General features: G+C 34.8%; 2 pseudogenes; both read right to left on the bottom strand.

Moving 5' to 3' along the window:
• Nucleotides 1-20,195: 20,195 nt before the first annotated feature.
• LOC131418946 (casein kinase II subunit beta-like) lies at nt 20,196-29,152 on the bottom strand (annotated as a pseudogene).
• Nucleotides 29,153-29,287: 135 nt separating this feature from the next.
• On the bottom strand, nt 29,288-69,618 carry LOC131418945 (T-box transcription factor T-like; annotated as a pseudogene).
• Nucleotides 69,619-72,089: the final 2,471 nt, after the last annotated feature.

The raw sequence follows: 72,089 nt of genomic DNA, 5'->3' as shown, positions 1-72,089 counted from the left end.
TGTGGCGGCGTCCCATATAAAGTGGAGGAAGATGGGCACCGATGTTAGCCCAGGGCCGTCTTCCTCAGCAAAAAAAAAAAAGAGGAGGATTGGCGGATGTTAGCTCAGGGCTGATCTCCTCACAAAAAAAAAAAAAAAAAAAAAAAAAAAAAAAAAAAAAAAAAAGAATTAGGGAATGGCATCCAAATCTGAAAAGAAGATGCAAAATTATCTCTCTACACAGATGACATAATCTTATATGTAGAAAACATTAAAGATTCCACAAAAATCTGTTAGAACTAAGAAATTAATTCTCCAAATTTTCAAGGTACAAAATCAGTGGTGTTTCTATAAATTAACAATGAACATCATAAAAAAGAAAATAATTCCATTTACAACAGCATGAAAAGGAGTAAAATATTTAGGAATAAACTTAACTGAGGAAGCAAAAGAATTGTACACTGAAAACTACAGAACCTTCCTGAGAGAAGTTAAAGAAGACACAAATTAATAGAAAGACATTCCAGGTTGATAGATTAGAAGACTTACTGTTGTTAAGATGTCAGTGTTACCCAAAGTGGTCAATCTACAGATTCAATACAATCTCTATCAAAATCCCAATGGCATTCTTTTGCAGAAATAGGAAAAAATTCTAAAATTCATATAAAATCTCAGGGGACCCCAACTATATATCCACATGCAAAAAAATGAAGTTCAAACCTTACTATAAACCATATACAAAAAATAAATCCAAAATGGAATAAACACCTAAACATAAGAGTTAAAACTACAAATCTTTTAGAAGAAAACAAAGAGGAAAAACTTCTAGACATTGGATTTGGCAATGATTTCTGGATCTGACACCAAAACACAGGCAACAGAAGTAAGAACAGATAAATTGGACCACATCAAAATTTAAAACTTGTGTGTATCAAAGGGCACAATCAACAGAGTAAGAAGGCTACTTATGGAATGGGACAAAATATTTGCAAATCATATATCTAATAAGAGGTTACTATCCAGAATATATAATGAACTCCTAAAAACTCAACACCAAAATAAGCAGACAAAAAGAATAATCGAATTAAAAATGAGCAAAGGGCTTGAATAGACATTTCTCCCAAGAAGATGTACAAATGGCCAACGAGCTCATGAAATGATGCTCAATACCATTAATCTTAAGAAAATGCAAACTAAAAATACAGTAATATGTCACCTCACACCTTTTAGGCTCACTTCTATCATAAAAACAGACAACAACAAGTGTTGCTGAGGATATGTAGAAATTGGAACCCTTGTGCGCTGTCAAGAGGAAGGTAAAATGGTGCAGCTGCTATGGAGTATGGTACGGCGGCTCCTCAAAAATTTGAAAACAGCATTACCATGTAATCTGGCAACCCACTCTGGATATATATCCAAAATAATTGAAAGCAAGAACTCAAATAGATATTTGTGTACCCACGTTCATAGCAGCATTCTTCACAAGAGATAAAAGATGGAAACAACCCAGTTGTCCATCAATGGATGAATGGATAAACAAGATGTTGTATACATATACAATGGAATGTTATTCAGCTTTCAAAAGGAAGGAAATTCTGACCGATGCTACAACATTGAAGATCGTGGAGGACATTATGCTAAGTGAAATAAGCCAGTCAATAAAGACAAATACTGTATGATTCCGCTTATATGAAGTACCTAGACTAGTCAAGTTCATATAGGCAATAAGTAGAATGGTGGTTGCCAGGGCTGGGGAGAAGAGAGAATGGGGAGTTGTTGCTTAATTGTTATAGAGTTTCAGTTTTGTAAGATGAAAAGAGGTCTGGAGATTTGTTGCACAGCAATGTGAATATACACAACGCTACTGAAATGGATACTTAAAAATGGTTAAGATGGTAAATTTTATTATGTGTATTTAACATAATTAAAAATAAGGAAAAACTTCTATAAAAATAGAAGAATTAGGAAAGTAATGTTGTGGAAATCCATGTTAAATATATTTTTAAGAAGTCAAGAATGAATACATTTTCAAGAATAGTAGGACTTGGGTTAAACTTTAAATTCTTTTTATCAAAAGATTGTATATTTACCTCTATATTAATAATCTGTGAAAGAATGCATACCTAAAAATACCTCCAAAAACTAATATAGTCAGAGGATTGAAAAGATATCATTATCTTTGCCAAAATAGTTTCAGTGGTTCACTGGAAAGGGGAAGCACGGCTGTAATTATTTGGGAAGTGAGTGGGGGTTAAAAATGGATGTAGTCTATTATGAATACTCTCAGAATGGAAATATGGAATCAGGAAACCATAAGTACAAGAGCAAAGGCAAATGTTACTCGGTGCTTAACTAACTGACTAGGGCTGTTTTATGACTTGATTTTACAGGCTGCAACGAATGTTGCTTAGATAGTGCTTTCTCTGGGAAGTAGTCATTGACCTTTCCATTGTCCTTGGCTTGGCTGGCTCATCCTGATGTGTTCTCTCTATTAACCCATCATAGAACTTATTACAAACCTCTCTAATTTCTTGCTTATGTTTCCCTCAAATGACTTCTGCAGAAGGCAGAGTTTATGTCCATCATGTTTAGCATTTTATCTTCAGTGCCTAGCACAATTCTCAAAACAAAGCACATCAACAATCATATTTTCTAGTTTAAAGAATAATAGCCTTAAATTAAGAAAGCAGAAGAAGATTTATGGAAATATGCACTCAATTGTAAGAGATTTTTATGCTGGAGCAAAAGATGAAGCAGAGAGAGAATTGAGAATGCTAACAAAAAGGTCAACTAAATTATGCACCATATACATAAAGTAATTATGGCAGGAAACACAATTTACTGTGAGCTGCTCAAAGACTCTGAGTTCCAACCAGCTCAAAAACCAGTGAGAGGGGCCGGACCCTTGGCTTAGCAGTGGGGTGCGTGCACTCCGGCCCGGGGCCCAGGTTCGGTCCCGGGCGCGCACCGACTCACCGCTTCTCCGGCCCTGATGAAGCTGTGTCCCACATACAGCAACTAGAAGGATGTGCAACTATAACATACAACTATCTACTGGGGCTTTGGGGAAGAAAAAAAAAGGAGGAGGATTGGCAATAGATGTTAGCTCAGAGCCGGTCTTCCTCAGCAAAAAGAGGAGGATTAGCACGGAGGTTAGCTCAGGGCTGATCTCCCTCACCAAAAAAAAAAAAAACACCAGTGAGACTACAGTACAATTGAAAGACTTGCCACTATAGTTGTAAGTGAAACATTAGCAGCAATTCTGTAGTAGTTTCCTGAGTCGGCCACGGAAAATTCAGCTAAAGTTTACAAAAGTTTAATGAAATAGATATAAAGGAAACCAAAAACTATGTGTCTAGGGCATTATAACTGTCATACACAGAGTCATTAAAATCTCCAATAAGACAACAGGAGTTTTAAAACCCAAGCTCCCAGTTTTCCAGAGATGGATATGCAGGTTTAAATAGTTGAGATGGCATGATTAAAATCCCTGGGAATATTTGTTATGTGTAATATACCATTATTTATTTATTTATTTATTTATTTATTTATTTATTTATTTATTTATTGCTGAGGAAGATTAGTCCTGAGCTGACATCTGTGCCAATATTCCTCTATTTTATATGTGGGCCGCTGCTACAGTGTGGCTGACAGGTGGTGTGGGTCAGCACCCAGGATCTGAACCTGTGAACCCGGGATGCTGAAGCGGAACGTGCCAAACTTAACCACTGGCCCTGGTGCCAGCCCTTATACCACTTATTTTTATGCATATAATTCTCTGTCCAATTTTTCATGGGCCATTTTCTATTAATAGATTTAAGTTTCTCTATTTGCCAAGCGCTAGTAAAAGAACACTTTAAACTCTTTTTTTTTTCCCCTGGGGAAGATTTGCCCTGAGCTAACATCTACACAAATCTTCCTCCGTTTTGTGTGTGGGTCACTGCCACAGCACGGCTGCCAACGAGTGGTGTAGGTCCATGCTTGGGAACCAAACCCAGGCTGCTGAAATGAAGCGTGTTGAGCTTAATCATTAGGCTACGGGGCCGGCCCCCTTTTTATACATTTTTTAACCAATGCAGTATATAGTTTTGTGAGACTTTAGGCCAACTACAAAGGTAGAGGAAACACAGTAATCAACAAAACAAGACAATCTTTCCTTCTGACACCAAACGCAAGTCCAAGAGACTTGCTAGAAAGATTCACAGAACTCACTATAGGGTGGTTATGGTTTAGTACAAAGAATGGATACAGATTAAAATCTACCAAGGCAAGAAGCACAGAGGGTGGAGTCTGGAGAAGTACTAAGTTCAGAGCTTCTTTTGTCCTCTCCCTAAAAGAATGGATACAGATTAAAATCTACCAAGGCAAGAAGCACAGAGGGTGGAGTCTGGAGAAGTACTAAGTTCAGAGCTTCTTTTGTCCTCTCCCTGTGGAGTTAGGAGATGTTACTTTCCTAGTATCAATGTGCAACAATACCCAGTGTGCAACAGTAGCCTAACGCTTCAGTACTGCCGACTTGAGCAGCTCACCGCAGTCTTCAGCTTCAGTATTCACTTGTTACTGGGGTTCTTCTTGCCCCATGGTTGATCTCAGTCTCCATTTCAAACAATACTGTGTGACTTAAAGGCCTCTCTATATCATATCCTTGGTCTTTCTGTCCTGGTCAGTCCCCACCCTAATTTGGTGTGCTCAAGCCCGTACACAAAGACACTTCTGTCAGGCATGACATTCCAAAGGAGATTATCTCCCAGAAGCCCAAGGCCAAAACCAGACCACTTTAAGGGTAACTTATATTCCTTACCATACAAGTACGTTTACCAAAATTCACATTTACGTTACCATTTTAAATATTTGCAATAGTGATTTCTAAGGTTTCAGACAATATTATTTGTAAATTCTCTTGTTTTTTTATTCTTGTGAAATATTAACAAATGCTTACTAGGAATATGGAGAAAGATCCAGCCCCAAAGAAAAAGGTGATATTTGGACACAATTCCACTTATGTGCCGGCTCTAAAATGTGGCTTGCCTATTCACTCTTGGTTTATCACAGAGTTAATTAAATTTTATGTTTTTCTTATATAATCATTTGTGTACTTTCTATGATTAACCTTCTACAATCATTTTTCCCAGAATAATTAGAAAAAACCTTTAGTATATTTGGCTCATTTTAATTGTATGTTCTGTGATTTTAGAAAAATGCCACTTAATTTGTAGAAATTAAATCTAAATATTTTTGTTATCTATAAATCTTAGCTTTATTTAGTAGAGGCCTTGCCATCATGAGATGTTTTTCTATTAGAAATGTTGATAAATGTGTTGTAACCATAGAAATGATTTGTGAGACAGCAGGAGTAGCTAAAATAGATTAAATTAATGTATTAGGTTCGGTGTGCACATAGCATGCTTTACTTTAATTGATTACTCTATGGCCAAACTTAAATCACTAATATCAGTGCTGATAGAAGAAAACAAATATTTAATAAAACATCCTTTGTATCATAGTAGCAGATTAATCTAAGTGAAAAAGCTATCATTTGTAATAAGCTTTTAAGGCTACTTTGATATCTTGAATACACGCAAGGTTAAAGAGCTTATAAATACAAAGAGCAGGATAAGTTGAAATAATTTAACAAAAAGTCTCTGCAATTAACTTTGAATTATGATGCACTTGGATTTTAAAACTAAGTAATACGCTTAAATTGAGAAGAAGTGGCAATAAATTGTTTCTGGCCTCGAAATTGCAAAAGACTCATTTATCAATGGGTTATTGAAAACAAAACTGTATCAACAAAAATAACAGAATGAGTAAATAGAAACATGATTAATTTACGAAATTTACAACTGAGATTTAGAGTCCATTGATTCTTACATGTAGATAATCTTGATACAAATAATTTATGGATAATGTACATTTTATCCTCTAATCATCAATCATCATCAATACAACAGATTTTTTGGAGTAAAACTCAAATCAATAACATTAAGGAATATCATAATATTACTAGAATTAAAAAAAACAATAAGTGTATAACTAAGAGAAACACTTATAAGATAAAATAGAGGGTAAAAATAGGATATTACAGATAAGAAAAGAAAGGCAAATTTTATGCGTTCTTAAATAGTGTCTTCTTTAACTCCTTAACACAATTTTTGTAATTGTTAACTTGTATAAATTCGTTAATCTGGAGATGTGTTACAAAAAGGAATCTTATGTACCCTACAAAATCAAAAGTACATAATACCGCAGTGACTTTTTCTGACTGTTGTACTTCAACTGCGTCTTTGGCTCCATGGATTTTATTCCATCATATGCTAAAATTGAAAATCCATGACTAGAAAAAAATAAATGTCCATTTTTTTTTTCCTCCATGTTCTTCCTGAAGTGATTCAATTAGGAGATGGAAACACTACCACTGAAAACCAGAAGGTGTGAACAGAGCCATCTTCATGGTTATGCACTCAGTGCAGCCCCCCCAAGTGCCCAGACTTGGAAGGTTTACACATTTGGTTTAATGCTCTTGGTTGCTGTCTTGAAATCATGAAAAATTTTCGAACAAGGGGTCCTGCATTTTCATTTTGCACTCTGCCTTGTAAATTCTATAGCCAGTCCTGAGTACACATAACCGTAGATAATGTCAAACGTGTAGGTGACATCAGTGTGAAAAATTGTCGTGTCTCGGTCAAGGAGAGACTGACCGGGTATGGCTGCTGGCCGTGTGGCTTAAATGAACCATTCATTTCAGGAATACTTGGAGAGAACACGACTGTTCTCTGAAACTCAGAATAAGCCCATAACCTCGGGTTTCATTCTTTCCTAATATAGCCTAGATCTGCTGAAGATATGCTCAGCAGAAGGTAAAGAGACCCTTCTTGACTTGACAAAAGCAAACAAATAAATAGCAACAATAATAAAAAAAAAAATGGAAGGACAGTATTGTAATATCAATATTAAATTGGGAAAATGTATGGAGAAATTACATTGAGTACAAAGAGCATTATTTTGTAATGATAAATGCACTATCCACAGAGAATATATCCTAGTTTGAACAGCAAACACTTTCAGAATCAAGAGAACATGATTAATACAAGTCTTACAATGTAAGTGGAAATCTTTAACTCATCTCTCAAAATATCAAACAAGTCCATAGAAAAATCGGAAATGATATAGATTTTGAAGAACATAATTAACAAGTCTGAGTTAATAAGTTTATGCAGCAATTTAAAATTAGACAAAGTAGACATTTAAAGAGTTCCCAGGTGTCTGGGAAACATTCAAAATTTATATTCTCAAAGCAATAAATAAACATTAATCAATTATTAAAAGTAGAAAAAGACCACAGTTTCTGGCTTCAGTGCTATAACTTGAAAAATTAATAAGTTTAATACCACAATAACCAGTAGAAAATTATAATATAGAAATCATTTAAATAGCTCTCATTGCTCTGAAAGGAAATCAAAATTACCATGACTATTTAGAAATTAAGAACTTGCAGAGCTCAACATAACAAAGCATATAAAATATGCTTAAAGATTTACTCAAAGAAAACATGAAAAGCTATAAATTCTTTGTCATTATTAAATTTCAATTCATTTATTGGAAAAAATGGAGAGAAAATTAGATAATGCTAGAAATAGATACTATTCAATGAAAGCTTATTATATGCCAATGCTATTCTACAAATATTACATGAATGGCCTATTTTAGTCTTGAATGATACTATTTTTAGCCTCATTTCACCTGTGGAGAAACTCAGGCAGAGATGTTAAGCAGCTTGCTCAGGGTCACACTGCTGTGTCTATGGAAGAGTTGGTTTATGAATTAGGTCAGTGTTGGTCCATCATCAGGGCTCTTAACCTCTGTGCTCTACCTCTGATACATAACAAAATAGTTCATAGTGACCACATGTCTACCACTCACCAAGCCCTGTTCTGAGTAGCTACATGTTTTAAAGAATGAGGGAAAAATAACACAGGAAATCATGAAATTAAAGCACATCAGAACTGTTATGCTATGTCCACATGGAAGAGAATTCTATTCTTTTAATCATAATTTCACTCTTTTGAGACATAAACTACTGTCCAATAAGCTTTATTTTAAGTTATGAAGATCATTATTGCTGATCTCTCTGACCCTAGCTATGTTATCTTTTGAGGGGGATGGGGGAGCAAGGTGCATTGGAAGGAGATGTAAATGAAAGCCTCATAGAATCAAGGGGAGACAGCAATCCTAGAACTATACCAAGGCACATGTCAATGGATGCCGGAGAGCAGAAATCACGGGTAAGGACACACAACAGCTTTAATCTATTCAAGATGTCACCAACAGTACCTCTGCCAGCACCACCATCACAGCTGCCCTTGCTAGAGCTACCAAAGCAATTACTGCTGCCACCACTGTGATGACCCAATAACCCCAAACTGTCCCAACTCTTAAGCCAAATGTCCACTTTGAAAGGTCACATTGAAAGGGTGAATATGCTATTCGTTAAGCTTGAGTTACATGTCTGACCATTGCCCCCCAGTGAAGCAGCGGCCCTCTCCACTTCTGTAAAAACTATTAAAATGAAAAATATATAATGGGCATGAGAACTCTCCCCTGTCAGTACTGCATACATGGTAATAGAAGAGTGTTTGGCAAGTAAGCTGTCCAGGCAGCACACATATACGCAAACAACAAAAGCTCACATTTAAAAATACATGGCTACTTGTTTGTTTCTCCTGTTTTTCCATAAGATTCACAGGAGCAGAAACTATTCCATAGTTTTCATCATTAGTTACTTAAATGATTTTTTTCTTGAATTCATTAGACATCGGGTAAAAGCATGTTGACAGAGTTGGTGAATATTTAAATGAATGAATGAATAAATGAATGATGACAAGTATATTCTTTTCTAGAAGTTTATAGAACACCTCCACCAAACAAGCAAGGCACATCAATTAGAGACATTGCAGAGTAATAGCATCATATACAGCTTAATATATATCTTCCTTTTATACAATTCATAATTGACCACAACATTTTATAGTTTGCCTTGATTGACATCAAAATTTTAAAGAATCTATTTATACTGAAATACAGCAAAAATGTTAATATATTCCTTATGTGTTGTTGACATCACGTACCATTTCCTGGGAAATGAAGAACGACAAATTGCAAATTACATGACCTGTGAAATACACTATCATTTACCGCAAGCCTTCCTTCAAGGATTTTATATAGTAGGATAAATAGGCTGTCAAAAAGAGAAAGAAGTGACTTATAAAACTGTCATCTAGTTGAGTGGCATGTTTTTGTATGGACACTTTTTTTCAATAAGAATGTTGAGTTATACATATATTTTTAGTGATCATGGGTACTGACTCTAAATTGTTACAGTGAAAAAGGCATGCAGAAAAGAACATCTGTTTTGAAATGTGAAGTTAGTTCACATCTTGTTTCATGTTGTAAATATATACGGGCTTGAATTTGCACAGGGAGTGGATTTGAAAGAAAAATTTTAAAATTATTATTCTATTTCTTAGAATCAAATGAAGAGAGAAAATTTTTTCTTTGTATAATTGAGAGTGGGAGATGCATGAATAGATTCTTTCTAAATTACTTTTTAAATAATTTTTGAATACAATTTACATAACATTCAGAATTCTTCACTCAGGAGAAAAAACAGTGAAACTTTGTGGAAAGATGAAATAACACAAGGGAAATACAGAAGCCACAATTTCAAATTTCTTTTGGGATGTTGTATGGAAAGTGTATACAAACAAATAATGTGCAATACGTTGTACTAGGATAGTTCTAGGAGTATTTTAACTCAAAAAACGTCCTCAATTCATAGAGACCCACGGAATTTTTACGTTTGAGTTCTGCTTAAAGAAATTTACAATGAAAATCTTCAAATTGCCTTGAGGAAGAATTAAATTAATTAATTCATTATGTCAACATTCTGAAGAAGAGATTTCACAAGTGAAACAGGAGAATTCAGTTTGTTTATTTTATGGACTTGAAGGACAGACACATGAATTGAGAAGATTTGAATTACCAGTAAATTGTTTCTTTGAGAACTCACTTGTCCTCCTCTTACTTTTTGGTTACTTTGAGATCTGCTAAACGCACAGACATATTTTCAACCATAAATTCCATCTTTTGATAGGTTTCGTAAAATGGCTTCCAGATTATGATTAATTTGTATATTAAAATGTCAAGTGTGGAGAAGCAATTTTGGTCTCGTACAGGGCAGTGGGATTGGTTGTTTGGTAGACTTAAGGATGGGGGATAGGGAGGAGCAGAGCACTGCCTGGTGGGAGCCATAGGAAGGGATGTCTCATGAACATCTTGAAAGCTGCTGCTTGTCAAGAAAATGCATGCGTGGCCTCATCGCCAGAGCATCAAGCCCGTTGGTGATCCATGACGCCTGGAACTGTTGTTTCAACCATTTTATTCTAACCCTATATTGATTTATTTCTGCTCTATTAGTTCCATTCTTATGAAGTTCTGATTCTTTTTTTTCATGTAGGACCAATCTATCAAGTATGGGATATAGTTTTAAAAATTGCCTTTTATGCTTATGGTGGCAATGATTTGTATAATTAGTTTAGTAAGAGAATTTTTTTCCTTCCTCTTCAGAAGATTAGTCATTAGATCCATAGCTACATTTTTTCCCTCTCCTTTTCTTCTCTAATGAGGAAGATTTTATTTAAACGGTATTTTGAAGTTGCTGTGTATCTCACATTTGACCTAAATATTGCACTTATGTTTGTTAGGTAGAGTCTGTCAATCTGTCTTCTTATTTAAATAACGCGATTTTTCTGTCAGGGTCCAGTCAGGAGATAAACCGTGCTATAATTGGAATGGGGGCAGTTTGTCAAAAGAATTAATACCTAGTAACAGGTGAATGGAGCAAAGACGCGGTAATACCCAATATAGAAAGCGGCCACTACCCCTAGAGCTGCTATTCAGTACCAAAGTTCCTCCCTCACCCTCATCCCCACAACACCCCCTAAGCTGAGGCTCAGACCTACCAGGAGAGGGTGTGGCTGTAGCCCACCAGAGAGTGCAGCTCACTCAGGTTTCACAGGAGGATGCTGGCAAGCAGCAAACTGCCTCCTTGCATGCAGAGGAAATTCATGGGATGCTACATTTGCCCAGGGCGGGGCAGATGTTGAACTTCCAGGGAAACTGGCTGGAGGAGGAGATGCTGCTCAAGTAAAGTCCGGCAGAACTTGCTGGGAAACTGTCTGCAGGATGCACCTAGGCTCACTCCAGCTTCAGCATGCGGAACATGTCCTGAGCGCCTCAGTTGCAAGAAGAAAAGAAGGCAGAAGGGAGTCAAGAAGCCCCTTCCTGCTGCATTGACTCTCTTGTGCCCTTTACTGGCAAACCTTAACATCTCGTCAGCTAGCAAAGGAGGAATGTTTACAAAAAGTAATCATTCAGGATTAGTACAAAAGATCACGAAGACAATGGAGAGAAACTCAGGATCTTAAACACAGAGAGAGGTTGAAAAACCTATGGCAAAAATATTAGTCTCAAAAAGTCATGAAAATTTCGGCAAATTAAAGTCAAAGAAAGTAAATGAGGGTTCGGCCCATGGCTTAGCCGTTAAGTGCACGCGCTCTGCTGCTGGCGGCCCGGGTTCGGATCCCGGGCGCACATCGACACACCGCCTCTCTGGCCATGCTGAGGCCGTGTCCTACATACAGCGACTAGAAGGATGCGCAACTATGACATACAACTGTCTACTGGGGCTTTGGGGAAAAATAAAAGTAAAAGGAGGAGAATTGGCAATAAATATTAGCTCAGAGCCAGTCTTCCTCAGCAAAAAGAAGAGGATTAGCATGAATGTTAGCTCAGGGCTGATCTTCCTCACCAAAAAAAAAAAGAAAGAAAGAAAGTAAATGAAAGGTAAAAACAAAGATAAGAGCCAAAATTAATGAAATAGAAAACAAACTTCATACTGCTGAGAAAATCAGTAAAGACATTTTTAAATGTAACACTGCAGAGGAAAGAGGAAGAAGGATATTGAAAATGAATATCCATACAGAAAATGCAAAACTCTATCCTGGTCTCACACCATATACAAAAGTCTGTTCTGGGGGAGCTGCATATCTAAGTGTAAAAGGTAAAATAATGAAGCCTCTTGAAGATAATCCTGGAGAATAATTTCCTGATCTTACATTGGGAAATATTTTCTTAAATAGGACATTTAAAGCATAAGGGAAAAATAAAAATATTGATAAATTAGACTATATACAAATTAAGAAATTTGTCATTCAAAATATACTACTAAGGGCATTAACAGACAAGCCACAGAATGGAAGAAAATATTTAGATATTGACATACACACACACAAAATTGGGTAAACTTCTGGCAATTTTTAGTTGATTAATATTAAATGAAATATATTTGATGGCCTATTTTTTTCATTCCTCAAATATTATTTTAATAATATTAGAATAATACACTTTGTGATATAAGAAAAAATTATTATTCCCTAGTTTTGAAATTTTGTTTTCAGGTTTTCATTTTGTGGAACTGTGATAAACAGCCCTATGCATAAAGGTGAATTGTTGTTAAAATTTTTGAGTGTAGTGTCTATAAAGTGAACTAAGTCAAAGGGCATGCATTATTAAAGCTCTTGGAAAATGGTTGTCTTGTATATCATTTAAAAATAGTTTCTGGGGCCAGCCCAGTGGCGAAGTGATTAAGTTCTCATGCTCTGCTTTGGTGGCCCGGGGTTTGCAGGTTCAGATCCTGGACATGGACCTACACACCGCTCGTCAAGCCATGCTGTGGCAGCGTCCTGTATGCAAAATAGAGGAAGACTGGCACAGATGTTGGCTCAGGGCCAATCTTCCTCACCAAAAAAAAGTTTCCATTTTAACCAGCAGCATATGTGAGTACACCACAGACTATTATTAGGAAAATATGTCATAGCACTAATTTTTTTTGTTCCAAAACATCATTTAAGTATTATCTTTCAGACTTTGAGGAGAAAACATACTGCAGGTCTGTGTGTGTGTGTGTGTGTGTGTGTATGTGTGTGTTGTATGCTTATGAGAGCAAGAGAGACAAAAAGAAAGAGATACAAAGAGAGATACTAAGTATTGTAAAGAAAGCACAACTATATCTCATTTTTATTTTTTAACTATGTAAAGAATCAAAATATTAATTATTTTCTGAAAAATCTAAGTGATGTTCTAAATGATACATATTGTAATTTCATAAATTTAATATAGTTTATTATTTGTATTGTTTTCAATTAGCTCAGATAATACACACACAATTATATGGCTAACATACAAGGTTCTTTTCAGAAATGCATGGACTAGGTTATTTTATAGCAACTAATTGTAATGCAATAATTCAGGAAGTTTTTCTGAAAGTACAAATTTGAGTATGTTAAAATAGTTTCAAATTTTCTTTTCCTTGGATGAAAGCTTCTTTTATAGTGCAAATGTATTTTAATTACAAATCTACATTTAAAAATCATATTAAAGGGAAACTATTTTTACTGATATATGCCAGGGGGTAAATAATATTAATGCTAAATACATATCTTTTAAGAAAAGAATAAAATGAATTGTGACATGTCTTTGTTTAAGCACAAAGTTCCGGTACTCGGCAATTGCCCTTTGAATGAAAGTTGAATCACATTTTCTTTATTCTAGCATCAAATCTGAGCATTTCAAGAGGTAAACAGTGAATCTTTGATGCTTTACTTCAAAGCATCCAGAGGAAATTAATCAAATTTAACTATCCTTCTTTCTACTGGCAACAAAAATTATTCACTACTTTGGACTCGGGGCATTTCACAAGACCCTAATTAGTATTGGGAAGAAAAAAAAGTATTAAATGGTGGCATTAAAGAGGAGATTGCAAACTACTCAGATTCTTTTTTTATACCAGACTGGAAATGTAAATGAATGAAGCAGGCCCCGGTAGCTTGGAAGCATGGCAAAATGCACGTCCTGCCTAAAGATGGCAGCTGCTACCCTGCAACCATGGATCATCGCCACGTTGGAATTCAGAACCAGGTTTGGCAGATATTCTGATCTTTGTGGAAAAGAGTGAAATTCATATTTTAACGTGAACGCTCTCAATTTTGGGACGTTGATGTTAACAAAAAGTCCTTGTGAGCCAAAAAAAATAAGTTGGGAAGCTCCTCCTTATTAAGCCAACAGGAAAAGCATTACTTGACCTGGGACCTGTGCCATCCCCAGCTATTGTAATCAAAGCCCTTAAAGGCTTTTTAAAAATATTTAAGTGACAACTGTTTCTCATACCAGTTTTGACTTGGGAAGCATCAAGAGAAAAATTTATTTTCTGTCAAAAGGTTGTCAATTGGTTGAAGACTAAGCAAACTTTAATCATATAATTAAATAAGGTTTTTTATATATTTCCCAATAATCAAATAATGGTTTCTCATTTGGTAAGGAGGAAGGATATTTAAAAGATTATTTTAAAAAGTCACTGTAGAACAGGTGTTTTCTGAAACAAACAGTGATTGCTTTCAACACATTTTTTGCCTAAAATATATGGTCTCTTTCCACATCTCTTCAAAACCTCTAAAGGATTTATCTTACTTTTTCAAAACTGTAGCTATAGGCAGGGCTAAATTACATCAGCTCTGTCGCCAGACTCTCGGATTCTGAATCCAGTTCTGGTGTTTACTAGTTATTCCACTTCGTGTGTCTTACCCAGACTCCCTGAGTCCCAGGTTCCTCATCTAGAAAATAATGGTCATTATGGAATCTACCTCACAGGTTTGTTAGGAAAACTTTGTAAGGAAATCTTGAAAGCAGTGAGCATAACAACTGGAAAGTAGAAAGTGTTCCATACCTCTTAGTTATTATTATGTCCTTTGAAGTCATTCTATTTTTTTCTGGTTTACGTGGAAATACTGCTGTAGGTGTCAGAAGACACATTTTCTCCCCAGTTGAAATGTCACACATTTATAGCAATCAACTTCTTGGGGAAAAAATAGTATTTTTATTCACTGCTGCACATATCTAATGCATGTTTGAGATTACACTCTCTCTGATCTTTTTAAAATTACCATAAAATTATAAGTGGCTTTGACAATTATCCAGTTATTAGACACAAACGGATACACGGGAGCTCAGAGAGAGTGACTGATTTTCCTGGGATGAAAAAAAAAAAAAAGAAATGGCAGAGCTGGGACTAAAACAAGTTTTTTTCATTTGTTTTGCCTTCATTATACCTTTCTATCTGAAAGCATTTCAGTTAAAAATATAGATATGAGAAAAAAACTTCAAATGTCTTAATTCATAAACTTTTTCCCTTAAATTGGAAAGGAAAGAATACATCAACAAGAGAAAGCGATTATTTTTATACAGAAACAAATTTGTCAGTTCAACTGTAGAATGGCAAACAGCTGGGTACCTGTCGACCAATTCTACATGATTGAGAGTTTGCATTCACATCCAGGTATTTCTGCATTTCGAGATCTGGTTTTACACATTGATAGTTAATGTAAATGATCAATAGAAAATCATATTTTATGGGCATTATGAAGAAAGGTCAACAAGTTTATTTTGGTTTCCTCTAAATAAATATGTCTTAAATGTCACATTTGCACAGCATTTAAAAATTTTAAGCAAACACTTGTGAAGAGTGCCCCTGTGACACTGATGATGGAATACATTATCTTGTCTCTTTCTAATGAAGAAAATAGTATAGTTGCCAGCTTTATTTGAACTAAGGGAAGATTTCTGACCACTTGAGATGTCCAAAATAGATTTCATTTTGAAGGATGATATTATGCTAAAATAATATGAGATTTATCTTTATTGCCCACTAAAGAAATAAGGAAAATGCAATGCCATGGAAATTGTTATTTTAATGTAGTATTCAAAAGAAGAAAAGTTAAATATAGAACTTTGAATTGCTTTTCTCTTTCTTTCTCAGCTAGCAGTATACGGTAGTATTCTGGAGATTGGGAAATTCAGCTTCACACAATACATCCAACTAATGAGATTGCAGAAACATTGCGCTCTCCATCATTTCCTTATCAGTGACAGTCAGTCCATTAAAAGCTCTAACCCCAAGAAGTGAATTTCAGCTTTAAACTTTTGCATTCTGAAAATGGTCTTCCCAAGACTGTTAATAGATAAGATGGATGCCACATTTGGTGACAGGTCAAGACACTTACCCTCCTAGAACTGTTTTGAAACCAACAACAGACCTATTATCTTCTTTTACAAAGACATTTTATAGTGTTCTTTAATGAATTGTGAAATTCTGAAGAAAGTTTTACTTTTATTTACTTGTGTTTTCGTTTCCTTACACAAAGCAGTATAATACATATGATACACGGGGGCCAGCCCCATGGCGTAACGGTTAAGTGCACGCACTCTGCTGCTGGCGGCCCGGGTTCGGATCCCGGGCGCGCACCGACGCACCACTTGTCAGGCCATGCTGTGGTGGCGTCCCATATAAAGCGGAGGAAGATGGGCACGGATGTTAGCCCAGGGCCAGCCTTCCTCAGCAAAAAGAAAGAGGAGGACTGGCATGGATGTTAGCTCAGGACTGATCTTCCTCACAAAAAAAAAAAAAATACATATGATACATGTTCATGGTCTACATTTTAATTGCATCTTTTCAGAAAAAATTGAATAGTTCTACTAAAAACAATCTTTCTTTCAACAGTGGCACTCTTTGTCCTTCTGAGAACAGAAAGGTGATAATTTATTCCTGGATCCTTAATAGTTTGCAGTTAGACATGCTCGCAATTGAAAGACAGAATTGTAGAAAAATCAAAATAGCCTTTCCAAACTTAGTGTGGGCAAATTTAAGAGGAGAAATTTAACAAACTCAAGCACAAAGATATGACTTCACCTCCTGACAAGAAGGTGATTCCCACCCAGACTGAGGTGCCCAGGAAACAACCATGATTATAGGGCTTGGCATGCAAGGGGAGTTCAAGCCTTATTATTTGAGATAATTTTATAAATCTGCAGATTTATGTTTCCTTTTACAAATGTAGTCAGAACAAGTTAAAAGAAGAACCAAATTCAACTCCAAGATTCAGTCTTAGAGGTTTCAGAAAATAGTAGTGAAAATCATCTGAAGCGATGGGGCTTTTGAGAAGAATGGCATATAGGCCACTACTCTTGCTGCTCCTCAGTGAGGATGGGAGCTAAGGGCACAAATCTAGGTTTCTGAGCTGTTCAATCAATAACGAGTGTCTTTGAGATACAAAATATCCAAGGAACTAATCGATCTATACTTGGGATCATTTGGTGATACAGAAAGTACAGAAATAAATATCCCTAGAAATGGTGATGCAGGAACTGATTTATAGTACACAGAAAACAGGATACGCTGAGCAATGTTGTGAGTAGAGGGACAAACATATGGTGTGCTGAAGAGATGAGCTCTGTTGTCCTGTCAGATACTGAGATTAAAATCTGTTTACAAAAGCAGCAAAAGAGGATTGGCTGCCTTTGGGAAATTCCATGTACCTCAGAGGTTGCTAAATAGAAACAAGATAGAAGATATATTTGAATGAAGTATGCTGTATTTGAAGCAGAATCATCTCTACTCTCATAATACCTCAGAAGCTAGGAGCACTGTAGAGAGATTGTCAGGGTGGGATTATCAAAGACATTTACTTACATTAAAATTAGTGACAATAATATTCAACATATATTGATAATTTTTTCTATGTGTAGTAGTATGCTTTATGTGGTCTGTTTTATTTAATCTCTGCAAATAATCTATGAGGAGACATTGTATGTATGTCACTTCACAGATGAATAAATTGAGTCTAATACAGGTTAGGTATCTTTTCCCATGATTACGAAACTAGAAAGTGTCAGAATGAGGGTTTGAAGCAAGGCAATATGATTCATAACACAGGTGATTAAGAAATAAATTATTCCCAATTTTAGCTGTATGTTATTTGACACTAAGCTACTCAATCCTTTTAATGGTGGAGGTAACAATAAATACATTTTTTTCACACAAAATCTTGAGAAAAAATGGTTTTAAATGAATCTACCAGATATATAATTTTAATTTTACCTTTACAATATACTAGATAGTTTAAAATGTTTTTCATAATTCAAGATGATTTACATGAATTTATATAATGTTTACATTAATTAAAACATAATAAGTGAGATATATATATATGGATAATTAGAGTAAGTTGCTAAGTTAAATTTCCTGTGTCTAACATAGATTGCAAATTTTGGTGAACAATAAAATATGTTGTAACACTCGTTTGAACAACAACAGCTTCCTATTGCAAACATCACGTTTAACACAACCACCCATAGTCCTAACTGTAAAACATTTGATTATCATGGATTTACTTTTTACCTATTTTTAGTAAAGAAATGAGAGAGACATTAAATATCAGAATGATGATAATGGCTAAAGCTTCTTGTCCCGTGTGTCATTAGGATGAGTGGTATATAAATATTCTCCAACTCTATTCTATTCTTTACAACAAAGTGTAATGACTAAACTAATGCTTTAAACTGAAAATCACATTTGTCATTTTTTTTCCTCTAAGGGTGTCAGATTAAAAAAATCTTTATGACTTATGGTCTGTGCTTCAGTTACAGTTAAAATCAAGACTACAAGCAAGAGCGTGGTGCTGACAATTGTCAATTTCCATATGGTTGTGGCTTTCCAAAACACGGTAGTTTTCTGACCCTTCTTCTTACTTCTCTCTCACCTTACCTGTTAGATTAAACTGTTTCAGCAAATTTTTTGCGTGTTGGAAAAGGGCCTTGCTTGAGTTTTAATGTTATTATTTTGTTGCCCCATTTACCCCTTAAATCTTAATTAACTGCTACTCCCACACCTGTACCTTGTCACAAAGCCTTCTTTGTGATTACATAAATGTTTCATGATATATGAACCTGATGTGGCTAACTATGACTTCCAACATAGTATCCACAGGATAAATCCAAGCACCTCAAGTATAGATAGGTGTAGAAAAATCTAGTTAACAAAAACTAACACTTATAGTATGAGAAAAACTAGAGCAACAAGGTGCTTGGCAAACAATATCTCTTAGCATACTGTGAAGAATATGGATATTACAGTGTCTGTATGTGTTGTTACTCACATAGACTTGGTGAATTCATTGGTCATCGAATTGGCCAAGCCAGATTTCAATGGCTAAGGACACTCTCCAAATAGGCTCCTTGCTTGCTTCCTCTAGGATGGGACTGGGATTTTGGTTCTCCACCCAAGAGATTTCTGTCTTGTCAACCCAATTTGATATAACTAGCCAATTCTCAATTCAAGGTATTGTCCAATCTCTCCTCACTGATATTTATAAATTTTGCCTACACTCTTATTTAATTATATTATTCATTACCTTTTAACTTTACTCTCTATTCCAAGACAAAAATATATAGTTTTATAGTACATGATAGCAGCTGATAGGTCAAACACCTCAATTTTAGGTTCTGTTCTCATTTACAATATTAAATCTGTTAAATTAATTTCAGAATATTTTGGAATATATATGGATTGAGATACATATTCTTAGTCATGTTTGGATATGTGTATTGCTATTTATGCTTTCCTTTGAATTTTATTAAACATTGAATTAAATTTTATCAAGTATAAAAGTATTTTTTCTTAAGATTTAATTGTTATTTACTAGTGAGATTGGAGATTAGCATCTTAAAAAAATTCCATTCAATGTGGTTTAATGCATGCAATATCCCCTTCAACCTATATCCCAGAACTGTTTAAATACTGTAAGAATTAGTTGATTTTTAGATAATAAATTTCTGTCTAAAGCCTTATGATTCCCTTAGCTGTTCAATGTGGTAATTTTTGTAGATTGGAAAAAATATAAATTCATTATTATTGTAATGTTCCTATTCTCATTCATTAATCAATTTTGCTAATATATTTTAATAAAAATAACTTTTATTTAATAATTAAATATATTAGCATGGTATTATCAACAATACCTTATCATTTTGCAATTTCTATATCAGGAGACATGAAGCCCTTCCTTTTACATATATTTCTTGAGGAGATCTGATAAGATTTTATATAAATTTTGAATAAATGCTTTTTTTCCTGCCTTTTCTACTTTATGTCATATTCCCCCCACAATAATGACTCCTTTAATTTAAACTAAAAACCATATACGGTTCCTGAAAATGTGGCAGCAAAGAAATGGAGGTGTCAAAGGCTGAGGGACAGGTGGGGTGAGGAGTCAGCCAATCGTCTTGACTGGGCTCTTGAAGCTGCTGGTAGGCCATCAGGGGGATCTTGAAACTGTAGAGCCTGGACACAAACTGGTTGGCGGGATGCTTTGGCTCAGACTCTGGATGCGCCATGAAGAGCATGTGAGGGAAACTGGTGCCAAAGTAGGCATGATCTGTGTGTTGATGCCTCAGGTCTGAACACATCCGTGCCCTTGGGGCAGTAGAGCTTCACCATGGCCTCACTTGGGATGTCTGAAAGGTCGATAGAAAGAATTGGTTGGTTCTCATGGTACACATGGGGACAGTAGCCAAAGTCTCCCTGCTCATACTTTCCCAACATCTGGGCAATGCTATGGTTGGTGAGGATATAGCAGGTGTGGATCAATCCATAGAGCATCTCTGCTGCCTGGTCAATCAGGTCACTCTGGTTGGGGTTGTCTTCCAGCTCTTCATCAGGCTCTAGGTCCAAGACCATGTCTAAAGCTTCTCAATGAGTCCAGTGAGATTGAATTTGTCTTTGATGTGGTCTTCATATACTTCACAGAAGAATTCATTGCCATGAAGCCCACAGAAGCAGTATAAATAACGCTATTTTCCTAATGTTTAAATCATTCTTATTTAACTTATCACTTATTTATTTTTTCATACTGATTTCTTGATGCTTCTTTGTCTCTATAATTTTTTTGTTTTCTTGAGTGATCATGAAAGTCTTTGAAAGTTATTTTTTCTTTTATTTTACTTTGTTTCACAAAGCGTGTAATGATTAAAAGTTTTTCCCACTTATTTTTAATGCATTATTTACAAAAAGCAATACATGTGAATGACATTCTTAATTTCTATGTACTTTTAAGCTTTTCTTGAGTATAGTGTCTGTAGAGAATAGTGCCCACATCAAAAAATTCCACTCAGTGGATTGATGTTATAATCAGAAGACATCTTTCAGTCACACTCAGAGCAAAAACAGAATGCCATCAACCTAGAACATTCTCTTTCCAATCACAACTCCAGTTAACCACTCTCCTGACTTCTAAAACCAAAGATTAGTGCTGTCTCTCTTTTTGTTGTACTTAATATTAATGAAATTATACATTATATACATTGTAGATCATTGATTCTCATGGTGTGGATATTTCTCAATTTTTTATGGCTGTTCCTGTGACTGGACACTTCCATAGTTTCGTTTGGGCTTACAAATAATGCTGTTATGGATACTCTAGTGCATGCCTTTCAGTGAACTTTTGAATACATTGTTGGTGGGTTCAAGTACGTACGTAGGAGTGGAATTGATGATTTTTGGAAATGTGTATGTTCAGCTTTTGTAGATACTGCAAACAGTTTTCTGACTTGGATTTATGCTTAAGTTTTGAGGTACATGATTGTATTTGATACCTATAAGAAATGGAAAAACTCAGCTTTTATTTTGTTATTTAAACAAATATTCAGAAACATGTATGTTTTAACTTTATAATATTTTTATTTATTTTATCAAATTTTGTTATTAATTACTAGCTTTGTGACATTGCAGTAAGAAAATGGGATTTAAATCTTTATTATTTATACATTTTCAAAATGTGTTGTGATTTACTTTAAAATATCCAAAGTATGTTAGAAAAATAAGACACAGAAAGATAGGTAGTAGATACGTAGAAAGATTAGTCTATAGCTTAATAATTTTAACTACCTCTTTTTACCTTTTTCTATTTCTTTCTTGTTAGGTTGAAGTTTTATTTTCTTGTTCACATTATCATTATATTTTCATTAACGTCTCTTTGTACTTCTAATAATTTTTTTCTGCTATTTAATGGTTTCAGACTAATTATATCCCTATTTTAGGCTGTAATATTTGTCAATATCAATTGAAATTTCTTTTATTCTTTTCCACTTTTTAAATATTCTTCTTTGTATAAAACTATTCATACTCCACATTTTTTGGTCAAATATTTGGGTAATTTAATTTTAACTATCTCCATATTTGTTGATCTTTTGTCTTTTAAACTCAGACTTTATATTTTGTCTTTTGATTCAGGAATTTAACCAGAAGAGTTTTATTGGTACAACACTTATAATTATACTAATGTTTCTTTTTGTCTGATGGCCTCTATTGTGGCTGTAATTTTTAGGTTGTATTTTTACTCCCTTAGTAGTGGTGTTTTTTATTTTTTTTGAGTAAGATTAGCCCTTAGCTAACATCTGTTACCAATCCTCCTCTTTTTTTGCTGAAGAAGATTGGCCCTGGGCTAACATCCGTTCCCACCTTCCTCTACTTTATATGGGATGCCTCTACAGCATGGCTTGATAAGCAGTGCTTAGGTCCGCGCCCAGGATCCAAACCTATGAACCCTGGGCCCCCGAAGCAGAGAGCTCAAATTCAACTGCTACACCACTGGGCAGGCCACAGCAGTGTTTTTTAAATCTCACCCAAATCCATTTTTGACTCTCATTATTGCCTTTGCATTTCACCTTGTTCTTCCTATGTGATTAGTTATTGCTGTTTCAGAGATGTTATATATTTTTATGCAATTATGACAGCAAAAAGTTTGGAAATTTATCCCGGATCATTGAATCTTTTATTTGACACACTGGCACTCAGCTCCAACTATGTTCAAAAAATGGTTCTGAGAATGGACCCATTAACAAGACAAACAAATATATCTGCATTTGAGGAACTCAAATTCTGGCAGAGGCAGTGGAGGCAATCAATAAACAATACTGAAAATAAAAGAGTAAATAACATAGATTAAAAACTGATAAGTTATGAAAAAATCTAACAGATCAAGGAGTTTTTAGAGTGCACTGGGGCAGCTGATGTAGAGTGGTCAGGTATGGCATCCATGAGAAGTGAAATTGAAGAATCAGCCATTTGTGACAACATGGATGGACATTGAGGACATTATGCAAAGTGAAATAAGTCAGAGGGATAAGCTCAAATACCGTATGAGTTCCTTCATTAAGTAGTAGATAATAACAACAATAAACAAACACACAGAGACAGAGATTGGATTGGTGGTTACCAGAGGGGAAGGGGGGAGGGAAGAGGGCGAAAGGGATAATTCGGCGTGTGGTGACGGGTTGTAATTAGTATTTGGGTGGTGAACATGATGTAATCTATGCAGAAATAGAAGTATAATGATATACACCCGAAATTTATACAATGTTACAAACCATTGTTACTGCAATAAACAAAAAATTAAAAAAAAAAAAAAAGAATTAAGCCAGACAATTATGTGGGGGAAGCCATTTCCAGACAAAAGAAATATCCCGTGCAAAAGCCCTAAATCAAGACTAACATAAAAATACATTTGCTCGTCTTTGGCAAAACGTTACTTTCACACTGATTTGCACCTTAATGCTGTCAAACTATCGCTTTTAGTCTAATACACTCATTGTTCCAGTTATAACAAATGAGTATAGAGATGTGTTATCTCTTCTTTGGATGAACTTAATCTAAGTAATTCGTCAGAAATTTTTAAGGTATATCATGAGCTAAGATTTATTAATATAAAACTTAAAGAGCCAGTTAAAATAATTTGAAGTTGACTTTTTTGATCGTTAATTTAGAACCACTTTGCATGCTTCCAATTAATTTAGAAATTACCACTCAAAAGAAGGGGCATTTAAGAAGCATTTGATCTTCAGAAAACCTTTGCTAAGTCATTATAAGCTTTTAAAATCACTCTCCTTTGAAAAGAAAAGCATGTGTTCCTTTGGGTAATCCATCTTAATCTTTAAAGTTTTTCATTCTATGCAGAAGTTTGCTCAATGTTTCCAAAATAAATATTTCTAGATGAACAGTAAGTTAACAAAAGACTAGATTTTGACAGTGTTGAATAGAAAACTAAAATTTGCTGTGACATTTAATTTCCATAAGAATGATTAGAACATTGATGTTCAAAGAATAGGTCTAATGCAATAAAACAAGATCAAAATGAACATAAAATTCCTTAAGTTAAATAAATGCATTATTAGCAATTTTATATAAATGTTCACAACTTACAATTCCATGAATGTGTGTTTGTGTGTATTGACATATTTAATATCTTTGACATATTTAATCAGTATAAAAAGTTTGATTGGAACATTTAATGCTGAATTTCTGCTGAAATATCAGCCTTAGAATGGTTAAATAAAGATGTCCGCAAATGTCAGTCACAAAAGAACAAGTAAAATTTGTTCTAAATACTTCAAATATTGTGTCGCAAAAATATTTTCCTAACTAAGCAACCCTAAATAAGAAACACTGTCTGAGTTTTTGTATACATTTGTTATAGTATATACTTTTGAGTTGTCAGTGGGTGAAAATCCATGATGACTGTAATGCCTTACAAACAGTAAGTTTCTGTCTTTATCCAAACTGTCTTTATCACCTTTCTAGCAAAAACGTTGCACTGATATATAATATATATACACCAAAATACTTGCACTAATAAATAAATGAGTATCATTTCCTATCAAGGTTCTCATTTTGGAATCCAACTGGATTTTTTATTCAACATGTTCTTTTTTTCTCTGTCCCAATATATTTTTCTATTATTCACTTATGCATTTCAAACACAACTGTTCTGAAATTTTACTTCTCTCCCTCTAACATATTCACAATAACAACTTTTGAATTTATTTCTCAAATTCATGCTGATGTGTCAACAGAAATGAACTACGGTTGTCACCTAAAGAATACCTCAGTCCCTCGGTGTAATGCGCCTTCTCAGTGTTCTACAAACAAGATTCTAAATTTTATTTTTCTTCACTAGAGAAATGTTGAGGATGTTAGCAAAATTCAGAGAGGAAGTTGACCTCATTGAAATATTATTTAACCTTTAAAAATATTGACTAACTAAAATGTGATCTAATTTCTCCTCTGAAAACAAAGCACTTATTCCTTTGGGTAATCAACTTCAAGCCTAAAAAATCTACATTCAGTTAAAAACTAGTTTATTTTATTTTTGGCAAAACAAGTTTTCCTAGCATCATAAAACTTATAGTTTTTGACTAAAAAATGAAATGATTCTTAATCACTTACTATAGTTTCCCTAGTGAATCATATGTAAATGGTGATACGTAAGATTGTTTTCAAAAGCAATATTACATAATTTCAAGGCAGGGCAAATCTTTATCAACCTTCAATTAATATATATGATTAGGCTCATATTGTGCTAATAATCAGAAACTTTGAAGGAAATTGCTATAGAGCATTTTAAAACATTGTTTTAGACCTCTGTTGGAACAAAACATGAACAAGATAGAAATGTTCACGTTTATTTTTCACATGTATTTTGGCTATCCTAAACGTAAATGGAGTCTGTATAAAAAAACAGATGATTGTTCATTTCAAGCACTACAGAAAAAGACGATATGAGCATTGCAAAATCTATTTCAAAATTTAAAAAAAGAAAACTCATGTGGACACTAAATGTAAACCACATTGACATAAACAATCTGGCTTATTGGTAAGCCAATAGCTGAGAAATATTTGTTTTAAAGTAGAGAAATTTTTAGCAAATAACTTTCTGTTACTGGAAGTAACTGCACATTCACACAGTCAAAAGAAAGTTCATATTCTTTACATGCACTTGAAAACATAGTTTAGCTTTCCACGGAGGTGTGAAACTATCTATACCATGAGAAACATGTTTTGAAGACAAAAAGAAATGTCACCTGGATGTTTCTAAATACCAAGGTGATTAACTCAAGCCATCTAATGCCCGCATGATTTTGTCCGCTCAAAGTGATGGTTATTTGCCTGCTATGGTTCAATAGCTACATGATTCTTGCTTTACTATCTTTATCAGAACAAGATGCTTGCTGCGATTTTTCCTTCCATATTCAGTGATACTCTGGAGCATTTTATAGGAGTAGTGTAAGGGCAAAAGAGATGACTGAATAATAATAGAACCAGGCAAATACGTCGTTTATATTTCCAATCTTTAATATTCTTAAGGAGAATACTATTGCTTCCTTTAAAAAGTAATGATCACACATTTATTCTATGTTATGACTATTCAAAAGTTTGATGTTATAGATGAATTAATACAGTAACATTATTACAAGTATCAGATGGACTATTAATTAGTCAAGCTAAATGATACACATTTAATAAAAAATTTTATTGACCAAGACAAAGATAAGTTTCAGTTGCTACTTAGAAATAAAATACTAGACATCCTTCCTCTCTCTCAAGAAGGAAATTCTATATATACACACACACACAAACTCGTAGAGGTATGTGTATATAATTTGTATATCACTAATAAATTTATTTATCAGTTTAGTTTTATAAAAGTTGGTTTTAAAAAATCAACAAAATCCAGGGGCCAGCTCTGTGACATAGCAGTTAAGTTCCCGCATTCTGCTTCGGTGGTCTGGGGTTCGCTGGTTTGGATCCTGGGCGGGGACATACCGCTCATCAAGCCATGCTGAGGCAGCGTCCCATATAGAAGACCTAAAACTCTGCAACTATGATACACAACTATGTACTGGGGCTTTGGGGAGGAAAAAAAAGAAAAAAGAGGAAGATTGGCAACCGATGTCAGCGCAGGGCCAATCTTCCAAAAAAAAAAAATCAACAAAATCTGTTATTTTCTTCCTGTTGAGTTGGTTAGTGTCTTCAAGTATTATTTTGGCAAGAAGTTATAACTTTAAAACAAAATTTTAAGTTAGGCCACATGCCATGTTTCCTTACAAAATGTTTGACACATGCTACAACATCGATGAACCTTGAAGACATTATGCTAAGTGAAATAAGCCAGTTACAAAAGGATAAATATCGCATGATTCCACTTATATTAGGTACCTAGAATAGTCAAATTTATAAAGACATTTCAAATTATGTTATGTATATTTTGGCACAACTCAACACTTTTTTCTTATTCTTATTTTATTGTTACTTCTTTCTCTCTTCTCTTGATTTGTATCACAGCGCAAATTCTAGATTCTGATTGCTCCCTGCTAGTTAATTTTCTCTTATAACTAGTCCCTAAATATGAAGATTTCTTAGTGATCCATCCTCATATTTTTCTCTTTTTTATACTACCATTTATAATTTAGGCATTTAAAAAATTATATAGATTTGTTCACTCAAAATGATGATTTTAATGAGCTTATTTTCTCTTTCTCCAGAGATCTTAATAAAATGATATTCAATAGTAAAATGATATAAACTTACAAAAGAGAGAGAACAGAAGGGGAAGAAGAATAGACAAGATAATAAAAGATATTATAGACACAAAGCAAGTAGAAATATACTGGCTGAGGAAGTAGAGAAGACAGCCTCCTTTTAGAAAAGACATGGAGGAATTCAGATTTGGGAACTAAATAAATCGTAATTTTATTGTCATTAATATTTTTTTATGCAGCAATAGAAAACTAGAACACTTACAAAGGAAAGAACAGCAGACTTATCAATGTATGAAAATTATATGGCAGCAGTTCTCACAGTTTGGCTCCAAGACCAGGAGTATCAGCCTTGCTTGAGAACTTGTTAGCAGTGCAGACTCTCAAGACCTACCCAGACCTACTGATTCAAAACCTGAATCAGCAATCCAGGGTTGAACAGGCTCTCCGAGTGATTGTCTTTGCATGCGAAAGTTCGAGAACCATTGCCACAATGAAGTCTTCACCTACCTGGTAGAGTCAGGCTTGTTTACTAATAGATTGGTATATTTCTCAATATTCCAACTCTAGTTTACAACATGACAGTTGGTAACATGGATTGACATATGACAGTTGGTAAGATTTTCATTTTTAAGATCGCTTTTATAGTGTTAACTGTGGATAGATTAAAATGGGAAGTATACTGAGTCAAGGATTTTTAATAGTCCAGACAAAGAATGCTAGAAACCTAATATAGGGGATAGTTGGGAACTCTGTATGTTCTGGTTAATTTTTCTGATAATCTAAACTGCTCTAAAAAAATAGTCTTTTAATTTAAAAAATGCATTTTAATCTGCCAGTGTAATGCCTTCGGCAACTTGAACAGATACTTAATAAAGAAAAGTCATTTTAATCATTTATCAGCTTAAAAAATATATATGTAATAGAGTTTTACAGCCTAAAATATATCTTTTTGTTCTAGGATGAGGGCTGAGCTATATAACTTTGTCAAATTTTAGTGGATTATGTTTGAGTTATTTGATTTCTAATATTGAATTCTCCCACTAAATCTTTTAGCATTATATTTGTTGTTGTTTCATTTTATTTTTGCACATTGTCTTTCTTTTGCTGAAAATATTTGGTTGATTGTTCTGGCTATTTTTTCAGAAGACCAATATAACAGTTGTAGGTTTAAAAATATAAGAAACAATTACATATGCTCAAAATAAACACATTCTAGTGGGCAGAACAATGAAATTTCCATTTCAGTTAAAATCTGTTGTCCTCAACTATGAATTTATTCTGTCCTTAACAACTTAACTATAAGTATGATAACTGTCACAAAAGGGACCTGAAAACTACTCCAAAGCAAAAAGAAATAGAATTAAATGTATGCTTTTATTTCACTAAATAAGACCTGTTGAGTTTATTAATTCTAGTGTACCAAAGTCATCTACGTGCTCTATGAGACAAAAAATAAATTTCTGGACCTTAGCAAACAAATTTGTATTATGATCAAATAATGGCAAATTAGGCCAACTGAATTTTGTTTCCATATTTAAATTCATGGGTGGCATATAAACACAACTCAGGACTAAACTGATATTGCAGGTGATGGGTGGGGTTATTTTTTGATAAATAGCAGAACATGTATTCCTTTTCATATTTTAAAGTGAAGTTAATAAGGTTTCGTGTTTTCTTTTTTTCAACACATGAGACTGTCATTTTTTACCTAGTAGATCAAATCAACAGTAGTTGACATAACAAAAAGAGTCTGCGTATATTTTAAGAAAAGGCTTTGATTTACTTGGAAGGTAGTGACAGGGATGTCCATGAGGTTATGAGGCCAATATTGATTGTCAAGAATGTATGTGACCATGACAAGATTTTTATACAGTGAGGATTCTGAGGAGAAGGGACCTGAGATTATATGGGTAAGATAGTGTTCAGTGGGAAGAACTGGACTCCTATTAGACAGCCCTGCTGTCTAAGACCCTGGTGTGATGGCACCCTGCTAGCTGACCACAGGTTGGGGTACCAATGGAGTCCCATTGTGACTCAGGAGTAACATGATTGTATGTACAGACATCCCAAGGCTGGGTCAATTCTCATGGGATTGGAGCATGAGTAACATGTAAATGAATTGTCAGAATAGGTTGGAGAATTATCCAATGAGTGTATAGGCTGAGGAATGGGAGTCAACTGTGGTTCCTCAGAACAGGGCTTCTTTCACACCATGGGTGGAAGAAAGTGAGAGAGGACCTCCAAACTGAGAGTGGGGCTGGCAACAGACAGAAGGTACTGATTACAGGGATAAGCCACTTCCATTGAGAATACCCAGGCTGCTGTTTGTCTCTGGGTTCTTCTATCTTATCTTTGTGATTCCTGCTTCTCCTGGCATGAAGGCAAGCCTTTGCAAGTGGATTGTATTTAGTTTTGAGAGCTGTAATCTCCTTGTTCTGATAGGCTGTCACAGATATACGTTGAGTCTTGGGAATGCAATGGCTGGTGATCATCCCCTGTAGACCCTCAACTCTTACTACATGAACTTGAAGTTTATATTTATGTAAGGAGTTCATATGATCTGACACCCTCCATTGTGCTTGTTGATGAGTTTAACTTTGCTGAAGGATACAGGCACATTCATCCAGTTGGCCCCCAAGTTCAGAGAGTTAGAGTGAATGTAGACACAGCTGGACACCTCTAGCTGAGAATGACCACCAGGCACTCACTCTCTGGTCACTTACTTCCACCACCATGAAGTTCAGGAGGAAAGAATACATGGCTTTGGTTCCAGGCCAGACATAGTCACCTTCAGCACTGGGAACATCCTCCTACCGTCCTTGGTGACCACGATCTGCTTGGTGAGCTCTTTGAAGTGCAGCCACATATAGCTTTTCTAGGTTGATGTTGGGGCTGCCCATCTCGCCAGCCTGCAGCTCTCGCTCCAAGGAGCTCAGCTGATGGTCCACTTGGTACTGCAGGCTCCTCTACAAGCTCTCCTTACCAAAGGAGCTTGTCTTCTTGCCGACCCCTCCACATGGCCCCCAACCCTAATTGGCCACCCAAGAGTCATCTTCAACTCCTTTCAACTGCCACTCTTCCAAGAAGTGGAACTGCAAAGGTCAGCAGTTCCCAGGCGTAGATCTGGGAGCAGAGCGAAGACTGGATTTGAAAGGGAGTTGCGGGGGCAAACGGGTGAAGATAGAGGTTATTCCACTTGAACTCCAGCAAGGAGCAACTAAAGTAAGTCTTTGTGGTGTTGGATTTGCTTTAAACAATTAAAAAGTACATTATTAACCAACACATAAATGTTTATAAAATGTACAAATAAAACTATCGATATCTTTAAAGCTCTTTTTTAATCAAAAGGGGCATTTTACATGTGCTAGAATATAAATTATGTGCACATCAGGATTGTTACAACATGTAATTTTCTACAATATTTTATTAGATTTGTATGCTGTTTTTAAATATGTTGGCCACTGATACTTGAAGTTTGATATATAGTTATAAAGTTTCCTTAAAGGATTATTATGAGACTCAGGATTTTCAACAAGTTACAAGTTATAGACACTTTTGCATGGCAGCTGGGTAAAGTACCACATGCTGTCAACATTACTTTTTGTGCTTTCCAATCAACACCAGGATGCCTTTGAACTTGACCTACACAAAGTCCTTATTTTGGTTCTTTAAACTGCCTGCCAAACTATTGTGGTAGCTTTTTGATATAGGCAGATGGCCACTTCAAAACAAATCAAAATACAATATTTGGTTTCTGAACCTACCTGGATTCGTATCTTTGAATATGAATGCTAGCTCAGATGGAATTTCAGGTCTAACTAATTGTTTTGATGTCCCTAGGCAGTTTGCATGAAACATGTTTGATCAAATAGCTAACACAGGCTTCACCTCTTATTAGTTGTTGTGGAACGCCCCTTCTGGTGCTGTGTTAAATTAATGCAATACAAAATTAGAGGATAAAATATTAATCCGTAGCTCCTACCCAGCATAAGATGAACAAAATATGTATTAACAAGCAACATCAATCTATTTCCGAGGCTATGCATGTAAGGTTTACTCATAAAATCTAGTAGAACTTTTAAATGTGTAATTTCCAGGCAGTCTAAGAAATGTGAATATGAGCAAAATAGGTAAATTTAGTGGTATGGCACAGACTGCAAAGTATGATACAGATTTCAAGCAAATGTAATTACATTGATTTAAGGGGTTCTTTCCCATTTATTCATACATTTTATTGTCTTAATTTAGAGCTAGCTCAATGAACACCCCTTCCTTCCTTCCTTCCTTCCTTCCTTTCTTCTTTCCTTCCTTCCTTCCTTCCTTTCTTCTTTCCTTCCTTCCTTCCTTTCTTCCTTCTTTCCTTCTTTCTTTCCTCCCTCTTTCCCTTCCTTCCTTCCTTTCTTTCTCCTAGCTATCTCCTTAAACTGCAGTAGTGGGGAAAATAGATGGATGGTTTAAGATTAGCCCAACTGATTATAATCAAACATCTGTGTCATTAACATAGGGTACTTCCCTGGGTCTCATATCCAAAGAATGTAGATTTCCTATTTTAGATGAAACAATGTTTGTTGTAAAATATTACATTTTCCATTGTATTAGAAGCATCATAATGAGAAAAATGCAAATTAAAACCACAACCATTATTCACATATAAGATTCAAAAAATATAAAAAGTTTGATAACACACTCTGTTGATGAGGCTAAGGAGGAAAGGAGCAGTCTTATATTTTGTTTCTCACAATGTAAAACAGGATTACAACTGTGGACGGGAATTTGGCAATATCTAACAAAATCACATATGCATTCAACCTTTGATCTAGCAATACCTCTTTGGGACATATATCTGTTCCAAAGGCCCAAAGGTACACGAACATTAACTTGAAATGACATGTGTCAAATGTTCTTCCATGTAGCATTATTGGTACTAGCACAAAATTGAAATCAACCCCAAAATCCAAAAATCCAACTGCAAAATCCAACAGTTGAATAAATTGCAATATATCTACACAATGGAGTACTATGCACCCGTGAAGATTTTGTATATTTTGGAGTATAAGCTAATAAAATATTTTGTATATTTTGGAGCATAAACTGATAAAAGCAAGTTGCAGGAAAGTGGGTATATCATGTTACCACTTGTGTAGGAATATGAGGAGAAAACCTTCCCTTCTTCCTTCCTTCCTTCCTCCATCCCTCCCACCGTCCCTCCCTTGCTTCCTTCCTTCTCTCCCTCCCTCTGGAATCTTATAGACTCTTTATATAATTAAAAAGATAATAAAAGGCAAATTTTAAATGTTGTAGGAAACTTAAACAACTGTTTATTGTACAGGTGACTTAATCACACAGAGAAAATAATTAACTAAAGTAGAACACAGGATTTCGACAGTACTTGCTCAGTGATTTATAATGTTAGGAACCCCAAAACTACAAATAATCTTAAAACACAGTCAGCCATATTTTGATAGTAATAATATTGTTGTGATGCATTTGAAGTTGTTGTAAATATATTGTAATATAGTGGAAACAATTCATTGTACCACTGTTCTTAATATCTAAATTTTTTCAACAATAGTTAAAAGAAATACAAATATGAAATGTAAAAAATTAGCAAAACTCTGTAATTTTCAATTTAAGGTAAATATATCAAGGTGGAGTTATTATTTTTCTCTTTTTAAAATTATATATTTCCTAGCTTTCTCCACTGAAGAACTCTAGGAGCAATAACAATCCAATAGCAATGAACACCCCTTGTAACAAGATATTGGTTTCTAAATACCATTCTTTTTTTAATTTTTTAATGTTTTATTTTATTGTGGGTAAGAACACCTAACATTAGATCTCTCCTGTTAATTTTTTAACTGTATGATACATCATTGTTGACTATAGACACACTGTTGTACCACAGAACTCTACAGTTTTCTTCTTACTTAAGTGAAACTTCACACCTGTTGATTAGCAACTCCCCATTTCCTCCTCCCTTCAACCCAAGATTCCACTCTTTGATTCTATGTATTTGACTATTTTAGATACTTCATATAAATGGAATCATGCAGTGTTTGTCTTTCTGTGACTGGCTTATATTTCATATACTAATGTCCTCAAGATTCATCTATGTTGTTACAAATAGCAGAATTTATTTCTTTTTTCAGGCATAATAACAATCCATTGTATGTATACACCATATTTTCTTTATCAGTTCATCTGTCAATGGATATTTAGTTTTTTTCCATATCTTGGCTATTGTGAATAGCACTGCAATGAACATGGGAGAGGTAATGTCTCTTCAAGATCCTGATTTTCATTATCTTTGAGTATTACCCAGAGTCTGAATACCGGATTACATGGTAACCCTATTTTGAATTTTTGAAGGAATCTCCATACTGTTTTCCATAGGGGTTATACCGTTTTGTATTCCCACCAACTGTAGACAAGGCTTCCAGTTTCTCCACATCCTGGCCAACACTTGTCTCTTTTTTTTTTCTTCTTTTTTTGATGACAGCCATCCAGACAGGTGTGAGCTGATATCTCATTGTGGTTTTCATTTGCATTTCCCTGATGATTGGTAACATTGAGCATTTTTTTATATACCTGTTGGCCATTTGTATGTCTTCTTTGGAGAAATAACTATTCAAGTCCTTATGCCATTTTTAACTGGGTTATTTGGTTTTTGTTGTTGTTATTGAAATATAGAAATTCCTTATATACTTTTGAGATTATCCTCTTATCAGATATATGGTTTGCACATATTTTCTCCCAATCCATAGGCTGCCTTTTACTCTGTTGATTATTCCCTTGGCCATGACTAGACTTTTTAGTTTGATATAGTCCCCATTGTTTATTTTAATTTTTGTTACCTGTGCTTTTGGCATCATATTAAAAAAAATCATTGCCGAGACCAATATAATAAAGCTTTTCTCCTATTTTCTTCTAGAAGTTTTACAGTTTCAGGTCTTATGTTTGTCTTTAATCCATTTTGAGTTGATTTTTGAGTGTGGTATGATATAAGGTTTCAATTTCATTTTTTTTGCATGTTTTCCCAACACTATTTGTTGAAGAGACTATCCTTTCCCCATTGTGTATTATTGTCAACTTTGTCAAAGATTGGTTGACTGTATATGAGTGAATTTATTTCTGGGTTTTCTATTCTGTTCCATTAGTCTATATGTCTGTCTTTATGCCAGTACGATACTGTTGTGATTACTGTAACTTAGTAACATATTTGGAAATCAAGACATAGGATGCCTTCAACTTTGTTCTTCTTTCTCAAAATAGTTTAATTTCCACATATTTGTGAATTTTCCAGTTTTCTTTTTGCTATTGATTTCTACTTTCAATCTATTGTGGTTGGAGAAGATATTTTGTATGATTTCAATCTTCTTGAGTTTGTTAGGTCTTGTTTGATAACCTAACATGTGATCTATCCTGGAGAAACACACATGCAATTGAAAAGAATGTATATTCTGCTGCTGTTGGGTAGAATGTCCTATATATGTCTGTTAGGTCCATTTGGTCTGTGGTATTATTCAAGTCCTCTTTTTCCTTAGTAATCTTCTGTCTGGATGTTCTCTCCATCATTAAAAGTGGGATACTGAAATTACTTCCTATTATTGCATTGTTGTCTATTTTCCCCGTCAGTTCTGTCCAAGTTTGCTTTATATATTTAGATGCTCTGATGTTGGGTGCATATATATTTGTAATTGTTATACCTTCCTGGTGGATTGACCCTTTTATCATTATATAATGTCCTTCTTTGTCTCTTGTGACTGTTTTTACTTCAAATTGACAATAAATGCTAAGTAAAATTAAGTATCATTAGCACAAATTCATGAAATCTGGTTCTACTCTCTCGTTTTCTCATTTTTTGAAACCTTATATTTATAATCATAATTATTTACATTTGGTAAATAAATTATTTATTAACAATTTTGAAACAAATAAATGGAGATGTATCACTCAATTTTTCTTTTCTTACTAATGGAGGAATTTAAGCAAAAGTAACAATATTTTTAATTCCTAATTATGGTAATGAATTGATTTTAACTTTAAATGTTGGGTAAGTATAATTAAAGAATAAAGAAACGTTATAATAAATGCTTGATTATTATTAATGTTAAATTCTCTTGATTCCTGATTTTAATTGAAAATTTTAAAGGTACCTTATATATATACATATATTTGTATTATATATCTATAGCTAAGATTTGTGAATGTTGATAGAAATGATTATACTGTTGGATAATGAAACATAGTTTCTCATCCATTATTTAATTTTCATTATCTTTGTGGAATGACAAAGTTAATTAACTATTTGAAAACTTGCTATTCTTTATGTACGTGTTTTATAAAAAGCAAAAATTATATTCTGTCATAACTTAAATTTCTAAATTCAGAAAGCAAATTATTTCAAGAACTTTATTAACTTGATCATTTTGACCCTTTCTTAAAAAATAAATTATCTCTTTTTAAGAAAGTCGTGCTTATCAGGAAATAATTGCTACTGACAAATTAAAACAAACATGAATAATTATTTTTAATTATATTCATTATTGGGAGAAAGAAATGGTAGAAAATTACTCATAGAAGAAAAATCATACCCTTTAATTTGTAATAAATTTATTTGTAAATATGTGTGATATGATACCTAGCTGTGAAAATAAATAACATCACAGGCAAATATTTAACCTATGGAAATGAACTAAAAAACATCTGGGTAATTATTTCAGACAATCTAATTGTGAGTTTCTTGGATAGGATTGGAGGTACCAGCCATTCTCCATTGGGAATAAAGCTATAGTGACTTATTCTCTGTTGCCAGAAGAACGGGGGGATTTAAACATAGAAATAGAATAATTGAATGATTTATTCCATAAGCATGCATTTTTAAATATTGATGAAGACTTTTCTTGAAAATGAAGCCAGAAAGATTTTAAGATTCTTAACTTTAAATATTAGAAATGAACATTATTATACTTTGCATGCTAAAATTATTTAAATCTTACTCTTAATTATATATTCCCAATGAAAAGTAATTCTTGCTTTTTATTGTAGCTTTTTTAATGGTCATATTTTATACAAAACAAAATTTTCCTAATTGAAAATTATAATTAATTAAATTAAGAGTACATCTGAGTCGTGAGTATGGCTATTTAGACTATGAAGGCATAATCAGGGCACAACAATCCACTTGGTGGAAATTTAGTCTAATTAAAGACCAATTATTTTATTTACTTGTAATTCACATGATATATGCTTGCAAATAGAAGCAGCTGCTAGCCAAGTAACTAGGAAGAAACAAAAAGCCTTGGGTGGGTGATATTTCAAACTCAGCAGTATAAAGCAGGAAAAAATAACATATTTTCACATAAGAAATGCTAGAAAAATATTTATATACATGACTCCAATTTGGTAAATTATTTCCATTCTATATTTTTTCATGTTAATTCAACAATAAGCATCCTTATGTTATGTCACTATCACTTATAAGTAAATAGGGTTAAATTTTTAAAATATTTGTTGTTATTAAGTAATACATGCACATTAAAAAAAAAAATCACATGTTAAAGAATGCCTTACAAGGAAAATTAACAGCTTTATACCACTTCTTCACTTCTAGGTCTATTCTCCAGACGACTTTTTAAAAATTTTTCATATTTTTGTTGTTTCCCTTCTGAAATAATATATGTTATTTTCTGAATTTATTAATATCAGATAACATTTATTATTCCCCCATATACTTCATCTATATAAATATTTAACTTGCTCAAGTCTATCCTCCATCTCTGTCTTTGACAATTGTTTTACTGTTTTGGTTTTGTATCAATTATCTTTAATGTAAAAAATGTGATTAAACCTCAGTTCATTTTTCTTTCATCTTTTTATTCAGTTTCCATACTTCATATGGCAATATTAATGCCCTTCTCTATCAATTTTTCCCACAATCTGCTGTTTATTAGTTACACTTTTTACATTTTCACAGCTCTTAGATTTTCACTTCATCCTTTAAGCATAACATCTTTCCTTGACCTGATGATTGATTCTCAAAATTGAAAGGCATGAAACAATATTTGCGTTATTACGTTTGTGAACATATTAAGTAATGAAATACCTATTATCTTTCCATCTCCAGGAGTTCAAAGTCACAATCCAAATGCCACTTGAGAGAGAATGTTAGGCTAAAAGTATTTCCTCAATTGGTAAAAAATCATTTTAAATTGTGTTTAAAAAATAATCTTCATGCTCAGTTTCTGTCATTATTAGAATTTATATTAACCATTTTAAAAATTAAATGTACTGCTTTTATCCTCAGCATTTTTCAGTTTTAAATCATACTTCATGCTTCTTATTGTCGAAAGTACCTGTAATGGTCTGCACTGGAATTTCATTACCTGCTCTGTTGGGTTTTTCTCTCTCTCTTTTTTTTTTAATCTTTTATCGTAACTTACTTTTGCTTAATTCACATATTAGGGTTTTTTTCCTTCCCTTAAGCTCACAATGAAAGATCTTCCTAAGTTATAAAACTAACATGCAACATTTCTGAGTCCTAAACTATAAATATACTTATACATGTATAAAATTAGATAGTATGTATCCCCTCAGCTGATTGGTGAATAGGTCTTTCTCCTAATTAGGTCTGTACTCATGTGGAGTATTGCAGGATGTGAGGATGCACAGAGTAATCTTTTCTTTTGACCTGGTCATAGCAGTGTGCCTAGTTCTTGACAACACAAACACGAAACTGACGAAAGCTTTATTTTATAATATCAAAATTCAAACTACTGTTTTTATCTAGGATTTAACTGCTATTATTTGATTTTTAAATGAAATGGGGGACATTGGTGTCAAGATGGCGGCATAGGTAGAGTCTGAAATCACCTCCTCCCGTGGACACAACAGACTTACAACTAATCTTGGAACAATTACCCCTGAGAGAAAACTGGATAAGATGAACCCCTGCAACACACCACAGTCCCGACTGAGGTGGAAGAGACAGAAACTCTCTTCTGGAGAGAAAAAAAAGCCACCTTCACAAGCTACAAGGCTTCAGGGCCACTGGAGAGCAACCCAAAGATATGCGGCCTTCCCTGGAGGAGTGGGGTACCTGAGTGGGACACTGTTGCCGCTATAAGCATTTTTTGGACCCAGCACAACCGAGACGAGTATCATAATATCTAGCTTTGCTGGCTACTAACAACAACGGGGAATACCCCCAGAAAAGCTATCAGACATAAGCAAAAAAACCAATCCGGCTCTTAAATAAAACGGTCATTTTGAGGTAATTGTAGATTCACTAGTGGTTGTAAGAAATTATACAGAGGGATCTCATGCACTCATTACCCAGTTTCTCTCAATGGTGTCTTCTTAAAGACAATAGTCACAATCAGGATATTGGAATTGTTACTGTCAAGACAGAGAACAATTCCATCACTCCAAGGATGCCTCATGTTGTCCTTTTATAGACACACATACCTCTTTATTAACCCTTGGCAAACATTAAACTGTTCTCCATTTCTATAATTTTGTAATTTCAATAATGTTATATAAATGGAATCCTATAGTATGTAGATTTGTTCACTCGGTTTTGTCACTTTGGTTTTTTCCCTCAGCATAATTCTTTGGAGACTCATCCAAGTTGTTGTGTTTATCAATAGTCCCTTCCTATTTATCGTTGAGAAGTATCCCATGAATTAACTATTCATCCATTGAAGAACATCTGGGTCATTTTGAGTTTTGAGTTACAAATAAAACTGCTATACATATTCATAGACGGGTTTTTGTGTCAAAATAAGTTTTCATTGCTCTGGGATAAATGCTCAGAAGTACAGTTGCTGGATCATATCATAATTGCATGTTTTTTTCCTAAGAGACTAACAAACTGATTTCCATAGAGGCTGTCCCACTTTGAATTCCCACCAGCAATATTTGAGAGATTCAGTTTCTCTACATCAGCATCTGATGTTGTCATAGTGGATTTATTTGGCCCATTACTATAGGTGTATAATCACATCTCATTGTAGTTTTAATTAGCATTTTCTTAACAGCTCATGTTGTTGAAAATCTTTTCAAGTGCTTATTTGCCATCTGTATATCCTCTTATGGGAAATGTCTCTTCATGTCTTTTGTTTAATTTCTAACTGTGATGCTTGGTATTTATTTGTTTATTACTGTTGAGTTTTGAGAGTTCTTTATATATTGCACATACTAATCCCTTGTTAGATATGTGGTTTACAAATATTTCTCCCTCTCTACAGCTTGTCTTATTCTGTTAACAAGTCTTTCACAGAGCAAAAGTTTTTTAATTAATTCCTACGGAGACCAATTTTTCTTTTTATGAATAGTGTTTTTGGTGTCAAAAATCTAAGAACATAGGTTTCCAAAACCTTCTAATTTTTTTGCTAGAAGCTTTATATTTTATATTTTGCATTTAACTTCATAAGCTATTTTCAGTTAATTTTTGTATAAGGCTTGTGACTGAGGTCAAGACTCACTTTCTTTGCCTATCAAATTGCTCTAGCACAATTGCTTGAAAAAGCTACCTTTTCTCCATTGAATTTTTTTTTCACTTTTGTCAAAAATCATTTGGTCATATTTGTGGGTATATTTCTGAATTCTCTATTCTCTTCCACTGACCTACATGTCTATTCCTCCACCAATACCACACAGTCTTGATTACTATAAATAGTATAATAAGTCTTAAGGTTGGGTAGACTGATTCCTTCTGCTATATTCTTCATTTTCAAAATATTTTAGATCTTCTGTTTCCTTCACTCTTTTCCATATATATTTCAAAATAATCTAGTCCATACAAAAACTCTTGATGTTTTGATGGGAATTGGTTTCAACTTACGTATCAATTTTGGCAGAATTGACATTCTTATTGTTATGAGCTGAATTGTGTCTCCTCAAAATTTATGTGTTGAAGTCTTAACCCCCAGATTTAACAATCTGAGAATGCAACTATGTTTAGACACAGGATCTTTAGAGAGGTAATTAAATTAAAATGAGGTAATTAGAGTGGGTCCTAATCCAGTATAACTGGCAATTAGGACACAGACACACACAGTGGAAGACTATGTGGAGGCACAGAGAGAAGATGCCCAACTACAAGCCAAATAGGGAAGTCTTAGGCAAAATGCAACCCTGCTGACACCTTGATCTGACTTTTAGTTTCCAGGATTGTGAGAAAATATATTTCTGTTATTTAAGTTCCCAGGTCTACAATATTTTGTTATGATAGCCCTTGTAAACTAATACACTTACCGAGTTGAATCTTCCAATCAACAAACACTGCATGTCTTTCCATTTACAGTCGTGTACCACATAATGATATTTTGGTCAATGATGGACCGCTTATACGACAGGGGTCCCGTAAGATTAGTACCATATAGCCTAGGTGTGTAGTAGTCTATACCATCTAGGTTTGTCTAAGTAATGTAGGGGAGGAAGAAATTTTCCTCTCCTATTCTAGGTTCTTCTGGCTAATCTAAGAATTAAATTGACATGAGACAGATTAACAAGAGAAAAACAAACAAAAGTTTAATATTATGTATACACGGGAGAAACCCAGGAAAACTGAGTAACTTGCCAAAATGGCCAAAGCCCTCACCTTAATACCATTCTCAGCTAAAGAAAAAAGAAGATGTTGAGAGTAAGGAGGATCCCTCTCTCAAAGGAAGGGAAGACAGTTCACTGGTAGGTGAAAAGGAGTAAATATTTGGAAAACAAGTGTTTGTTTAGCCACACAGAAACAGAAGAACACAGAAGGGAACCCAACAAAACAGGCTTTTCTGGGTTCATCCCTGTATACCATCATATTATACTAAGGTGATAGCTCACTTCCTGAGACAGGTTTTTTCATCTGAATTATTTTAGGTAGTTAAGGGGGAGGTAATAAGAAAAACTTTGAGTCTTTTGTTTCTTAAAAGTCATCAGCCTGAAATAATCCTCATGTTAAGAAGACACATTTTGTGGTGGCAAATTTTGTTCCCCTTCTGTACACTCTATGACGTTCACACAACGATGAAATCTCCTAATGATGCATTTCTTGGAATGTATCTTTGTTAAGTGATCCATGAATATATTTAGAACTTCTTTGATTTCTTTCTTCAGCATTTTATAGTTGTCTAATGACGTCTTGTAAATTTTGGTTATTTTAGATGTATTTCATTTTTTAAAGTGCTTATAAATGACATTGAATTTTTAATTTCAGTGTCCATTTGTTAATTTCTAAAATATAAAAATACAATTAATATTTTATGTTTATCTTGTATCCTGTAACCTTGCTGAACTTATTAATTATTGAAGAGTGTTTTTGGAGTGTATGTGTGTTACTAGACTTTTCTTTGTAGATAATCATGTCATCTGCAAATAGAGACAATTTTATTTCTTCCTTTGCCATCTATCTGTTTTTTAATTACTTGTCTTGCCTATTGCACTTGCTAGAACTTCCCATACTGTGTTAAATGAGAGGGGTGAGAGTGAATATCCTTGCCTTGTTCCTGATCTTAAGGGGGGAAATAATTCAGTCTTTCATGATTAAGTATAAGGCTAACTGTAGGATTTTTGTTTTTCTTTTTGGTAGAGGCTCTTTATCAAGTGGAAGAAGTTCCTTTTTATTCTTATTTTCTTTGGAGTATTCTGTTTGTTTTTGTCTTTTTACATCATGAATGGGTTGTGAAATTTGGCAAATGCTTTTTCTCCATTGAATTATATGATCATGAAATTTTTCTTAAGATGTTAATTGGGTGCATTACATTGATGTTTTCTGAATATTGAACTGGCCTTGCCTGTCGAGAATAAACATCAATTGGAAATGGTGTATAATTCTTTTTATACGTTGCTATATTCTATTTATCAATATTTTGCTAAGGATTTCTGCATTTATTTCATGGTGGATATTGCTCTACAGTTTTCTTTTTTTTTTGGCAAGGAAGATTTGCCCTGAGCTAACATTTGTTGTCAATCTTCCTCTTTTTTTGCTAGAGGAAGATTAGCCCTGAGCTAACATCTGTGCCAATCTTCCTCTATTTTGTATGTGGGTCGCTGCCTTAGCATGGCTGATGAGTAGCGGAGGGCCATGCCTGAGATCCAAACCTATGAACCCTGGCCACCAAAATGGAGCGCACTGAACTTAACCACTATGCCGTGGGCCTCTGTAGTTTTCTTTTTGTGTATTGTCTTATTTTTGTTTTGGTATTACTGTAATAATACCTTCATGAAATGAATTGAAAAGTATTTCTTCCTTTTCTATTTTCTGAGAGAGATTTTGAAGAATTCATCTTAATTTTTCTCTAAATATTTGGTAGAAGTCTTCAATGAAACCACAAAACAGTTGGAGATTTGCTTTTTGGGAGTTTTTTTTTGGTTACAAATTCAATTCCTTTATTCGTTATAGAACTATGTAAATGATCTATTTCATGGTGGATAAATGTATTAGATTGTGCTTTTTAAGAAATTGGTCCATTTCATCTAATATATTATATTTATGTGTGTAGAGTTGTTCATAGTATATGTTTATTATCCTTTTGAAGGCTGCAAATTCTGTCTTGATATCCCCTCTTCCCACTTTGATACTCATAAATTGTCTTTTTACTTTGTCAAACTTATTAGAAGTTTGTCAATTTTATTGATCTTTTCAAAGAACCAGCTCTTTGTTTCATTGATTTTCTCTATCATTTTTCTGTTTTCAATTTCATTGATTATTGTTCTTATCTTTATGACTTTCTTTATTCCATTTGCTTCAGGTTTACTTTGCTTCTCTGTTTCCTCTTTTCTAAAGTATACTATTATTGCTGTGCATTTTTCTCTCGGCATAGTTTTAACAGTGTCCCATAAGATTTAATATGCTATATTTCATTTCCATGTAGTTCAGTAAAAGTTTTTCCTGAAATTTCCTCTTTGGCCTATGGATTACTTAGAAATGTGTTGTTTAGCATCAAATGTTGGAAGATTTTCTTATTATTTTTCTGTTATTGATTTCTAGTTTGATTCTCTTGTGGCTGGAGAACTTGCTGTGTATAATTTCAACTCAAATTTTTTGAGCTATGTTTTATGGCCCAAGGTATGCTCTATCTTGGTTTATGTTCCATGGGTGCTTGAAAAGAACATGTATTCTGTTGTTGTTGGATGGAGTAGTTTATAAATGTGAATATTATCTTTTCGGTTTTTAATGACTTCAAATTCTTTATCCTTGAAGATTTTCTATCTATTTGTGCTATCAATAGTTGTGAGAGGGATTTTGGAGCTACCAGCTATATCTGTGGATCTGTTTACATCTCCTCTCAATTACGTCAGTTTTTGCTTCACATGTTTTGTAGCTCTGTTATTTGCATTGTGTTATGTGCACACATACACATTTAGGATTGCTCTGTCATGTTGGAGAATTGGTCCATTTATCATAATAAAATTCCCTTTCTATCTCTGATAATTTTGTTTGCTCTAAAGTCTACTTTTTCTGATACCAATACAGTTACTCCTACATTCTTCACATAAAGATGAGTTTTTCCATCCTATTCATTTCAATATGCTTATATTCTTATATTTGAAATGTGCTTCTTGTAGACTATATATAGCTGAGTGGTTTTTTAATCTACTTGCTAATCTCCTCTTCTTAAATAGTGTATTATATTATTTATATTTTATGTAATTGTTGATATAGTTAGGCCTAAATGTGTCACTTTATTTTTCTTGTTTTCTGTGTGTTCTCTCTGTTTTTCCTTTTTCTGTTTTCCTGTATGTTACTTGAACATTTTCTCTTAGAATTCCATTTTTATTTAACTGGTATTTTTGAGTGTATCTCTTACTATGCTTTTGTAGTGGTTCTAGGTATTATATTATACATGCGCTACTTAGCACAGTCTGCTGGTATCATCCTTTTACCAATTGAATAAAGCCTAAAAATCTTAAGTCAATTCATGCTCCTCAATTTATATTTCTCTTAAATATTTATTCTACATATATTTAGAGTCACATTAAATAATTTTTATTATTATAATTGTTGTTTCAACCATTAATCATAATTTAGAAGACGCAAGAGAAAAAGGAAAGTTGTACATAGAATTGTTGGTTTTGCTTCCTATGTTCTTTCTTCTTTCTGATTTCCAAGTTTTCTTGTATCTTTTCCTTTCTGTTTAGTAAATTTTTTAATTTAAAAATTTTTCTATGGTATATCTACTGGCAACATATCTCTTCATTTTCTTTCATTTGAGAAAATTTTCCTTTAATTCCTAAAGGCTATTTTCACTGGGTATAAATTTCTAGATTGACCACTCTTTTCTTTCAGCTTTTAAAAATTGTGTCATTTTCCTCTTTTGCCCTGTTTTTTATGAGCAAGTGGCTGCCATTTCTATTGTTTTCTCCATTTTTAGGTAAGATGTTATTTTTTTTTCACTGCAGTCAAGACTTTTTTTGGTTTTAGTTTTCAGAAGTTTCAGTATGATATGTTTCAGTGTGAATTTCTTTTGATATATCCTGTTTGAGATTTGCTCAGTTTCTTGAATTTGTACGTTTATGTCTTTTGCCAAGTTTGGGATGCTTTCAGCCCTTATTTCTTCCAGTACTTTTTCAGTACTTCCTCTTTCTCCTCTTCGTCAATGAAAGGAGTGTGGCCACCATGTTTTTATAGTGTTTTCCTAGAATGGAGAATTTATTGTCTAAAAATTTTCTATCTCATTTGGCTGCTCTTTCTTGGTCTGTTGGCTCAAGAGAGCAGGCTTTTGGTAGAGCTTTTATTGTCTGGGCCTGTTGTCATTTCCAGGTTTCCAGCTTCTTCAGTCCATGTCCAAGATATAGAAAGCAAAAATCAAACCTAGGAAACTCATGACTATGTCATTCCTTGACACAGAATTCTTTATCTAATCTTATTTTCCTCTCTTCATCTTATCTTATCTTAAGGAATCTTAAGAGTTCCTTATCTTAATCTTCCTTTCTTCATCTTTCAGAATCTTTTTCCATTTGTTTTGTATATGATACCCAGAGGTTTTTGTTGTATTTATTGAGAGGAATACGGAAAAGTTCATCTACTTCGTCTTCCTAGAAGCCCAAATTTAAATGTAAGTTAATTAAAATTGATTAAAATTAAATGGTATTAAAATTTACATTAAAGTAAAATTAAAAATTTAAATCAATAGCCACATTAGCTATAAAGTAACCACATGTGACCAGTAACTACTATATTGGATAGAGCAGGTAATAGAACATTTATATCATCTCTAAAACATTTATGTGGCAGTGCTGCTTTAAGGGTAAACATTCTAATGTTTTGCTTTGGGGAAAATGCCTGGTGCTTCCATTCTTAGTGCATCAATAGGTTGATGGGAAGTGTACTACTTACATAATGAGTACAGTTGTCTGTTAAAAAGTCTTTAATAAATTCTTCTATTTTCACCCATATTTCTTCACTGTCCTACTGACTCTGAGCACAGAACCTCTCTGAGATAACAACAGGAAAATGGCTTCCCACTTACTCTCATTTTTCTTCTTTGTCTATTAATCGCTATTACAAAATTTTTAACTTCTTGATGACTTATTCTTATTTTATAATTGTAAACTTTTACCTAAAAGTGTTTTTTAAGAAAACACGAAAAAAATACAATTCCAGTATGACTTCTTTAATGAGAAACAATAAGATTTTACTTCTGTTCTAGAAGCTAGGCAGTGGATTCACTTTATTTTTTTAATGCTCCCCGATATAAATATACATTGTACATAATATTTTGCTTACTTTATAAAAATTTAATGTTTTGTATTCCCTTAAAAAGGGAAGAAAAAAACAACCTAAAAATCTACAAAATAGGAATTCATTATTTAATAAATGCATTGCATGCATAATTTCTATATATTTTTACTTTTATTTGTTGTAACATATATTACTTTAACAGAGGTAAAATGAAATGCATGATTTGAAGCAACTAACTTCAAAAATTAAATATTTTAATAATCTGATATTTTAGGTCTTTAGAATAATTATCTGCCTTAGATTGATAACTCCATTTATGAGAGCAAAAAATAGGATAAAAAAGTGAAAATTGTTCAGCATTAGAACGAAAAGTAGGTTTATAATAAAACTAAATTATCAGAGATGTGAAGTATGAATTGAAACGTGGAAAAAAAATTGCTTAGCATAACAATTTCTATGGATGTAATATGTTAAATGCCAAATTTAGATTCCTAAATAAAAATTATACTTACTAACAAGCTCATGAATATTTTTTAGTTTCCTTCATATTGCTCTTGGTTTTTGTTTATTCTTCATACCTTTCTTCTTTCCTACCAATGGAATTATACCACCTTGAAAATAGTAATAAAGAGAGGTAACATTTGAGCAGTTTCATTAAAATATCACAAAATAAAGCCATGTATACAAACCTACATTAGATAAATTATTATCTCTGAGTTTAAATAACATAGCAATGTATATGTTAAGAATTTTAGAATATTTTTGAAGGTTATTAGTTATCTATCTAAATAGCTATAGTCTTGTATCTCTAATATGAGACATTGGTAACCTAATCATAGATAATCTCATATATTGAGAATTCATTTGCTCATTTAGTAAACATGTATTGAGTGTTTACTATGTTTGGATTCTATATTCAGGACAGTACATATCTATCATGTAGGCATTCTCTAAAAAGTGATTTGTTTTGGAAGTGTTTATTTCTTCAGTGACTAGCTAACTCACCCCAATAATTCAAAAACAAAGGAAAACAAGTTGTTCTCTCACTTCTTTCTCTAAGGTGCCATCTGGCTCTCTTTTGTGCTGTCAGATGGAGTATCATCACTACCTAGGCCAGGGAGACTAAATATGTGGTTGCAAGTTTATTGAAAGGTTAAAGGTTATATCTCTCAGACTGTGAGATTTTTCCAGAAATAAATGTCCCTTTTTATAGTGTTTTACAGTGAAATCAAGGGCAAATTGATAGACTCTCATTTTTATAAACACCAAGATTTTGTTTCTAGGAACCTAATAATTGTGTTCATTTCATTCCCAGAAATTTTAAGAGTATTAACATAAATTTTGGCTACTTCACAAATTTGTTTTTACTGTATATATTTATATGATCTTTTCAGAAGGGAATTTTTTATTTTCATGTCACCGACAGTGATATCTTGAATTGATAATATTAATTAATTAGTGATATTTTTGTTGTTCTTTTATAAATCACTCTTGCTTATCTCACTTATAACTATTTGATTAGTCTATATTATGTAGTTATGAAATATGATACTTGGACTGTAATTTTTCTGTAAGTCTTTAAAAATAATAATATATGTGAGTCATTCAAAGCCATTAAATAAATATGTATCCAAATAAATGTTTAAATTTATACATGAATTTAAATAATTAATGTCTTTATAATAAGTACAGAAGAATAAATCACATCTCCCAAAACACAATTACTTATATTTTAACACTTTATTACTATCATGCCACTGTTTTCCCCTGGTAGTTGTGAATGGGTAAGATAGGTGAGTTCTGCATATGCTTACCTTGGTGAACATGATCAAAGTTTATGAGCCCTTGGGCTAGGTAGTCAGATATTTATTAGGGTCTATTGAAATAGTACTTTATCATTCTCTTTACTATTGAGGCATCTTATTTCTGAAAAGTAGTTTTTCCAAGTTATCATACTTTATATGATATTGGGCCAGGGAACATTGATATTTGTACGAGTTATTTTACGTAGGGCACCATATAACTACAACAATAGAAATAAAAATCTCAAAATGCTTAGTATTATACTTTAAAACTTATGATCCTCATGAACTAGATCGGTGATTTCTGTCATTAGAGATTTGCCGGTGCAGAGAATAAATGCCCATTATAGGTAGAAAAAGTTAGATGTTCATAAGTAGTTATGAGGGTGATTATCAGAGAGAGGGAGAGGGAGAAAGAGGAATGTAAATATGGTCATAGAAGTAATGATAGACTTAACAAAAAAGGTATGGTATATCTAACATATATCATTGGTATTTTTCAGGAAAACTAAGCAAATGAAATATTGAAAATATAGAAAGAGTCAAAAGTATAATTTTTTAAAAATTTTCTAAAGTAAAGACAAATTGAATGTGCAGACTGAAGGAGCTCAAAGATTTCCAAGAAATAATGATACCTAACATTCATACCTCACCTTCCAAATCAAAGCATATTCTGGTAAAGATGTTAAAATTCAAGCACAAAGAAAGAATCCTAGGAATAGGCAGGGGAAAAAATCATGCTTCCTACTACTGTGAAATATCAAGCGGATTCAAATTCTTCACAGTAATATTCAACGCAAGAAGACAGTTTGATGAGTATCTAAAATACACTGAGAGGAAGAAAACGTGATGCAAGAATTTTTAGAATCAGCCGTGTTACCCTTTGATTAGAAAGAAAACTTCTGAATATAAAGGCAAAGTATGCACAAAGTTCCACCATTTATGAATAACAAGGTCTGAATCTCCTGGGAGAGAAGGCTAGATAGTGATAAAATAAGAAAAAGGGGAGAACGGAGCTGAAATCAACTGCTTAGATAATGAGAACTACGGTATGTTTTTTGAATACACAGAGGTAGACACCCATTTCCACCCACCCCCACTTCTGCCCAAATATGTTAAGATAAATTTTTATTTAATGAAAGTCACAGAAATGCTAGTGAGGTGGCAAGAACGATCAGAGCAAAAGTAGGAGTATTCAGCCAGCTTCCTTTGGTTTCCAGAATCCCTTACTCTGACTGTGTCCCCATAAAAGAAGCCTTGTCGATATGCAAAGCTCAATTCTTTCTATGCTTACAGCTTTTTCAGACTCAAGTTACCCAACACCATTCAGAAAGAAATTTACACTGCATCTATGTCCTTCCTATGAACTATTTATAGACAACTTGGATTCTGGTTTTCCAGCCAAACCCCCCAAAATCTAGTGCAAATTCTCTTCTAAGAAAAAGATAAAAATGTAAATCCTATTTATCCTTAGCCCAGTTCTACCTCTCTCTCATTCTCACTCTCTCTCTCTCTCTCTCTATATATATATAGATATAGATATACAGTCATGCCTTGCTTAACAATGGGGATATCTTCTAAGAAATGCATCATTAGGTGATTTCATTGTTGTGCGAACATAATAGAGTGTACTTACACAAACCTAGATGGTATAGCCTATTACACACCTGGGCAATATGGTACCAATTTCATTTTTTGTCATGTTGTGACATTTTCCAACTCACTTTCATACCCTTTGGGCATCAAATAAAGTCTTCTCAGAACACTTGTTTCTTATGGTTCAAATTTCACTAATTATTCATAAAGATGATATTATCTATAAATCCTTTGAGAATTTGGAGAACCGTTTTCTTCATTTTTCCTGTTTTTCTGTGACCATGTTTTCTTCAGAAATGTCCTTTTACTGACTTAAAGAAAAAAGTTTTATGCCTATATTAAGAATTCTAGACCCAATTCCCATGTGTGGAGGGAGGGGATTTCCCACACATCCAAACAATTCTCTGACACTAGCTGGGTGTCCTACAATTTAACTCGATTCTACTCAGAGATAGCATCAGATTTCATCAGGTTAAGAGTTCAGTCCTACAGGACTGCCCCCCAAGCAACTTCAGATATCTGTTGCAAATCCAAGTTATCACCTGTGCTTCTGACTGGCCGGCTATAAATTAGAGGTTCCAATGGCCTCTCCCAACTCAGGATGCCAACTGCAAGTCCAGGTTGTTACGTGTACATCTGGTGGAGTGTAAATCAGAGGTTCCCACAACCCCCTCCTCTGTTTGGATTACTTTGCTAGAGTGGCTCACAGAACTACTCAGAGACACATTTTACCTACTAGATCACCAGTTTATTTTAAAAGGATATAACTCAGGAACAGCCAGATGGAAGAGATGCTTAGGGCAAGGTACGAGGAAAGGGCATGGAGCTTCCATGACCTCTCCAGGTGCACCACTGTCTCACATCTCCATGTGTTCACCAACTTGGAAGCCATTTAGACTCTATCCTTTTGGTTTTTTATGGAGGTTTCACTACATAGGCGTGATTGACTGAATCATTAACCATTGGTGATTGAACTCAATCTCCAACCCCTCTTCCCTTTCCAGAGGTCAGGTATGGGACGGAAAGTTCCACTCTCTTATCACATGGTTGGCTCCACTGACAACCAGCCCCCATCCTTAGGTGCTTTCCAAAAGTCACCTCATTAACATAACAAAAGACACATTGATCACTCTCAACATTTACGAAATTCTAAGGTTTTTGGGAGTCGTGAGCCAGGAACTGTGGACAAAGACCAACTACATATTTCTTTTCATAAATCACAATATCACAGCATAAAACCCATATCATTTTATTTATAGTTATGACCCATCTTTGAATTACTTTTGATGCTTATCAGAGAATTTGGCAACCACGGTCACTGGGGCTATTTGGGGTTTGGATTCAAAGATGTTGTTTCCAAACTCTTCCTCAACAAATTGTTTGGTTGACAGAAAATCTTCTTTGGTATTCAGCATACATTTAATAGACATGATTTATCACGCAACAAAGCCCCTTGCTTGATTCAGCCAGTGTCTATTCCAATAAAGGGAAACTGTTCAGTATTTAAGTAGGGAGAAATTTATAGCTGACCATTGGTTACAAAAGTGATGGAATGGCTAAATGTGTTAAGGGAAGAGGAAGGCTGTTCTTCATAGATCAAGGAACTGTCACTACCTTTAAGCTGCAACTCATTTTGCCCCAAAGCTGCTGACAGTGTGAGGTGCAAGCTGTCTGCTACTGTTAGAAATGTATTTTGCTGTTAAGCCAAAACAAGGAACCCACTCTCCCACTGCTGCCAAACTGAAATCACCTTTTTTTTTTTGTAAACAGCTTTATGAAATATACGTTACATATTATAAAATGCACCAATTTTAAGCATACAATTCGATGAGTTTTAGTTTATTTGCAGAGCTGGTCTGCCTTCCTCTGCCTCTCACCCCTGCATACTTCTCTCTTTGGGTGGAGGTTCCATGCCAAGAAGACCATGGGCAAGATACCTTCTTTTGACCTATAGGACTGCTACAGTCCCAGACCCAGGGACTGACAAAAGCTGAGAGAGACAGTAAAATAAATTCTTTTCCTTCTTTCTCCCTTCCAAATTCTATCCAGTACCTCCCGTTGGCAGAAACAAGGAAAAATTCAGCTAGCAAGGGTCTCTGAAAAATATGGTTTGGAGTTTATGACCCAGAGATACAAAAAAAAAAAAGCACAGAAAGGAAAGTGTAGTGTTGAGAGCCCATAGGCAGTATCCATTGCACCCCTCAACTCATCAAGTCGTAGATTGGCTTTCTCTGTTCCTGTCTTAGCCCATTCAGGCTACTGTAAAATACCATAGCCTGAGCGGCATATAAACAACGGATACTTATTTATCACAGTTCTGGAGGCTGCGAAGTTCAAGATCAAGGTCCCCACAGATTTGGTGTCCAGGGAGACTTTGCTTTGTAGTTCCTAGACACATGTCTTTTTGCTATGTCCTCACATGGCAGAGGGAGGAGGCATATCCTTGGGTCTCTTTTATAAAGACATTAATGCAATTAAGTGCTCTGCCCTTATGACTTAATCACCTTCCAAAGGTCCACCTCCAAATATCATCACACTGGAAATTAGGTTTCAACTAATTTCAACTAATTCAATGAATTTGGGGGGACACAAACATTCCATCTATGGCAATACCCTTCCTTCTCTTCTTTAATTTGTTCAGCTTCCATTGGAGCAACTATCAGGCTATGATAGAAAAAGTAGAAATGGTTTGTTAGCTTCTTTTTGTTTTCCAGTTATTTGCTTTTCTGTTGCAAATATCTGAGTCCCAGCAGGATATATTCTGCTGTATCCATAGCCTTCCTATAACTCTCGATATTTCAGCTCTAATTTGTAGAGGTTACGGAGGATAAAACATTTAATTTTATGGAAAAATATATATCTACTTTGGGGACTGAGGAAGGTTTGTGAAAACAAACATTGTGTGTTCTTGTTTAGGTTAATATTTCACATTTTTGGCTAGTATAATTCAGTATGTATTTTGAAATTGTGATATTTTTCTATTTCTCAAATTTTCTACTATTTTTTCATTTTGAGGGGTATTTGCGATGGGTTGAAAAAGATGAGACTAAGTAAAATGCTTTTAGTCCACTATTTATTTTCCAGAAATTTTGTATTTTCCACTCCTAGCCCTGTCTGAGACCAATTTCTAATTGTCTCTCATGAGAAACAACACTGTTCGTTCATCCAGTGTTTTTTGATATTGCTGTTGTAAAGCTCATATTATGTATCTGGTCACAGGAAGCGAACCATAAATCACAAATCATAAAGGTATAGCAATGCCCATACATATAAGAACATGTCAAAGAAACATTTTTCCAATTGAAATATCACTTGCAAATGTACTGCGTATAGTGTTTGTATTAGCATCCTAGGGCTGCTATAACTAAGTGCCACAAATATGTGGCCTAAAGAAATAGAAACTTATTTTTTCACAGTTTGGCGGCTGGAAGTCTGAAATTGAGGTGTTAGCAAGGTCATACTCCCCCTGGAGACTATAGGGAAGAATCTTTCCTTGTTTCTTCCTAGCTTCTGATGGTTGCTGGCAAATCCTTGGCATATCTTGACTTGGAGTTGAATCAGTCCAATCTCTGTCTCCATCAACACATGGTCCTATTCCCTGTGTGTCTGTTTCTTTGTGTCTCTCTCTCCTTATTAGGACACCAGTCATTGGCTTTAGGGCTCACCAGTATCCAATAAAACTTCACCTTAACTTGATTAAATCTGCAGAGATCCCATTTCCAAATAAGGTCACGTTCACAGGTACCAGGGTTTAGGACTTCAGTATATCTTGGGGCACACAATTCAGCCCACAACAGTACTTGATATTAATAATATGGAGCTGGCAATTACAGTAGATTTTTAGGCCAATGGCAACCAACATATAGTATATAGATTTTCATATCAAATTGACTAAAATTATCTCAAACAGAATTTCAAAAAAATGAATAAATCCTCAGCTTTGAAACTACTCACATGCTTATTCCATTTTCTACTTAAAATAAATGTATAAAGGATGATGTGTGTGTGTGTACATGTGTATGTGCTGTACATATCTACATGGATTTAATGTGCAGGACTTTTCAAAACACCGCTTCCTAATTTACTGCTGTACAATTGAATTCTGGAGCTTAGACTAGAAGGAAATCAGGACTTGATGTTGAGCTAGTAAAATGACACATGCAATAATTCTGGTAACCAACTTAATTCAACCAATTATTATTTTTCTTTTTTTTGGTTGAGATATAATTGATATATTACTTTTAGTTTGAATAACAGCTCCTCACTGGGTTCTAATTAAGCGTGACACTGGGACATCAAGTGATCACGCGACCAGAGCTGCCCATAATCAACTGGACATTTTCAGGTCCTTGAGCCATAAAATCAGTCGGACACAGTACAAGTTGACTGTGTAATGAAAATGGTACATTCAGGATTAGACCAGATAGTTCTGAAAGGCACAAGCAAATTGCGTGTATAAGTCACTCAGATTCCCCAGTCACCTACAACAGTGTGAACTGTTGCTGTTTCACTAAGTCTCTTGACTTGAGTCCATTCAAGGACTGTGGCTGGATACTACCTTTAAAGGGTCTCTATGACAGATGGTGCCTGTACCTCCCCTCTTTTAGAGAAGAAATTCTGGTAAATTTTTCTCCCAGCAATGGAGGACCCATTTTGTAACATGAGAGCTAGAAATATTGGAGAGATACAACGTCCTAGCGTTACAAATGGTGGACTGTTTCTACATACCACTTCAGATGTCCTCTGTTTTACTCTCTCTTATTCCACTACCACTAAAGGGACCTGTTCTTCAACATAGAAGGATCTCACCTCAAGTCCATATCATGCCTCTTGCCTCCGCCATGTTGCTTCTCTATTGACAGTAAGGCATGGGTTAACATATAACTAAGGTGACCCAACCAACTCATTGCAGTATTCCCAGGCCTTTCCTGTTTTTAGCACCAAAAGTCTCTCAGGAACCCCCACAGTCCTAGGAAAACTAGGACAATTAATCACTCTAACTACAACCTGGCTGCCTTCCATATGCAACCCCAAAGTGAAGGGGAATTAGTGTATTATGTAGTAAATCTTTGAAAAATATGGAATGGGAGCTGATGGATCAATACATTCTTCTTTAGCTCCCTGGTCCTGAGATGCACTTGACATCCCTTCTCAGACAGTCCCTTGGACTCATACAACCCATAGCACGTAGAGGTGGAAATATCACTTTGTTTTGGCCCTCCCTCTCGATCTGTTTTCCTCTCACTATTCTTCACTATTTTTCCCTAAGATCACCTCCCCAATAATGTTTTCACATATACTTTTATTTAAGTTGTGCTTTCTCAGGAAGTTGTTATAAATGCATGCTATACTAATAAAATATACTTTTACTTGAATTTGAAGTACTAAAAGAAGCCAAAATAGTACTGAAAGGCATGGTGAATTTCAGATACAAATTTATATTATTCAGATACAAGATTCTTCTTAAACACTCTTCTAAAGTTAAAAAAAAAGTGTATTATGGGGGCCGGCCCGGTGGCGCAAGCGGTTAAGTGCGCGCGCTCCGCTGCGGCGGCCCGGGGTTCGCTGGTTCGGATCCCGGGCGCGCACCGAAGTACTGCTTGGTAAGCCATGCTGTGGCGGCGTCCCATATAAAGTGGAGGAAGATAGGCACCGATGTTAGCCCAGGGCCGTCTTCCTCAGCAAAAAAAGAGGAGGATTGGCGGATGTTAGCTAAGGGCTGATCTCCTCACAAAAAAAAAAAAAAAAAAAAAAAGTGTATTATGAAAAAATTTGAGTTTGGTGCATTACCTTTTTTTAAATGTAAAAAGCTACATAATTTGACTTGGAATTGAGTCCTTCTTTGAAGGATCAGGGAATTAGCTCACTTCAATTTCCTCCCACATCTCCACCCATTACCTCCCAATTTTCATCATTTCTGTTACTTAAATTTTTCTGTGATAGCTTTAAATTCCAAATTGTTTAATATAAATTATATTTCATAATAGATTAAAGTCCTTTCACCATATAAAGCCAGAATGAGATTGCTTCAGGATCTACATTACTTCATCCACACCTCGTTTAAAGATTATTCCAACATTTATAATAAGCATGAAAAAAAGGGCAGAATGTTCCAGATATTTCCCATTACTACATCAATAGCAATTCGGATGTATCTAAGTCTTCGCATTTCTTAATTTTCTTTAGTAGTATTTACAATAGTTCAACATAGCCACCAGTGTCTTTGCTAAAGCTTCTCCAACCGCAGGTTACTTTGTCACATTCAGCTCTTAGTTCATTGAATTTAATTGTATAATTTGTTTGTTGTTTTGCTTTTTTCTTTTGGAACATTTGCAAAAGCAGTTTGCAGATGTCTAGGTTTCTGTATGTTTGTGAATGCTTGAATGTTGCCTTTATTCCACTAAAAAGTAAATGCTGGGTACAAAATTTTTCTTTCACGCTTTCTCTCAGAACTTTTCAGACATGACTTCTCTGTCTGCTTTGAATAAATATCACATAAGACCTTTGCTTGCTTCTCTATGAGTCTTTCATTTGGCTGGATTTTGTCTTCAAGAAAGACCAATGGTGGAGGTGGCCCTGTGGCCTAGTGGTTAAATTTGGAGCACTCCACTTTGGTGGCCCGAGTTCGCAGGTTTGGATCCCAGGCGCGAACCTACACCACTCGTCAGCCATGCTGTGGTGGTGACCCACATATAAAGTAGAGGAAGATTGGCAACAGCTGTTAGCTCAGGGCAAATCTTCCTCAGCAAAAAAAAATTAACAACAACAAAAAAAGAAAGACCAATGGGTGTTAGATTTTTTTTAACTTTTCAGGCCCACAATGTGTATGTTCTATTTTTATAGTTGAACAGCACCTTAGGTATAATATGGGGTCATATTTTATTTACTAGAGAAATGTGCTGATGGTTCCTTTATCTTCTGGCACTGATTGGCACTTATAAGAGATCCGGGCCCAGCTTGAATTTCACCCCATGAAAGTGAATTGCTTCTTTCTGCCTGGTTGCTTAAATTCCTTTTTTATTCTTGAAGTTCTGCAACTTAAAATGGATATGTTTCAGCGTCAATTACCTGTATCATTTCTCAGTGTGCTCTTGTAGGCTTCAAATTCAGTTATTCCTCCTTTTTATCAATTTTCTTTCAGAAAATACATTATTTTTAAATCTTTTTCTTCTTAGTCTTCAGGTGTCTAGAAATACCAATTATCTTTAAATTGGATGAAATTTTCTGTCCTCATTATCTGTTATCTTCTGATTTCTTCAAACTATATCATTTTAGAAGTTTTTACTTTTCTTTTTGTCAATGATTCCATTTTTAGCTTCATATATTCTCTTTTTTGCCATGTCTAATCATTTTTTAGTTCTGTGGGAGGTTTGCTTTATTCTCCATGGACTTCTATAATTTTCCTTTTCAATTTTGAGCTCCTGTTTATTGGATTTATTTCATCATTAAATCTCTAAGGGAAAATTTCTCCTGTACCTTGAATTAAGTTTTCTCTAAAATTTGGTTCTTTTCTGGCTTTTTCATGCTAGTTTTCTCAAAAAAAAAAATTGAATAAGTATTTTTCTGTAGTCAGGCAATTTCTTTTCTCCTGGTCATGCTTGTGGAGAGCTCTGTCCACGTGTTTCATTTGTTATCATATTACCGTTAATTTCTCCCCCTTTCTGTCTTAGTTGAGACTTGTTCTTTGCTCTGTTTCTGATTCATTCTGAGGCTTACATAGAGAAGCCGGGCATTCCATCTATTGTGATATTGTTAATTATTCTTGCATTGTGAGTGAATCCATTTTCTGTTTTTTTAAATCTCCTGTATTGTGGATGCATGGATCCCCAAAGCTCATGGCTCTGTGAGAGTTCCTAAGCTCGAGCCTCTGAGAGAGAATTCCTTCTAGTTGCTCAGTCAACCTCTCCTACTCTCCATTCACTGGGACTACTTCCATTTGCACTCCCCTAACCCTGCTCTGAGTGATTGAATGGTAAGGAGAACCATGGGTGTAGCAAACCTTGTTAATCAACCACAAAGGAAAGGGGGGATTTTAGCACTCTCATCATGCCTCTAGCCTCACACAATGTGCTTTCTGCTCCAAGGAGCTCTTTAGAGTAGAAATGATCTGCCCGACCCCCTTCTTTACCCCCAACCCAGAAAAATCATGATAGTGTATACCTTTTCAAATGACTGTTTTCATTTTCTTCAAGTAAATAGCCAGAAATGGTATTGCTGCATCATGTAATGTTCAATTTTGAATTCTTTGAGGAACCTCCATACTGTTTTCTGTGGTGGTTGCATCAATTTACATTCCCACCAACAGTGCATGAGGGTTCCCTTTTCTCCATGTCCTTGCCAACACTTGTTATTTGTTGGCTTTTTTGATAATAGCCATTCTGAAAGGTGTGAAGTGATATCTCATTGTGGTTTTGATTTGCATTTTCCTGATGATTAGTGATGTTGAGCACCTTGTCATGTACCTGTTGACCATCTCTCTGTCTTCTCTGGAGCAATATCTGTTCAGGTCTTCTGTCTATTTTTAAAAATCAGATTATTTGCTATATATATGCACCCTTATGTTCATTGCAACATTATTTACAATAGTCAATATATGGAAGCAATATAAATGTACATTGGTAGATGAATGGGTAAAGAAGATGTGGCATATACATATATATATGTGTATATAAACACACACACAATGGAATATTACTGAGCCATAAAAAAGAATGAAATCCTCCCATTTGCAACAACATGGATGGATTTAGAGGGTATTATGCTAAGTGAAATAAGCCAGACAGAGAAAGAATAATACTATATGATTTCACTTATATGTGAAATCCAAACAAAACAAAACAAATAAACAAAGAAAACAAAACACAGAGTCATAGATACAGAGAACAAATTGGTGGTTGTCAGAGGGAGAGGGGTAGGAGGAAGGGCAGAATAAGTGAAGGAGATAAGAGGTATAAACCTCCAGTCATAAAATAACTAAGTCATGTACAATATAGGGAATATAGTCAACAATATTGTAATAACTTTGTATGATGACAGATGGTAACTAGTCTTATCAGGGTGATCATTTTTTAATGTAAATAAATGTTAAATCACTTTGCTGTACACTTGAAACTAGTACAATACTGTATGTCAACTATACTTCAATTAAAAAAAAACTACAGTGGTATACTCTGGAGATTTTTTTTTACTGTGAAATTTTTGTTGTACATTATTGTTTAATAGTCACCATATAAGTGCATACCTCCACCCCTTGTGCCCACCCCTGACCTCCTTAACCCCTGGTAACCACCAAACAGTTCTATCTGTCCGTATCTTGGTTTATCTTCTACATATGAGTGAAATCATGCAATGTTTGTCTTTCTCTTTCTGGCTTATTTCACTTAACATAATACCCCCAGGTCTGTCCATGTTGTTGCAAATGGGACAATTTTGTCTTTTTTTATGGTTCAGTAGTATTCCATGGTATATATATATACCACATATTCTTTATCCAGTCATCAGTCGAGGGACACTTGGGTTGCTTCCACTTCCTGGCTATAGTGAATAATGCTGCAATGAACATAGGGGTGCATAAGCTGCTTTGGATTGCTGATTTCAGGTTCATTGGATAGATTCCCAGTAGTGGGATAGCTGGATCATAGGGTATTTCTATTGTTAATTTTTTGAGGAATCTCCATACTGTTTTTCATAGAGGCTGCACCACTTTGCATTCCCATCAGCAGTGAATGAGGGATCCCATTTCTCCACAACTTCTCCAACATTTTTTGTTTTGTGTCTTGGTGATTATAGTCGTTCTAATGGGTGTAAGGCGATATCTTAGTGTAGTTTTGATTTGCATTTCCCTGATGATTAGTGACGTTGAACATCTTTTCATATGCCTATTGGCCATCTGTATATCTTCCTTGGAAAAATGTCTGTTCAGATCCTCTGCCCATTTTTTGATTGGGTTGTTTGCTTTTTGTTATTCAGTTGTGTGAGTTCTTTACATATTACGGAGATTAATCCCTTGTCAGATATATGGTTTGCAAATATTTTTTCCCAGCTGGTGCATCGCCGGTTCATTTTGACCCTGGTTTCATTTGCCTTGTAGAAGCTCTTTAATCTGATGAAGTCCCACTTGTTTATTTTTCTTTTGTTTCTCTTGTCTGAGTAGACAGAGAATTCAAAAAGATCCCTTTGCAGCTGATGACAAGTAGTGTACTACCTATATTTTCCTCCAAGAGTTTTATAGTTTCAGGTCTCTCCTTCAAGTCTTTGATCCATTTTGAGTTAATTTTTGTATATGGTGAAAGAAGATGGTCTACTTTCATTCTTTTGCAAGTGGCTTTCCAGTTTTCCTAGAACCATTTATTGAAGAGACTTTCTTTTCTCCACTGTATGTCCTTAGCTCCTTTGTCAAAGATTAGCTGCCCATAGATATGAGGTTTTATTTCTGGACTTTCAATTCTGTTCCGTTGATCTGTGTGTCTGTTTTTGTACCAGTACCATGCTGTTTTAAATACTATTGCTTTGTAGTATGTTTTGAAGTCAGGGATTGTGATGCCTCCAGCCTTGTTCTTCTTTTCCAGGATTGCTTTAGCTATAACGGGGTCTTTTGTTGTCCCACATGAATGTTAGTATTCTTTGTTCTATTTCTGTGAAGAATGTCCTTGGGATTCTGACTGGGATTGCATTGAATCTATAGATTGCTTTAGGTAGTATGGACATTTTAACTATGTTTATTCTTCCAATCCAAGTGCATGAATATTTTTCCATTTCTTTATGTCATCATTGATTTCACTCAATAATGTCTTATAGTTTTCTTTGTATAGGTCTTTCCCTTCCTTGGTTAAATTTACTCCTAGATATTTTATTCTTTTTGTTGCAATTGTAAATGGGATTGTCTTCTTGAGTTCTCTTTCTGTTAGTTCATTGTTGTTATATAGAAATGCAACTGATTTCTGTAAGTTGATTTTGTACCCTGCCACTTGTCTGTACTTGTTGATTGCTTCTAATGGTTTTCCAATGGATTCTTTAGGGTTTTCTATGTATAAGATCATGTCATCTGCAAGCAGCAAGATTTTCACTTCTTTCTTGCCTATTTGGATTCATTTTATTCCTTTTTCTTGCCTAATTGCTCTGGCCAGAACCTCCAGTACTGTGTTGAATAACAGTGGTGAGAATGGACACCCTTGTCTTGTCCCTGATTTTGGAGGGATGGCTTTTGGTTTTTCCCCACTGAGTATGATGTTGGCTGTGGTTTTGTCATATATGGCCTTTATTATGTTAAGGTGCTTTCCCTTTATACCCATTTTATTGAGAGTTTTTATCATAAATGGATGTTGGATCTTGTCAAAAGCCTTCTCTGGGTCTCTTGAGATGATCATATTCTTTTTATTCCTCGTTTTGTTAATGTGGTGTATCACATTGATTGATTTGCAGATGTTGAACCATCCCTGTGTCCCTGGTATAAATTCCACTTGATCATGCTGTATGATCTTTTTAATGTATTGCTGTATTCAGTTTGCCAATATTTTGTTGAGGATTTTTGCATCTATGTTCATCAGGGATATTGGTCTGTAGTTTTCCTTCTTAGTATTGTCTTTGCCTGGCTTTGGTATCAGGGTGATGTTGGCCTCATAGAATGTGTTGGGAAGTGTTCGATCTTCCTCTATTTTTTGGAATAGTTTGAGAAGGATAGGTTTTAAGTCATCTTTGAATGTTTGGTAAAATTATCCAGAGAAGCCATCTGGTGCTGGATTTTATTTTTTGGGAGGTTTTTGATTACTGTTTCAATCTCATGTGATTGGTCTATTCAGGTTCTCTATTTCTTCTTGATTCAGTTTTGGGAGGTTGTATGAGTATAGGGATTTATCCATTTCTTCTAGATTGTCCAATTTGTTGGCATACAGTTTTTCATAGTATTCTCTTATAATCTTTTGTATTTCTGTGGTATCTGTTGTAATTTCTCCTTTTTCATTTCTAATTTTATTTATTTGAGCCTTCTCTCTTTTTTTCTAGGTGAGTCTGGCTAAGGGTTTGTCAGTTTTGTTTATCTTCTCAAAGAACCAGCTCTTTGTTTCATTGATCCTTTCTACTGTTTTTTTAATTTCAATTTCATTTATTTCTGCTCTGATTTTTATTATTTCCTTCCTTATGCTGACTTTAGGCTTTGTTTGTTCTTCTTTTTCTAATTATGTTAGGAGTAGTTTGAGCTTGCTTATTTGGGCTTTTTCTTGTTTGTTAAGATGGGCCTATATTGCTATGAGTTTCCCTCTCAGGACCACTTTTGCTGCATCCCATATGAGTTGGTAAGGTGTATTTTCATTTTCATTTGTCTCCAGATATGCTTTGATTTCTCCTTTAATTTCATCAATGATCCATTGGTTATTTAGTAGCATGTTGTTGAGTCTCCACAGCTATGTCACTTTCCTGATTTTTTCCTTGTAGTCTAAATTCATGGCATTATGGTCTGAAAAGATGCTTGTTATGATTTCAATCTTCTTAAATTTGTATAAGCATGTCTTGTTTCCCAACATATGGTCTATTCTTGAGAATGTTCCATGCACACTTGAGAAGAATGTGTAATCTGCTGTGTTTGGATGGAGTGCTCTGTGTATGTCTATTAAGTCCATCTCATCCAGTTTTTCATTTATGTCCATTATTTCCTTATTTATTTTCTGTCTGGATGATCTGTCCATTGATGAGAGTGGGGTGTTAAGATCCCCTACTATTATTGTGTTGTTGTTAATATTTCCTTTTAGGTTTGTTAATAGTTGCTTTATGTACCTTGGTGCTCCTGTATGGGGTGCATATATATTTAAAAGTGATATGTCTTCTTGGTGGAGTGTCCCTTTTATCGTTATATATTGCCCCTCTTTGTCTCTCATTACCTGTTTTATCTTGAAGTCAACTTTGTCTGATATAAGTATGGCAACACCTGCTTTCTTTTGTTTGCCATTAGCTTGGGGTATTGTCTCCCATCCTTTCAGTCTGATCCTGTGCTTGTCTTTAGAGCTGAGATGTGTTTCCTGGAGACAGCATATTGTTGGGTCTTGTTTTTTAATCCATCACACCACTCTGTGTCTCTTGATTGGAGAGTTCAGTCCATTTACATTTAGGGTAATTATTGATATATGGGGGCTTTTTGTTGTTATTTTATCACTCTTTTTCTGGTTCTTTTACATTTCTTTTGTTTCTCATCCCATGTGTTTTGGACTACCAATTTAGTTTGGTAGTTCTGTATGGAGGTTCTCTTAGTTTTCTCTTTCTTTATCATGTGTGATTCTGTTCTGATTATTTGGTTGGTGGTTGCCATGAGGTTTGTATAAAAAATCTCGTGGATGTGATAGTCCATTTTCTGATGGCCTCTTATTCCCTTAGACTAAGTCAATTCGATCCCTTTGCTCTTCCCCTTCTGCGTTATTGTTGTTACATCTTATTCCTTCTTGTGTTGTGAGTTTGTATTTAACATGATGAGATTACCTTTATGCTTGGTGCTTACCTTCTCTTGATCTTTGGTTTGATAATTAAGTATTTACTAATCTATTTTGATAGAGGACTGCAATTTTTCTGGTTCTGTCGACCTATTTTCCTCCTTGTTCAAAATTTTGAATCCCCTTTCTTTTTTTTCCTCAGGGATGAGGGCCTTGTTGAGCACTTCTTGTAGTGGGGGCCTTGTGGCAATGAACTTTTATTAGCTTTTGTTTATCTGGGATAGTTATTATTTCTCCATCATATCTCAAGGATATTTTTGCTGGATAGAGTATTTTTGGCTGAAAGTTTTTGCCCTTCAGGATTTTGAACATATTGTTCCACTCTCTCCTAGCCTGTAAACATTCTATCAAGAAATCAGCTCAGATCCTGATAGGAAATCCTTTGTATGTTATTTTTTTTTTTGTCTAGCTGCCCTTAATATTTTTTCTTTGTGGTTGACTTTTGCCAGCTTTACTACTATATGCATTGGAGAGAGTCTTTTCGTGTTGATATATTTAGGAGATCTATTGATTTCATTCACTGGTATTTCTAGCTCCTTTCTCAGTTTTGGGAAGTTCTCAGATATTACTTCTTTGAACAAGAAATAGTATTTGAACAAGTACTCTGCTCCTTTTTCCCTCGCTTCTCCCTCTGGCACACCTATAATCTTTATGTTGGATTTCCTAATTGAGGCAGATACTTCTTGGACTGTTTCTTCATTCCTTTTAGTCTTAGTTCTCTTTCCTCCTCCATCTGGGGCATTTCTACATTACTGTCCTCAATATTTCTAATTCTTTCCTCCATATTGTCAGCTCTGATGTTTACAGCTTCCAGATTTGTCTTTATCTCCTCTACTGTGTTTTTCATCTGTAAGACTTCTGATTGGTTTATTTTTATAGTTTCAATCTCTTTTGTGAAGAAACTTCTGATTTCATTGAGTTGTCTGTCTGTGTTTTCTTGTATTTCATTAAGCTATTTTATGATGGCTGTTTTGAATTCTCTGTCATTAAGGTTATACATTTCAGTGCTTTCTGGGTTGACTTCCTGGTGCTTGTAATTTTCCTTTTGGTCTAGAGATTTAATATATTTTTACATGATGCCTGTTGGTGTTGGCTTACTTTTCCTCATAGTGAAAATATATGTTCACAATTTCCTCTTGCTGCCGCTGGGTGGGGGTCAAGGGCTGTGTATTCTGGCCCACCTCAATCAGCAGCCACTCTTGTCGGCCCCTGGCTGATGTGCGGTGTGGCTGAGTGGAGGCTGCTGGGGGGGAAGCATGGGAACAGCTGGAGCTGGAGTGCAGCTAGGTCAAAGCAGCTGGGGCTCGGGTGTGGGTGGGTTGAAGCACCTGCAGCTGAAGTGCTGCTGGGTCAAAGAAGCTAGGACTGATGTGTGCTGGGTCAAGGAAGCTGGAACTGGAGTGCGCTGAGCCGAAGAAGGAAGAGCTGGAGCACAGCTGGGCTGAAGAAGTTGGAACTGTAGTGTGCTGGGCCAAAGAAGCTGGAACTGGAGTGTGCTGGGCCAAAGAACCTGGAACTGGAGCGCCGCTGGGCCAAAGAAGCTGGAACTGGAGTGCAGTGGGCCGAAGCTGCTGGCGCCAAGTCAGCTGGAGTCTGCACACAGGTCAAACCAAAGCAGCTCCTTCCACTTAGTCTGGGGATTCCAACAATTTGGTTCTTGGGTGTATGGCTGCCTGGGTGCCTCAGACATCCCCTGTGTTGTGTGAATAGCTTCTGTTGGAATATGAATGTCCTTTTTGTTGTGTCTTAGAGGGGGAGAGTTCAATGGGGGAATCTCACTCTGCCATGATGCTGACATCACTCTCTACCCCGGAGATTTTTTTACTCTGAAGACTAAAATTTGTTAGTATCCTCTAATTGCCTATACTTCTCTAAATCTTGAGAAAAAATAAATGTTAAACCTAGCTTCTTAATGAGTTTTATCTTGGAATATTTGAGCAACACTGAACACCAAGTTACTAACAAATTATAAATTGGAAATATTATAATGTAGCAAGTCTCTAAGTGTTGAAACAAAGTTTCATTAGATCCAAATATTCTGATTTGGGAACTCATAAGAGGTTGTTTAATTTATCATGATATAGAGAGGTAAACATTGATAATAACAAGGGGCAAAAAGGGTCACTTGAGCTACAGCCAAAGGGCACTTTTTTTAAATATTAATTGAAGCACAGCATGAACAAGTAAACATTAATTAAAGAACAAATGTATCTATGAATGATTGGTTTGATGAAATAATAGCAGATTATATTTTTTGGTCCAGAGATGACCAATGCTGACATAGCTTATCTCATTGAAACCTGTATCACCTCTCAGGCACATTTTATAGGTGAAGAAATGTAAGAAGAGAGATGTAAGCAATTTGGCCAAGGGCACCCAGGTAATTAAGTGAAGCTAAGTTTCCAACTTAAATTTCCCCAGGTTAACTCCAGAGTCTGCACCCAGTCTTGCACCTCCCCTTCAGGAATGGATTGATTTATCCCCCAGCCTATATCTTTATGTCTTACCTCATCATTCTGTTCTTCACACATTAATATAATTCTATAGAATCATTGCCATATACACCTTGCCTTATACCTGTGAGCCAATGCTTCATGTTTAGACCTTCAGATCTTTATTCATCTTCTTAAGTTTTATTCACATTCACTACACAGTTTAGGTTTACACTCTGTGAAACTCAAAGGGAAGACAGATACACTCATTTTAAACTCCCCAAAATAGCCCAGTGTATATTTGTGTCTTAGCGTTTATCTTTTCTTACACAAAACCGTTTGTTTATGTGCAAATATCCATCACATAACTCTAATTTCCTTGAAGATATAGAAGATTTCTTAATCCTGTTGTCATCCTAACCCAGCACTTTTTTTGTCACTTAGAAAGAACTCAGTTAATGTTTACTGAATTTAATTGAATGACTATGAGAAGGTTATAAATAACAAATAAATAACATTATGTGACAAATGAACACTTTAATATAAAAGACACTAGCATGAAATGAGCTTAACAGTTGCAAGTGAAGAGGAAAAGAAGCATCTTTCTTTAGCAGTGACTTAAAGATTTATGTTCTTTCCACACGCTTACCGCCCTCCTTCCTAGTCACCAATCAGTCAGGGATTTTAAGTTACTCTTCCCCAAAGTTACTTGGTTCTGATTGTGACTCAAGATAACAGATTTGCTCTTTCTCAACAAAGGTTTAAACCAGCTTCACAAATAATGCAAATATTCCTAGTTGTTCAACGAAGTAGATAAAGTAAGATATCAAGATGCAAACTCTACTAGAACTCACTATAAAGTTGAGGGATTGGTCTCACATTCACCTTGAATTCCAGTCACACAGGAGAACATGATGAAATACATCATCATTTTCCAAAAATAGCAATAAACATGGAAACAGGATGTGTCCTAAATCCATATTCATCTTAAAATATATTGAGAAAAGGGCACTAAACTATTATGTATGTTGCTCTTCCAAGAGTGCTTTGAATTTGACTTCCTATCTTCTAATTGCATTTTTTTTCTTTTGTATCCCCACCTGAGGCAAGTTTCTTTCTCGTGATTGCTCCTAAATTGTTTCCTTATAAATCTATTACGGAAGTTTTAGTATTAATTTGTGGGAAGGAAATAGCAATAACAATAAACTTATGTAGGGCATTCCAGTGATTTCTGGAGAGGCAGGATCTCCTGATCTGACAGGCAACAGGAGATGGAGTGAGAGGGTGCAGAACTCTGAAAGGTTTTTGTGTGTTCTGGAAAACGCAGTTATTATAGAGATTCAATGCAGAGTCATTTTAAGGGATTAAAATTTATAAGCAGACCACCTTTAACATACTACATAAGGAAAAACCTGAATTTTATTATAATATCTAGTATAACACGTTTAAGTTAGCATTCATATCAAACTCTCAATATTTGGCATTATAAACCTCTTAAAAGCAAAATTCTCATAAACTTCTTAAACCAAAGAAGTCTTGCACAGCTTAGAAACAAACAAACAAACAAACAAATGAGGCCTTAGGCTAAGATGCAAAATGGTTTCTTTCAGTTTTGGAAAAACTTATGAGTTTAACAGGAGTTATGAAGAGGAAGAACTGGGGAATGACTCTAATGGGTATGGAGTTTCTTTTTGGGGTGATGAAAATATTGAAGGTTACATAGCAATGATGCTTGCAGAACTCCATGAATATACTAAATACAGAACTGTATACTTTAAAGGTGTGAATTTTATTGTATGTAAATTATATCTTAACAAAGTTATTATTTAAAAATAAAAAACAATTTATAATAAGTGGCCTCTTCCTGGGCACAGGCATTGTATATCAACAGTATATATTACACAGTTCCTGAAATATGACTACTTTCCTCTCTGAACAAACTTAGGAGTATATTACTCTCTCTCTCTCTTTTTTTTTTTTTTTTGAGGAAGATTGGCCCTGAGCTAACATCTGTTGTCAATCTTCCTCTTTTTTCGCTTAAGGAAGATTCGCCCTTAGCTAACATCTATGCCAATCTTCCTCTATTTTTTTTTTTTTTTGTATGTGGGATACTGCCACAGCATGGCTTGATGAGCAGTGTGTAGGTCTGCACGCGGGATCTGAACCTGTGAACCCCAGGCCACCAAAGTGGAGAGTGCAAACTTAACCACTATGCTACCTGGCTGGCCCTTTATATTTCTCTCTTTGAGTATAATTACAGTAAAATTTTTTAAAATAAGTGATTCAAAACACAATTAAATTTATATCAACACATAAATTTTACTAATTTGTAAGAAATCTTAAAACTGATTAAGACTACAACTCTTAGATTTTTCACACAGCTTTACTCATTCTGTTTCCTTATCTGTAAAATGGGAGTATCTATCATATGATGAGAAAATACATGGAAAGCAATTAGAATTTTTCCTAGTGCCCAGGTAGTGCTTTGTAAATATTGATTGTTATTAGTAATTACTGGACAGGACGTATTCAGTTCTCCAAGAGAATACTTTTATACTTTACCAAATAAATTTCATATTTTTCATTAGTATTATTTTATTTTTTCTTCAAACAACTTTTTTTTACAAGCTATCAACTCTTCTAAGAACATGAGACTTTTGAACACCAATTTTTAGTTCAATTAGTTTATAATGTATTTGTGCAATCACGAAACTTTAAGATTTTCTTTTTTCGGAAATCACAGGTGTTTTTAGGAAATTGGAATATCCAATCACATATGAAAATAAAGTAACTTATAGGTAAAGTAATACAATTCAATTGGTATAGATATTGAAATATTTTTTAAGATAGAATTCCTCATATATATAATTTAGTGAATTCTAAGCTCTGATTTACTATTTCCACGTAGAAAATCTTGATATTAACCCAATTCCTCATGCTTGGTTCTGTAATTTTTTATGCATTTTCATTATAAAATTTGGTACTTGGGGGCCAGCCCTGTGGCCGAGTGGTTAAAGTTCTGTGCACTCCGCTTAAGTGGCCAGGTTCGCAGCTTCGGATCCCGGGTGCAGACCACTCATCAGGCCATGCTGTGGTGGCCACCACATTCAAAAAATAGAGGAAGACTGGCACAGAGGTTAGCTCAGGGCTAATCTTTCTCAAGCAGAAAAAAGAGGAAGATTGGCAACTGATGTTAGCTCAGGATGAATCTACTTCAGCAAAAAAAAGAGGGAAATTTGGTACTTAATTGTAACTTTGAGTGGGTGAATGCAGCAACCTCAGTCAGAGAAAGGGATGATTACCAAGGTCTCAGTCCCTTTAGAAATTTAGTTTGGGTCACAACAGGGCCAGTTTCATGGGCATTTGACGTGTGCAGTCATGAAAGGCCCCGTACTTAGAAGGACCTCATGCTTGGTTTATTGCTCTGCTGTCACTGTCTTGAAATTCTTAGCAATTTTTGAACAAGGAGTCCTGTATTTCATTTTGCACTGGGCACTGCAAATTGTGTAGCTGGTTCTGGGTCACAAAGCCAGGTTAGCTACCAAGTCCTGTTGTAACAGTTAAGGGTAGGGAGGAAATTAGTATGGATAATCAAGGAAGGACATGATGAGTATAAAAGGTACTCTGAATTCGCCTGCCCACTAACCTCTCATAAGTTTCCCCTCAGAAACGTAGACCCATAAGAATTGTGGAGGAGTTTTTTCCAAACACGCGTGGAGAAGAGAACCTATGTGAATCAAGGGATAGATGAAAGGTGTCCTACTTATATCTCCATTCAAGGGAAACTTCTGCCAAAGGATAGACAGCCTGTCTGGTTGACAGCCTCCAGCTGCCCCGAGATTGGCCAATGTGTTCGTGTAGGATTATGCTTCCCCAGTGAGTGAGCACTTTGATGTATTAGAATGGATATTTCTGCCCCTGCCAGATTCCTGTAATCCCTGTAATGGTAGACTTTGCAAAGGGAGTCTCTTCAGCTAGTCAGCTAGCTCTCTCTCTCTCTCTCTCTCTCTCAAACATATATAATTGCTATCGGATCATGGGTAATTTTTTGTTTCTTTCACCCTGCTTTGCTTATGTGTACATTATTTTTTCTATAAATATACGTGCTATTTCAATGACTTAAAATATAATATTATTGGAAATCATCAAGAATGACATATTTTTGTGACCATCTTAATAAGAATAAATGATTTGATCCCCTGCATTTACTGGCTTCTCATAAAATGCAAAGCTTTTAGCCTTACCTGTACACTATCATCAGGAAAATGATTCCAATTTTGGTGCAAAACGTACACTTTCAGCATCCTTTCTGCAGGATTGTACAAAAGCAATCTCTTGTGCATTTCGTGATAGCTTCTAGATGAATTGCCATGTGTATACTGTGTGTACTGCTGCAAATCAGTGGGCAATGTAGATGGACAAACACCCAATTATTTTTTACTTTTTCTTAATCTAGTTAGATTGTATTGATTGCACTATTACATTTATTAGTTAGTGCCTTTTAGAATTAACTATATGTTTTTATTCCTTATTTAATATCCAAACTGTACTTTGAAATATTCAAAGATATGAGAGAAAGGCTTATTAAAGGAAATATTCTGCAATTAATATTTCTCATGCTACTTATAGCATGATTACATGAACAGTAAAATTACTGCTTTTCAATGCTAGGAAAGAAAATAGGAGAAAGCATAATTTATAGGCAAACTTTATTAGGTAATGTTCAGTTTCATTCTGAAAATCAAGTGCAAATAGGATTTCTTTCCTCTGAATTCATAGTTTTATAAATATATAATTATATATGTATATATATAATTTTATATATATTTGTAATGGGTTAAGTTTTGATAGCTAGTAAATTGGAAGGGTTCTTGAATCTTCCTTTGGCTATTCCTCCCCTTAATTTCAAATCAATTAGAAAGTCTTTCCAATTTCATGTCTTAAATCTTGTTGGAAGCCCCCTCCTCCACCCTGTTTCCACTGGCACTGGGCCAACTGTAGTGCTCATTATCTCTTCCTTTGGGTGCTCAAGTTCTGGCCTCCCTTGTCACCATCCTCCATGTAGCCGCCAGCGTGATTGTTGTGAAATGGAAGTATGGCCATGCTTCTACAATTTATGTTTGTCACTGACTTCCCATAGGCTAATCTGAAGTAAAATACTTTTTGGCAATACATTTGAGACCCTTCCTGATTGTGCTTCTGCTTGCTTCTCAGACTCATCGCTTGTCATCACTCTCTACAAAAACTCTCTGATCCAGCTCAACTGAACCACTTGTCATTGTTCAACGGGTCCATGAGTTTTCACAGCCCTGCAAGTTGAATCTCCTGTTGCCACTGCCTGGAATATATCCACCCCCCGCAGCTCAATACCAAAAAATACAACTCATTACTCTTTTCCATTTATATTTTTTCTAAAGTTCATAATTAACATGGATATATTGTCATTTTAAAAAACCTTAAGTCAAAAATACTTAATTTATTCACCATAAAATAATTTGATGTATCCACATTAAATGTTCTTTCATTTCGCATTTCAGAATAATTAAACAATACTATCACATGACGTCTGTTCTCAGTTCCTTTCACTGATTTTCCCCCAGCAAGCAAGCAGACAATAAACAAATGGCTTACCTTGAGTTAAGCACTTCCTCCTCTGCCTTTTGCTGGGTGCTGAATAAATCTCTAACAAGCATCTTCAGGTAGTATATTTGGCAAACATTCTAACACGTCCACGAAGTTCTTAAAGTCTGAGATTCTCTTTGTTCATTTCTATATCTTAAATATCTTGAATAATACTTACCACATGGCAAGTGCTTATGTAATATTTGTTTAGAGAATGAAAGATCTCAAATAACTAAGAATAAATTTTAATTTTGATTTTTCTGTGTTATTTTGAAAATTTTCATCAAAATGACAGAGTATAATTACTCAATTATATGATTATCCTTGGTCACGTTCTTGCTTAAATTTTACAAGTATTAACATACAGTTCCCTCCAATAGAATTTTTGTATGCCTACATATTAGGCACTTAGTTAATTGCTTGGGGAACTCAGATAAATAAAACACTGACTCTTTATTCCATATGTCTTTATACTCTTGGTGATGAAATAATAGTTGATATTATTAACTGTACTCTGTGTTACTTACTATTTAATAATCTAATAAGATATTTGGAGGTGAAATCTAGTAATCATAGCATAGTCTTATTTTTTTATGTGTGTAAAATAATTTGAATATATTTAAAATATGCACTGTCTTGTGGTAATATAGGTAAATTTATGTATAAAAATCAGCGGACATAGTGATTATTCAGTTAAAACTTTTGAATTGATTGAACATATCACTAATATGAATGAGTAATTCATACTACTTTAATCCTTTCATTTCAACTGCACACTACTTTTTTTCTTTTAAAGAGAATGGCACTTCAATACAACAAGAGAAAGAGTGAACAGATGGTATTACATAGTATTTTTTTTTTTTTGTGAGGAAGATCAGCCCTGAGCTAACATCCATGCCAATCCTCCTCTTTTTGCTGAGGAAGACTGGCCCTGAGCTAACATTTATCGCCAATACTTCTCCTTTTTTTTTCCCTTTTTCTCCCCAAAGCCTCAGTAGATAGTTGTATGTCATAGTTGCACATCCTTCTAGTTGCTGTTTGTGGGATGCCGCCCCAGCACGGCCAGACAAGTGGTGCGTCGGTGCGCCCCTGGGATCCAAACCAGGACCGCCAGTAGCGGAGTGTGCTCACCCAATCGCTAAACCATGGGGCCAGCCCCTGGGATTACATAGTCTTGATCAACCTACTTTTT

This window comes from Diceros bicornis, chromosome 20 (genome assembly GCF_020826845.1).
Source record: "Diceros bicornis minor isolate mBicDic1 chromosome 20, mDicBic1.mat.cur, whole genome shotgun sequence".
In the NCBI taxonomy this organism is placed as follows: Eukaryota; Metazoa; Chordata; class Mammalia; order Perissodactyla; family Rhinocerotidae; genus Diceros; species Diceros bicornis.
Note: the sequence above shows the minus strand (reverse complement) of the source record. Positions and strands in the feature narration are given on the sequence as shown.